The sequence below is a fragment of the Nilaparvata lugens genome, chromosome 7, assembly GCF_014356525.2.
Source record: "Nilaparvata lugens isolate BPH chromosome 7, ASM1435652v1, whole genome shotgun sequence".
Lineage (NCBI taxonomy): Eukaryota > Metazoa > Arthropoda > Insecta > Hemiptera > Delphacidae > Nilaparvata > Nilaparvata lugens.
In genome coordinates this window covers 18,227,892-18,288,929 of record NC_052510.1, presented here as the reverse complement: position 1 = coordinate 18,288,929, position 61,038 = coordinate 18,227,892, and the positions used below count along the sequence as shown (strand labels likewise).

The 61,038-nt window shown below is 33.7% G+C and overlaps 8 protein-coding genes across 9 annotated transcripts; 7 read left to right on the top strand and 1 right to left on the bottom strand.

Moving 5' to 3' along the window:
* Positions 1 to 1,521: 1,521 nt before the first annotated feature.
* Positions 1,522 to 9,952, top strand: LOC111045917 (perilipin-4). Its single transcript, XM_022331395.2, has 3 exons — positions 1,522 to 2,065; positions 4,356 to 7,847; positions 9,001 to 9,952. Exons 1-2 carry the CDS (start codon positions 2,000 to 2,002, stop codon positions 6,978 to 6,980), a joined length of 2,691 nt encoding a protein of 896 aa, XP_022187087.2. The 5' UTR covers positions 1,522 to 1,999; the 3' UTR covers positions 6,981 to 7,847; positions 9,001 to 9,952.
* Positions 9,953 to 16,392: 6,440 nt separating this feature from the next.
* LOC111045895 (keratin-associated protein 21-1) lies at positions 16,393 to 18,411 on the top strand. The gene is made up of 2 exons (XM_022331373.2): positions 16,393 to 16,632; positions 18,064 to 18,411. Exons 1-2 carry the CDS (start codon positions 16,582 to 16,584, stop codon positions 18,235 to 18,237), a joined length of 225 nt encoding a protein of 74 aa, XP_022187065.1. The 5' UTR covers positions 16,393 to 16,581; the 3' UTR covers positions 18,238 to 18,411.
* Positions 18,412 to 19,096: 685 nt separating this feature from the next.
* Positions 19,097 to 28,193, top strand: LOC111045901. 2 transcript variants are annotated; one of them, XM_022331378.2, is made up of 2 exons: positions 19,097 to 19,376; positions 21,737 to 28,193. In XM_022331378.2, exons 1-2 carry the CDS (start codon positions 19,311 to 19,313, stop codon positions 27,929 to 27,931), a joined length of 6,261 nt encoding a protein of 2,086 aa, XP_022187070.2. In that variant the 5' UTR covers positions 19,097 to 19,310; the 3' UTR covers positions 27,932 to 28,193. The 2 variants fall into 2 exon arrangements, with proteins under 2 accessions (XP_022187070.2, XP_039288172.1); XM_039432238.1 differs by having other exon boundaries at positions 19,099 to 19,376; positions 21,720 to 28,193.
* A 2,022-nt stretch (positions 28,194 to 30,215) lies between these two features.
* Positions 30,216 to 33,221, top strand: LOC111045919. The gene is made up of 2 exons (XM_022331396.2): positions 30,216 to 30,497; positions 31,607 to 33,221. The coding sequence occupies exons 1-2, from the start codon at positions 30,453 to 30,455 to the stop codon at positions 33,068 to 33,070; spliced, it is 1,509 nt and encodes a 502-aa protein (XP_022187088.2). The 5' UTR covers positions 30,216 to 30,452; the 3' UTR covers positions 33,071 to 33,221.
* A 2,939-nt stretch (positions 33,222 to 36,160) lies between these two features.
* On the top strand, positions 36,161 to 38,594 carry LOC111045896 (keratin-associated protein 5-5). Its single transcript, XM_022331374.2, has 2 exons — positions 36,161 to 36,391; positions 37,710 to 38,594. The coding sequence occupies exons 1-2, from the start codon at positions 36,314 to 36,316 to the stop codon at positions 38,553 to 38,555; spliced, it is 924 nt and encodes a 307-aa protein (XP_022187066.2). The 5' UTR covers positions 36,161 to 36,313; the 3' UTR covers positions 38,556 to 38,594.
* Positions 38,595 to 39,501: 907 nt separating this feature from the next.
* LOC111045920 (keratin-associated protein 5-4) lies at positions 39,502 to 44,545 on the bottom strand. The gene is made up of 4 exons (XM_022331397.2): positions 44,190 to 44,545; positions 43,196 to 43,261; positions 40,848 to 40,985; positions 39,502 to 39,886 (listed from the first exon to the last, which is right to left on the bottom strand). Exons 1-4 carry the CDS (start codon positions 44,244 to 44,246, stop codon positions 39,644 to 39,646), a joined length of 504 nt encoding a protein of 167 aa, XP_022187089.2. The 5' UTR covers positions 44,247 to 44,545; the 3' UTR covers positions 39,502 to 39,643.
* A 290-nt stretch (positions 44,546 to 44,835) lies between these two features.
* On the top strand, positions 44,836 to 55,963 carry LOC120352296. Its single transcript, XM_039432237.1, has 4 exons — positions 44,836 to 44,924; positions 53,357 to 53,826; positions 54,328 to 54,387; positions 55,091 to 55,963. Exons 2-4 carry the CDS (start codon positions 53,554 to 53,556, stop codon positions 55,226 to 55,228), a joined length of 471 nt encoding a protein of 156 aa, XP_039288171.1. The 5' UTR covers positions 44,836 to 44,924; positions 53,357 to 53,553; the 3' UTR covers positions 55,229 to 55,963.
* A 600-nt stretch (positions 55,964 to 56,563) lies between these two features.
* Positions 56,564 to 58,613, top strand: LOC120352295. Its single transcript, XM_039432236.1, has 3 exons — positions 56,564 to 57,009; positions 57,511 to 57,570; positions 58,267 to 58,613. The coding sequence occupies exons 1-3, from the start codon at positions 56,737 to 56,739 to the stop codon at positions 58,402 to 58,404; spliced, it is 471 nt and encodes a 156-aa protein (XP_039288170.1). The 5' UTR covers positions 56,564 to 56,736; the 3' UTR covers positions 58,405 to 58,613.
* The last annotated feature ends 2,425 nt before the right edge of the window (positions 58,614 to 61,038 follow it).

Genomic DNA, 61,038 nt, shown 5'->3' with positions numbered 1-61,038 from the left:
ATACACACAGAGAAACTGAAGTGGAATTTAATTGCAATATTGGAATTGATTTTGTTAAGAAAAATGCTAATAAAATTATGGAAATGATGAGCCAGGAACTGAAGAAAACTGAACGCAAAAATTATAGGTGCTATATTTGTAAACATAGTATCACAATTTTTGTAAATTTGGCATCACAATCCATGAGAGAAGATAAGATCATAATGGACCACGGAATTACAAAATCGCATTATCCTATACAGAATATGCATTGTAGAAGGAATACTTAGAATCTTGTAAAACTCGAAAATTGGGTAAGTAACTTTTATTTCCTTGATAAAGTAGTCTATTGTTTCTATTCTCCATAACAAGATAATCTGAAGAGTTTTCGAAAATACTGGTACACCCTACAGTACAGCTACTGGTTATGTAGTTACTGTAGTACACTATGCGACTAACAAGAATACTAATCATATCATAATCTTGGAAATATACACAGGATCACGCCCCGTGGATGAAATCATGGGATTAATCACAGGATCATGGATGGGTATCACACAGGATTACGTAAGGGGTTGCAATACAGACTATAGGCGTGTATAAATGGATAGGTGTGCACCTTATATTATGTGATTTGGTCTAATAATTAATTATACAGTATTAAAAAAATCTAAGATGTATATCGAGCTTCTCGTGGAAGTCAATGTTTATAAGCTTTTCGTAAAAGTGAAATTTGAATTTGAACCGTGCTGTGATGTAATTCACTTTTTTTTAAGAGGAGTTTAAATTTACATCAGTACCTGTACACACCTAGTACACACCCTAGAATTACTTCAAATTGTCACAGAATTAGCACACCGTGTATCATGCATTTCGATGTTATCATCGAAGTGAGTTTTGATTCAAAGAACTCAGTTTCATGAAACAACATGCAGTTCTATTAATGCTATTAGAATTGTAATCTACTCAATGCAGTGTATTAAGTAGTTTGTTATAGCAGATGATGGTAATTATGTGCTGCACATGGAGATCATTTATATCTTGACTAATCTAATAACTAATCTAATTATATCTTGACTAATCTAATAACTAGGTTACTAGATAAACTAGAGTTAGGCCCGCCGCAAAGTAGGCCCATGTTAATCCACGAAAAGCAACCCACGCCGTGGGATGTTTTGCAAACCATTGCTATAGAATTATTCATAATCAATCAGCTGACAAGTGGATTGATTATTCATTGCATCACACAGATGTCTGGAGAACACCAGGAATGGTTTACAAAACATCCCACGGCGTGGGTTGCTTTTCGTGGATTAGCGTGGGTCTACTTTGCGGCGGGCCTTAATCTAACAACCATGGAATTAAATGTATTTATGATCATATTATTATTTAACAATAATCACATTACTATTATTCTAATAATGAAATGATTCTAATGTACAGTTGTACAGTGAGCACAATATTACTTCCAATAAATAATAATCACATGATTTTTTAACCACACTATTAACTGAATAGCATTTCACTAATGCTAGTAATATAATTATTATCTCTTGAATGACAAATAAAAAAGCCTATCTAGAGCCAAATCTATCTAGATATTACTCTACTTACCTGGATTGAAAGAAAAAATTCCCTTTAAAATAGCAACAGCTAATGTGATTATTGGATTTAAAGTGGAATCCTACCAAATAGAGCTAGAGCTATTCTTTCAAAGAGAAGAGATCAAACTGTTCAAATTATCATATTCATAAACAGTCATCCGAATTTCAATAAAATAAAACAAGCTCATAGGGTCGTACATGTAAAAGTGCAATGATTTGGCAATTCTTAGATAACAGGCGATTATTGAGATAAGATGGATAGTCAGTTGTGATTCAAGCATATTTTATAAGAGATAAAACTCAGTCTTCAACAAACACGTTCCTCCGGAGTAATGGCTGGAAATGAATGAAGGTCTTGTGGTTGAGTAACCTACAAAAAATATTTATTTTTACAACGTATCAAATTAGAATGTACAATGATGAGACGAGTTACCAAAATATTGCTTACGTTTGTGATAGTGCTGAAAATTTCTGCTGCGCAGGTAAATATCAATTCACGTTATTTTAATTTATCCAAAATTGGGTAGGCCTCAATCCCTGTGAGGAACAATATCATTGCGTAAACTGTCAGTATTGTTGTACTCCATAATACGTGTTATTGAGGTCCGAAATGAATACTAGTGATACTAGCCAAGAAATATTGTTAGTCTATGAAGTTTATGACTGATAGAATTCAATTGGGTTCAAATTGTATAATTTCATTTACAGAGTAGAATGAAGTCTGAAAATGATTGAGAGTTACATTGAGAAAGTTGCTAGGATTATATTATTGGGTAGATAATTATTTTTCTCATGACAATCGAGATTCATCATTGAGAAAATCAGTGGTGCGGGAAGACCGGGAAGCAGGAACCGGGAACTGAATCTGAATCCAACATGGTATAACAAGTTATTTGCTCATGCGCACATAGCTTATCTCGCCTTCATTGCATTGTTTCTTTAAACGGGGTGTTGTCAAAATGAATGTTGCAGTTTGAATCTTTATAAACATTTTTTTCACATCATACCTACAGGTATAAAATATATGTCAAATGGAAAAGCAGAATCCTTTTCAAACTGTGTATACTCAGTAAGTCAATCCTGCTTTTCAATTGAGCGTGATGATCAGCTGGTAGCGGAGACATGATCTTTGATGAAGTCAAAAATATGAAAATTGTATGTCATTACGTCAGGAGATCACATGGAGACCATCAATAGCAAACACTGTCATGAAAGCCAGCGGCTTATTAGACACGGCAATTGATTGGCGGCCAGTGATTTTCATTTCGTCACTTTTCATCGGTCTGGTTGGAAATTTATGAAAAGTGACGCAATGAAAAACTCTAGCCAACAATAACTTGCCGTATCCACTTTCCCTGTCTATAAGCCGCTTTACAGCCATTGCTCCGAAAATATTGCATGCACATGTGAACCGTGGCCTACAACATGAACTATTTAATTTATGTTTGACTGTATCATTTTCAACAGTAAGTTCAATGTAACGAATAATGAACTGAAACTTCGATATTCATTTGTGAACACCTTGTATTTTGAAGAACGTTATCATCAAATGAAATTTCCTTAATTCAAATGAATTTATGCTGACTATTCAATACAGAGGCAACTCATACTCTCAATTTGTTGGTATTCTATTGAAATAACTTGTTAGATATTTCCAATGGAATACCTGGAAGTATAACTCTACTTATATTCCCAATCATTCATAGTTGAGAATGATATTGTATGTATCAATAAATAAAATAATTACTTGGGAAAATTTAATCCTATCTGAAAAAATTGAATGGAATGTTCTGCTTGAAATGAAATCATTCTCTTCAATTCTATCAAACTTTTTTGCTTGAAATGGAATTATTCTACCCAGTTTTTCCAAATGCAACTCACGAGCTCAGAACTGTTTTGAAATTATGTTGGAGTAGAGATGATTCCCGAATCGTCTCATTTTGAAAAAGATTATTCAAGTTCAATCACATATTCACTATAATATTATTGCTTGTAGCCCTGTAAGAGATAGATAGATAGAGAGATAGAGAGAGAGAGAGAGAGAGAGAGAGAGAGAGAGAAAGTAGGCCTAAACCAAATAGAATATTTCATCGCTAGAAGATTATATTTAAAGTTTTATGATTTGGTTCGTCGTAGATAAAATTATAATACTATCGCATCCTCTTCCTACCCATCCGGAAATGCGGAAGTCCACAGTCATAGGTGTTTAACTTTATCAGCTTGTTACGAATATTGATATCTTACGAAGAATACAATTTACAGTGGTTGTCAATCCCTCATTTCAATGAGAATTCTTCTCCTGATTTGATAATGATATACCGGTATCAAATATTTATTACTCTCCTATTTCTTGTCAGAGATAATTCAATCTTTATTGATGTATGGTTTTATTGAATACAAGTGCCAGTAAGGACTAGGTAAAATGCTAGCATTGTCGTTTCTTGCTTAAAAAATGCTTCATCAGCCAATTACTTATTTCGACCAATTTGTAATAAATTGAATCTGTAAAATGAATAAAGATTTGAAATGTTATTTAACAAAAAATATTGGCATCTTGTCAATGATAATTTACATTCTACTGACTCTATTTTATTAATTTTGTAATAATGAAATGTTTGTTGATCCACTTTTCTGCAGAGTATGATGCCGATCAAATTTCTAGACTTGTGCGTTATCAATGCAAGGGATGATAAGTGATGAATGGACTTGAAATTTTACAACAAGAAAGTGATTTATCCACTGAAGCTTGTATGGTTATCCTTCTGATTTCAGGAAACTTATGAACAAGGAAACTTCTACAGCAACAATTATCAACAATCAGAAGACTATGAGCCACAAGAGACCTACGATGACTTGGATGAACAAGAGGACTACGAAGACTACGACGAGGAAGCTGCTTATGCAAGGCCTGATCGAGATGTAACACAAAATAATGACTTCCTTCGCTTCAACAAGAACCATATATTCAACATTGGAGACAATGGACAATCACAAGTGACAGGTTCTGGTGCCTTCTCAATACCCGCTGTGAACTACAATAAGAATTTCAATTGGAATGTGAATGGAGGTAGTAATAGCTTCAATGGTGGCAGCTCAACAGCTCAATCATCTACAATTTCCATTGCGGATGGGAGTCAAGCGTCTACAACTCCTTCTGTGGATGGCAGTAGTAATAATGCTGCTTCAAGTACAGTAGGAGGTGGAATCTCATTTGGTAGCTCGAAAAATTTCCCAAACTCTTTCAATAACTCTGGTTTCAATTTTGGCATCAATTTCAATAGCGGCTCCAAGCAACAAGGCAACATCGGAAATAATGTCAATTTAACAAGTATCCTCACCCCCTTAACCAATCTGAAAAGTAATATCATTACTAATGCTGGTGACAAATTCAATAATCTATTCCTTACAGCTGATGGCAAAATTGTAAAGGTAGTTGAAGTAGCTAATAATTTGAGACAGAATGTTGAAAACTTGGTTCCAACAAAGGCTCAGGTTCTACAAAGAATTCAGGACAGTATTTCACAGAATAGTCAGAATATAACCAGTGGAGCATCTTTAGGGAAAGCAAACAACTTCCAAGGTCTTTTTGGAGGGAAAGTAAACTCTGCTAATATCAATTTTGGAATCTCTAAAAATATCGATGTGACAGATATTGTTAATGGGCAATTGAATTTTGTTAACAATGTAGTCAATGGTGCTACTGGAAAAGTTGCAAATGTCACTGGAGGATTGATACAGAAAGCAGGTACATTTGCAAATGCAAAATCAGATGCTATACGTGGAACAGTCAATGGTTTCACTGATAAAGTGGGAAGCATTGGGGGAGGAATACTGAACGCTACTGGTGCGATTGTGAATGCTAAAACGAATGCAATTCGCGGTACTGTGAACGGAGTTGTGGGAAAAGTGGGGAATATCAAGACAGGCTTGTTAGATACAGCTGGAGCCATTGCTAATGCGAAGGCAAATGCTGTACGTGGAACAGTGAACAGTGTTGCTGGAAACATCAGAGATGGTTTGATACAGAAAGCTGGTGCAGTTGCAACAGCTAAGACAAATGCAATTCGTGGCACTGTGGATGCTGTCACTGGAACAGTTGGTAACATCACTGAAGGTCTATTAACCACAGCTGGAGCAATTGCAAATGCCAAGAATAATGCTATACGTGGAGCATTGAATGGTGTCACTGATAAAATTGACAACCTCAACAGATTATTACTGAATAAGGCTGGGATTATAATAGATGCTAAAACAGGTGCCATACTTGGAATTGTGAATAGAACAAGTGAAAACATATTGAATCTCAAAGGAGGCCTACTGCAAACTGCTGGTTCAATTTCAAATGCCAAATCAAGTGCTATATCAGGTTCTGTAAACAATGCGATTGGTAATATTGGGAATTTCAAGAGTGGGATCCTCCAAACAGCTGGTGCAATTGCAAATGCTAAATCAGGAGCTATCTCAGGATCTTCCAACAATGCATTTGATAATTTTGGAAACATCAACAGTGGATTCTTGCAAAATTCTGGATCAGGGACTCAATCGAGTGCAGTGAACAATGCAGTTATAAATAATATTTCAAACATCAAGAATGGATTTCTCCAAAAAGCTGAATCATTGACAGGTACAAATTCAGGAAGTGCATCTGGCTCCCTAGGTGCAAGTGGTAGTTTCAATGTTGGAGGAGTGGAAGGCTCTGGTTCATTAGGACTTACAAAAAGAGGTGCATTGATCAAAGCATTTAGTCCTTTAGGAATTGGTAAGAAAATTGTGAAAGGTGGCGCTATCAAGGCTGGTGCAGTGGCTGGAGCCTTGGGTGGAATCAAAAGTGGAGCCCTCAATATTACTGATAGAATAGTAAACCCAGGAAAGTACTATGGCATTGGTGCCATCAAACGTAAAGTAGTCAATAATATTTTGGATGATGTCCAAGAAGAACTCCAAACTAAGATTGGAAATGTTGTAGGAACAATCAGTGAGGTAGGACAAGGTGTGAAGAATCACATTACTGATCTATCCATAATTGATAATCATGGTGATAAAAATGTTTTGAGGATTGTGAATGGTTTGTATGACACACAGTTCTATTTGAACGATCTCCCAGTGGAACAGGCATATGTTATATTCTGTGATGAGAGTCAGCCAGTGAATTTCTTCGGAGAAACGCTCGATACGCAACAGAGAATCATCGAGGAGTGCATACCCTCAGGACAAGTGTACATTGCTTACAAGCCTGACTGTGTCAATGTAGAAGAGGATGAAAGATGTAGCGAAGGCTTTATCACCGCTCAAAATGATGTGAAAAATCAATTGAATGTCATCGTTGATAGATTGTTTGATAAATATGGTGACCAAATCGTTAGAAAAGCTGTATCTTTGACGAATGGACGTTTGTAATAGACAATTTGAATTCTTGACATGACAGTGTTCTTCAACTAATAGAATAGTGCTCGTCAGAAAAAATAAGCATAATATGAGAGGATTTGAAAAAATACTCCCAACTTCCCAACTGATCAAAAAATCTATCTTTTTATACATTGTATTTATGTAAAGTAGATATTATAATATTTTGTAAATAAATTGAAACATTCCATTCTATAATAATTATTGATCTAAAAGATATTCAGATTATCCAACTTTGTTAAAAAAATCAAGTGATCAGTCTAGTCAATTCTAATGATTCGAAATCAGAGGATTTCACCATTTCCAATATCAACGTTTCAACTACATGAAAACTGATAGAACTATTATTGTATTAATTCCATGAGACCCACATTCTTATCATCATCACATTTTATGCAAAATACGGTACATAATGTAGATTCAAAAATACTCCAATAGGTTCAATTTTGTAAAAGAAAGGACTTGTTGAAACAAATTTTCAATCAAATTGGAAGGAGATGACGATACTCTAACGTCTTGTAAATAAAATTGGAGAATACAGAGATCTAGAAGAGCTTCTTTATAAGGAATAAAGCTTCTGATCTAACTGAGAATAATGCTATTGTAGTGAGAACTAATAATAAATAACTATTTTTTACTGATAAGTGTGCATATTCTTTTCTCAATCCTATATCACTGTTCAAAACGTGACGTTCTATTGAAGTGAATTATCTTCAATTATTTGAGAACTTGAAGACAAAGAAAGAATAACCTGAAACTTTAGTTTCTAATTCTATTAATTTTTCTCTAAAAGATAGCTGGGAGTGTTGTACTGGTTAAACAGGAGTACCTACAAAAATACGCCTTCACGTTGTATTGTTGGTGAGTATAGATCTTTAACTCTTTAGAGAACTCATATGCATTTAATATGAAATGTGATGAAGATTCCGATCTGTTCTCTTAGAATTAAGATAACTCATAAGTTCTCAATCGACGAGGATTAATGTATTAAAGATGTTTGGAAACAAATCAGTGAATATTACAGAGTAAGATTAATTTCTAAACATATACCAATACATACATAGGAAATTTAGAAAAAATAGTCATTTCCATTATGATGCAGCTACAGAATGATGAAATTATTGATGCAATGGGTCTTGAAAGACCTGGTAATACATTGTCATTTGTGATAAAGAATCAATAAAGAGAGCGTCTCATTTTGGATTAACTTGAGATTTGAAGGAGAACATTTTTCATTCATGGATGAGTGAGAGCTATCTGAAATGAAATGAAAGATCATTTGCCACATTACAGAAACTCATGAAGAATTAGAAAACACTGTTTCAATTTTACCTGGCTTCAAAAAGACCTGAATTTCCAAAAACGAATAGTAATATCCTAAAATTCTCAAAATATCAGCATATATAAGTCATATTATTTTATGGAAGATAAAACATTTTCAATTGTTTGAAAATGAATATTGTTCTCTAATAGAAGTTTTATCATGTGATAAACTTGGTAAACACTGTTAATCCATACAATGCTGGAAAAGCTAGGAGACCAGACTTTACAGATAGTTATTTAGTGCGTAAGTAGTAAACAGATATGCAGTCTGTCATTGACAGTATCATCTTTCCAACAATTATTGTTTTATCTGAATAACTCAATCTATTTTGTTAAAATATCTGAGTTTCTCATGTTATATTTTTAAAAAATCCAGAAAACAGATATTGAAAGACATTTAGTTGGAGAGCCGATTGAAAGTTGTAGCCTATAGGTCTACTGTATTTATTCAAATCAACGTTGAAGCATCCCATTGTATGAGAAAAGTTATATACTCACATAGCTGTAATAAGCATCGAGCCATAATGCTAATACAAAACGTCTACTTTATTAATAGGATGAGGTGGGGTTCACCAGAAAAATAGACTTACTGGAAGAATCTTCTTTGATTCATAATTGTTCTTGATATATTTTCAAATTGATATTTCTCACATGTGAGAGAGAAAGCAGTGATATTTTTGGAAATTTTCAGACTTTCTGATGTGCGAGGGAGAAAGGTATGAAATGGATTACTACTTGTTCTTCACAAAGCTACTGGGCTACACCTTGCTCTACTACATCACTGTGGTTACCTTCGCAACAGCTACAAGCTTTTCACGAAATATGATGACATCTCTAGACGCTTTGTGTTCAATTTACAATGGGAGAAAGAGCTGTTTGAGACACTCCATGAGAAAACACTTGACTGAAATGCCTTGCATGAATGAGGGGCTGAGATTTAGATACAGAATAGTTAATTTATAAAATTGGTTGGAATATAATTTCGTGGAAACTAATGTTGTTCAGGAAATTCCAGGTATAATTTAGGTAGCCTACAGGCTAATCGGAATGACATGAAACTCTTTGATGATGACATTTAAGTTACTGTTATAGTAGTATAAGGAGACTTCAATGTGATTGATAAGTTATAAGGAAGCTTCAAGGTTTATCAACAAAAATGTGTTTAGCTTATGATTTGAAAAGATAAATCAGTATGTTACACTGTATTAGTGATTAGTGTTGTAAGTTCTGCAGGCCTGAAGGCTCTTAAAACATTTTATAAGATGAATACAACAGAATGAATAAAATGGATCAGTATGTTACACTATGTTAGTGTTGTAATAGTTCTATTGGCCTGGATTGTTCATTTATGTATCAAATTCCAAGTTCTGTATATTGATACTTACCTGATACTCAAGGAGTGAAATAAAAGGTAGCGAATCGACATCAAGTAGGCAAAACATCACTAATAAAGTTATCAATATTATAGTTCTAATAATTCTATCACTGCATCTTGAATTTGGTTATTCTGTTATAACTTACGACCTAAGCTTTCCTGAGGATTATGCATTCAGATTTTCAGAATGACATCATTTAGTATTCTTTACACTACTTTTTGTAATTTGTTATTCATGATTTATTTAATAAACACTATTTTTAATATATTTATTGTTCATCATCTGATATTACTAATACCTCATATTATCCAATCCTCATATATGGTACCATATAAATAGAATAAGCCTTTTAACAACATAATGACAGTCACTGTAAACGTTATACTGGATCAAATTTGATACGGTTTGGAAAAGAACAAAGATGAGTGGTCTTGACAAATGATGAAGGCTCGGCTCTTCATCTTTTCACCGTGGTACAGGTCTCATTTTTTATGTCAAGATTAATAGTGGCGCAATTACGCTACTTTTCATATCAAAGTTGTTTGGACTGCATCAAATTTCAACAAAGCGAGCGGCGCTCTGCACTATGGGCCAGACTAGAGTAGTTTCATTCCATTACTCATCTATTTCACTTACTATGACGAAAAGCTAGTTAATGAATTACTGTATATGAATTGGTATCATAACCTCATTCAGACTGGCTCATCAACTATCTAAATTTGGGAAAGAAATAGTTTTGGATTAATTCTGTTGTTTCTCTCCCAATCATTGTTTTGATGTTGTGCATGTTTGAATGGAATAAATAAATACACTTTTTTTATTGAACTATTTCTGACGACACTACAGTTCAATTTTTTGAATAACAGTTATTCGATTCTAATAGCATACTCACGTGTGGAGCGCTTTCGGATTTTTACCTACATTTTCAACACTCAGTGCTCCACGCCTCCACACGTGGGTACTAGTTTTCAATACCGGTATTTAAAACAATATTTAAATAAAAGACTATAGTGTCGTCACGAATAGGTCAGAATAGCTATTCATTTATTTAGAGTGTAAAACGCGACTTTATTGCTTGTGCAAAACAGTTATCGTAGTAACGAAACAATACAAACATATTGTAGCCTTGTTGAGGCTATGAATCTCAGCAATCATCATGGAACTTGGTTGATATAAATCATGGATAGAACCAGCAATTTATTGATAAGCTGATCAGAGACGGAAAATTAAAATTTCTCAATCTTTTCGAGCGTTAAAGTAGAAAAAGTACTGAGCAGCGAGCGTAAAATAGATTATCAGTTACCTACCCAGAGTAAGTGAATTCGTATGGCTTTTGTTAGTGGGGAGTTTCTTGCGGGAAGAGGTCCCACCTCGCCTGAATATATAATTTAATTCGTCCAAGGGCCTTATAACTGTCATACTTCAGCCGGGACTGACAATTAACATGCCCATCCGATTACAAGGAAGTGACCTGGTCAAGAACTTTTAGTGATGAGCGAGTTTGAACCCGGGATCTCCAGGCAGCTATGCAAGCACTTTATACACTAGACCAAGGATCACTCCATACCTTCCCAAAAATCAGTTATTTCACGATGAGTTTTCGGCTACGTAAAAAAGTGTTTTACAAGCAGTTGTAGGAAATAGTTATTTATTTATTTTGTTCAAAATAATATGAAAAAATGAAATTATCTTACAACGAATCTGCAGTATATCTTGATCGGAGCTGTTACTTGAAACAACGAAAACTGATCTGATTGCTTTCCCTAATCATGTAAAAATAAAATATTACACAGTATCATTGATTTCCAAAATTGCCCTAGCATTTGACTGAACAATGAAGTTCAGAGAATTCGATAATTTTATATTCTCATGCAGGAATTATTATCATTATACAGAAATTTATTAATAATAGTTCAGTAGAGTGTAATAGTGTAAGATTTGATTTGATTAGTGTAGAGGCTGTAGACCTTGACACCATTAACAATTTAGTAGGAGATGAAATTTCAATTTTGGTAAGTCTATGACCAAATTGAAAAATGAAACATCGATGACAAATGAAATTTGATGTTAATTAGTAGAAAAACTGCATATAGGTAAAAAAAAAAAATAGAAATAATGACATAATAATTATCATGTACTCAAATGAAAATAATGTCTCCTGGCTTTCATATTATGATACTTGAAGATAAATTATGGACCAACTTTCGGCACATCATGAAAGCCGTTGAGAGACAAACAAAAAGTAAATAATAATAGAATATTATAGATGGTTGAATGAATAAATAATAGCATGAAATACAAAAGCAATAAATTGACGAATGATTACAGCACTTTTGTGATGCAGGTTTCATGTTTCAATCAAAATTCATGCAGTTATCAATTTCCAACAGCTTATGCTTCAAAAATCAATAAATTTCATTCAACTTCCGTCCTATTAATTAATATTGCTTCTGGTTCCCAAACTGTCGGTTACAATGGCCAATTTCCATTTCTCCAAATGGGTTGCTTTGGCTATCATTGTGTGTACACTCCAAGTAAGTAGAATATTATCATTATTGAAATATAGAATAATAATCATGAATGAATAGAATATTATTTGAATGAAATGTTCTATTTTTAACTATCAGATAACCCGTGCTCCGCAAGGGTCTAATTAAGAACTTGACCTACTGAAATCTTGAGGAATTTAAAATAGACCTATAATCATCCTCAGTAAATCAATAATTAATATGCAAAATTTCAAGTTAATCAGTTCATTAGTTCAGATGTGATGCGTCATTCGTGAGTTGCCTATCTCGTACGTGTATAAGCACTACAAGCACTACCTCCGTAAACAAAGCCATAGTGCATTCTGGTGACGTCAGCACAGGTAGGGCTTCTACACCAATAAAAATTGGTTGATTTCAGCTGATCTATATCAGTTAGTGTTTTTACTGGTGTAGGAGCCCTACCTGTGCTGACGTAACCATCAACCACCTGTCATGCACTATGGCTTTGTTTGCGGAGGAAAAGATATAAGCCAACAATTCTTTCCTTCATAGATTAAATTGAAAATAAATATTGAGCCGCATGTTTTATTTGTAACTGGAATCAATTCAAGATCTCAAATTTGGGGGTCTGTTATATTCAACATTTAAGATTCAAACATTTCAAGGAGTTCTAGAAGTCTACTTTTGAGTGGAGTCAACCGATGAGTTCAGAGTACGGTATGCCTATTACAATTTAGATATTGGGAAGAATTAATAAGAACTAAGATCAAGTGGCTAGCAACTAGTCATTAGTTCTATAAAGATAAGATTAAACAGATGATTTGAATCCTTGCATTTCCTTGAAAATGACTTTCCATTTCCTTGAAGAATGGCAAGCAATTGCTAGCCTTTCACTTCAATCGGCCAATTGAGTGACAATTTACACATAGTTAACATTATAACATTAGACACCCTATCACAGAAAAACAATAATATTTTCCCTGGCTTATCACAATTTTTCAACATTATCACAGTTTTCAGTTGTAAGAGGATTAATAGAATATTTCGAGATACATGAGAAGCTACTCTACATTTTCTCCTCTGATCAATTGCAAGTGATGAATAATCTCATATGAATCGGATGAGACAGTCAAGTGATATCTATTCATGAATAAATCGGTTGATGAGAATGTAGGATATTCTCCTCATCAGTATAATATCGCATCTCTATCAACGCTCACATAGTTATTATCTGAGATTTCAAAAAGTAGTCATATATTATTTATTTTTTCCAGTTGATCATCAAAGAGACGGATGCCACATTTTTTTGTAAAGATGATGATGACGATTGCTGTCAAACTTCATGTGGATCTCCATGCAACTGTGAATGTGACTGTAGTTGTGGCAAAAAACTGAAACACAAGTCAGACTGTGACTGTGGGTGTGGCTGTTCTTGCCCATCATTGAAGAAAAAATGCAAGAAGAAACGCAAGTCGAAATGTTCCAAATTTTCGGAATGTGAAAAGAGTTCCTGCTGCTCTCCATCAGCACCACCATGTTTTACAGCTTGTCCATTATTCATACCTTACATACCTCCTCCTCTTCCGTGTTATAGTCCATCACAATATTATTGTCCTTCTTCATCATGTTCCTACTCATATCAACAACCATGCTGTTCCCCGCTATGTGAATCTGCAACATGTGCCTCCTCGTGTGGACCCACATGTTGTGCTCCTTGTGGAACAGCAACATATTCACCAGCATGTGGACCCCCAGCTTGTGGACCACCACCTTGCTTCTCCTCATGTGGACAAAATGTATGTTCTCCATCCTGTGGGCACACATACTGCTCACAGTCATGTGCACCAACATTTTCTGCTCCAACATGTGGACCAACTCCTTGTGATCAAGCATTTTGTGCTCCACCTTGCAGATCAGCATGTGTGCAACCATTTGCCGATCCCTGTGGGTCGACATGTTGCAATCATCAGTGCTCTCAACCGTGTGGAGGCTCATATTATCAACCATCAAGCTCCTGTTACTCCTCTTGCAGTTCCTCTTATGCTCCAACTTGTGCCTCTGTGCCCAGTCAAGCATGTGGGTGTGCGCAATATTCATCATGTAACAATAATTGTGGCTGCAGCTCATCTGGTGGATATCGGTCGTGCAAGAAAAAATGGTTGTAGCTGCTAAAATTATTTTGAAAACTGAGAGTGATGCTCACTAAGCATCTGAGAGTACACTGAGAAATCTATCACTAAAAGTTACTATGCTAGTTATTTCCTCATAATAAACAATGTCGAACTCATTATATGATATAAGTTTACAGAAATGAGTAGATCAGCCTATAAGATTTGGGTTTTAGAGTTCAGGAGATAAGTGAGAATGAATCGATGGGAATAAAGAATATTCATAAATTTCCGTTAATTTACCGCATCTTGTTCTCATTTTTGTATTCCTATGTCCTAATCACTCTTCGAATTGAATGTAGACTTATCTAAATTAATTTCCGGGGAAATTACTGCATCTTGTTCTCATTTTTGCATTTCAAAGTTCAAATTACTCTCTTTGAATTGAATGTAGACTTATCTGAATGGAGGTGAATTGAAAAGCAATGGAATATTGAGAAATATCCTACATTGAATTATTGAAGTTTGTGAAATTTTATCTGATACATAATATTGAAAAGAATAGGGAAGATAGTTATTGTTATCCAATCTTTGTTCCCTTCACATAGCCTACATATCTATGTGAAGAGAACAAAGATTGGATAACAATAATTAAAGAATGCGATTGTTTACTAATATCGAAGATATTTCAGGTATATAATAATCAGATACCTTTTGTGATTGATCTAGAGTATAAAATCAACCTTCAAAAAAACAAATTTCAAATCATCATTCCTGGACCGTAAATCAAGTGACGAAGCAGTGTGTGATCATATAGCCTTATCTTTTGGACATCAACATTTTATCAAAATTTTTGGAGAGAAATAGTACAGGATTAGCCTAGTTTTTCCTCCAATGTCATAATTGTATTATGATTATAGTATTTTATACAATAAATAAAATTAGTGATTACTACATTGTAATATGGTGATGAATCACTGATTAATGGTCACAAGCCACTAATTCGGAGTGATCTGCTGACGTACAAATAGGCTTCATAAGTTTAGTAGCTGGGTTCCCATTATAGTAATAATATTTTTTATTTGTTAAATACAGTACAGTCATTATGAATCACAACTATACAATTGTACATAGTCATGTACAAAAAAAAATCTCTAATATTATTTTAACATAATAAAAAAAAAAGATATAGCCTACATGATATCACACAAAATTGTCACATAAAAATTCATTTACACTATAAAAACTTCTTTCAACAAGGAACTTATAAAGATCTTTTTTGAAAGTCATGCTCTTAAAATCTATATTACTAGGCAACTTGTTAAGAAATTTCGTCCCTATGTAGCTAGTTTTTTTTCTCAAAAAGAGTTAGCCTGTGAGGCTGAACGACGAAGTTGTTCCTGTTTCTGGTAAAGTGTGAATGTACCTGTGCGTTGGTCGTTAAACTGCCCATATTCTTAACCATATATAATGGAGTTTTAAAAATAAAAATACAAGGTACAGTGAGTATGCACAGCCTTATAAAATAATCTCGACAAGGATGATTGAACCCCAATCCCACTAAACACCTAATAGCACATTTTTGCAGAATGAATATCTTATTTATGTTCTGCAGAGACGTGTCACCCCAGAGCTCAATTCCATATTTTTATGTAATATGTGAATAAATGAGTGCGAAATATAACGTTTTTCCTGTTTCAGGGGGCACACACTTGACTTATGGAGAGCTAGCCATCTTTAAATTTCTAAAAAGCTATTTGAAAAGTATGAAAAACGGTCCATTTTAATATGTTAGATAATCAGCTAGAGAAATAACCAACTAATAGTTATCAAGTGAAAAAAAATGTTGACTCTCAATTCCATATAAAAATGCCATTTATCACGAAAACTATCTTCTGGAACTAGTATTTCACCAGATCTTACTTATCTGTTTGAGCACCATCATGCGCAGTCATGAGTAAACTGAATTAAAAAATATTTTTTTATAAAGATTGCACAGATGATATCCTGATCCATCGTTCAGCTTATCATCACCCTATTGTCATCTGCAATGTATACTTTGATTGTATGAGGGAGATTCATGCCTATCTCTTGAAATATCGAATGAAAATCATGCTCAAACTTCAAACAGTGCATTGTTGCACTGCAGTTATCAGCTGCTTCTTTTCTCAGCTAAGTGAGCAGATTAGGATTGTGCGATTATGACAGCTATATAAGACTGGTATCATGAACAAAGAACCATTCTTTTGAATCTCATTTTTTTAGATATTTTTGAAGATATCACCAACAGTTTGGGAAGATGGCAGCTCTGAAAGTATTGCTCTTCATCGCCTTTGTAGCTTTCATCCAGGTATGTTAATCATGATAAATAATAAATTGTGCTATTCACCATATTTCTCACTAAAATGGGTATAATTACCAATTATTATAAGAAAATGTTATGAATGACTTCTAATCACAGAATCACTTCTAATTACAATGGATAATTGTTCCAAATCACATACTTGATCAAAAATCATAAATATTTGGTAAATAAGTGATTCATTCAAGATTCATTGATCATTTTAAAAGTACAAATTAGTGATAATAATGATTATGTTACACGTAACATAAGTTGGAAGTACGTTGTACATCAATTATTGTTCAGTAAATCTTTTTGATTCGCAATTTACTGGTAGGGAGTTCTGCTGCATTATATTGTGTATACAGTATCATTCTATGTTGATAATATTCACAGTTGAAGAGTATAGGGCCCCATACACTAAGGAACTTGGATCGGTCAACTTGGTTCGGGGAACCAAGATCGTGTAGAATTTGCCCACACACTGTAGTGGGGAGAGCGAACAACCGTTCGTTACTTCAGTGACTTTCGAGGTCTACAGATGAGCGTTTCAAAGTTTGCAGCTGCTGTGGGAAGAAAATATATTGAATATATATGTATAGATAGAATATATCGCCTTGGCGGACGAACCGAACAAAGTTTTCAATCCAGATTGAAGACCAAATTCGTCACGAATTTGGTTCGCGGTTCGCCAATTTTCCACATACACTGGGGAACATGGTTCGCAAGAACCAAGTTCGCCGATCCAAGTTCCCTATTGTATGATTGTTGAAGATTGATTTTTTTCTGTATGCTACGGAGAGAGAATTGACACAGATTGTTGTAAGAGATTCAACTTGGATCAATGTCTTATTTCACATCTTTATTATGATGTTTTTCCTGAGAAATCAGCTTTGTCTTATAATAAGCTATGCTATGTCAATAAGCCTGCTTTGAATTTGTCCAGAATGTCACTATCCTTTAATTCAGTATGATAAATATTGTAAATTATGTGAAAAATTAATAAGCAGATTAAAAGTCCAATTACAAACCTGAGATGAAAGACATCTCACAGCCTCCTTTATTCACTATCAGTTCATGTAACTTGAAAACTGGAAAAACTTTCAAAACTTCATTAAATGACTACTGAGTCTCATCTGAATGACATCGGACATGTAAATCCAAGTTTACTGAGAAACCAGAATAAACACATTGTATAATCGAAGGGAATGGCTCTATCAGGCTTTCGTATTCCATTTATTCACGATACTTTGTCTATGTGTTGTAACATATGCTAGTAAAATGCAGATGAGATAAATTAAATAATACTGTTTGATAGAAACACAGTGTAGTGGAAATTCACTAGATAGTGTATGGTATGTCAAACACTTGAGATTTTCTATTTTGATTCATGGTACAAACTATGAAATTAAAATAATAATTCTTCTCTCCTTCTCACAGACAACCATGGTGGAGAGCTGCAGGAATTACTACGATGGATGCGGAGGTTGTGGAGGCTGTTATGGTGGATGTTATGGCGGATATGGAGGTTATGGTTGCGGTTATGGTTATGGATGTGGATGCGGATGCGGAGGAGGTTACGGATGCGGATGTTATAGGCGATGTTGCTGTTGATGGAAACAATCCATTATTTTATTAAAATTAACCGGAAAGATCAATGCAGGCCTATAGGAATGACCACTGATCAAATCGTTAGTAGGGCTTACAGTCAAGCACAGTACTGTTCATGATTTGAGATTATTCCAGTTGTTATGTTTTATACTTAATAAACGTGTCTAATGACAAAAATGTTGTTAATTTTTCTGCAATGGAATCCATTTAGTGAATACAATTTTTCTGCAGATGATGAAAATATTCTCACATTAGAGTTATCAATCCTTGAGAAAATAAATCAATAATCTTTCATATTTATGCTTCATAGATCTTATGACTGAGTTGAAGCACAGAAACATTGGCTTCAAACTACAATATAGATTTCATGGAAAAGAGGTTACTGTTATGAGGCTCTTCTCTAAACTACTCTCTAATACTGTTATGAGAGAGTACCCTCATAACAGTCAGGCTATGAGAACGATAAACAGGATTAAGAGAGTCATAATTTCGCTCTCAGATTAGAGAATACTGTATCTCAAAACGTGTTATTGATTATGAGACGCTCTCACATGACAAAAAGATTCTCTCTTTTATGACTCAAGTGCTGAGAGACCTTATTAATGTAAGTGCGTTTGATTATGTGAGAGTCTCTGTCATGCTTATGAGAGTAATACGTTCAAGACTAGTAGAAATTGAAGGAATCGTCAGCAGCGTCCTTCGAATAGTTGATAACACTATTCTCTATGACCCAACTCCAAATTTGAATGTCTGAACCCACAATCACATAGATTTAGCCATACATTCTGTATTTCTTACTGAAACATCAACACAAGAAATAATTTGGTTCATTCAATGATAAGCGGTTCTCGAACACGTTTGACAAACTGCACGTGACCATATCAAGACAGATTCAATTGATAATCAGATGAATCAAAAATAGAGAGATTAAAAATTTCAGTAATGCAGTAACAATTAACAAGAAGTATGCGTTTGAATTATTAGTTTAGTGAAATATTACCATGTGACGAAACTTTATTCAAGTAAAATAATGGTCCTTCTATAAAATGAGAGAAGAGTACCGTTTGTCAGTGTGAATGATGTTTTCAAGAAAGTGGTTACTTGTGATTGTCTACGTTTTCACACTCCTTGTTGATATTGAGGTGAGTTGTGATTGTTTTAAAAAGTTACTTCCTCATCAAGTCAATGACCCGATTCATTTGAATAGTGATTGCATAATAATTGATCCCAAATTCAGCATTCGAGTTTGATGATTTGCAATTTGAAATACACATTGTATGCTGTACTTTTTGTATGGCAATTTGAAAACACAACTAGGGAAAAACATCTCAATAATTATCCAATTAGGTGATTTTGATGGATGAAAATCGATGAGGACAATTCAACATAATGAGGAAACATTGTTTAACGTGTGATATTACAATAATAGGCCACAGTAATATGACAACAATTGAATCAATTGTGGATTGGATAGTATATTAGAGCTAGCACGTGAAACAATCTGAATAGAAACAGGAGTTTCAGTTTTTCCCCAATTAATTCATGACCATCATTCTAATTTTCATGCTCTCCCATGCAGCATTCATCCACTCTATTGCGTCTTTCACCACCAATATTAACAATAGTAGTTTGATATATTCAAAAACCATTATCGTGTTAATAAATACTGTATTTGGAATATTAGTATACAAATATCTAAAAAATAAATATACTATTGTCTCACTGAATCTTCTCTCAATGATAATTAATGCATGCTGAATATATACGGTCGTTCAATACAACTACGGTACCATATTATTTCTTAGAGGAACATTATATTTTGTAGAGCTTAGATTTCCACTAGTTGACACCAAATTATTCAAGTGCACCTCGGTAAACTTCCCGGACCCCAGATGCTCTTTGAGGTGGAGGTCGTAATGCATTACATTTCTTATATTATTCCTAGTGGGAGTAGCATACCAAATTCAATATGAATATGATATTTCTAGATATATAGAATACTAGATATATAGCTGCCATCACCCTACCCACAGACAATGGCAATGGCCTAGTCAGATAAGGCGTGATATCAGACGTTGATAGACTGATGCCGGCAGAGCTTTGGGTTTGAATCCTGCCAAGTGCAAGGATTTGAAAACAACTCCTCATATCTCTTCTCACTACCCCGCACAAGTGAATACTAGTATACATACTATACATACACAAGTAATACAAATAAATACTTGGTTCTTAGTAGACTTATACAGCAATGAAGCCTGAAATACTTGAAAATTACGTATAAAAGTGCTTAACGTAAGAATGCCTACTGGTATAATAAAAGAGTTCGCAACATTTAATTTTCCTGGCTATAGAACGATTGAAATTCAGAGAAACACCAATTTAGTCATTTTAAGACTGAACAACGGATATAATATTATGAAAAATTTGAATTGTTCTTGATGAATAATTTTTTCACATAGTTCTAGGGTGAATTTCGGAGGGTTTTAGAAGTATCTTACATCTTCCATAATAAGCCGCCCTTTCTCGGAAAATATTATCTATCTTTTAAACCAGCGGTAGCCTATATGTACTAAGATAGATACTCTTCCAACAACGTATAGTCATCATAAGTGAAATATGGTTTTCAAAAATCTGATAGCTCCCAGGCATGAGATATTGGCAAATAACCATTAAAATCCATCCAGTCATTCGATAGTTATCTCCTCAGAATATAACGATATGATTGGTTCTAATCTGCACTCGTATAATGAATGAGATTAGGAAGAAAAAAAGTTCAGAACTTATCATCAAGGTCCATGGTCCATGTCTGTGGACATAGTTTTTTTTTCAATCAAATGTAGTCAATATGCAATACTGTACTCCATACACCATACATATATTATGTCAAGCTACTTCCTTCATTTTGCATTCTTTCTTTTGTAAATTAGTTTCATTAATTTATTTGACAAATGAAGATTGCAATGAGAGCTCGTGAATCTCCAAACTATTCTCACACTGAAACCATCATGGAAGTTACTGTAATTTTGTTTTTACATTCATTCATCTCAAATCTCAATAATAGAGTATTCAAAACAAAGAGTTTGGGAAAGCAATATTGGTGTTGTGGTTGCACTGATGAACTATCAATAAGATGAGTTATACTCAATGTGCCCGCTGTATCTGGTTGTGAGAGTGACCACTTTAAGAGCCGAACTCCTGTGAATACTATAATGAGTTTAAAAATCGCTTCGCAGTGATTTGAAACCAATACAAATCTACAGGTTCACTCATTTCTTATCCGTCTTATTACCCACGCACAAGCCTGGAGCTCATGAAGTCATCATCCTCAGTGAAAAAATATTACGATTTTATAGTGATGAATGAGACATGTAGCTGGAGATACAAGTAAAAATCATGTACTCATTCATACAGTTTAGATGACTCGATATTGTATTATAAACTATTATTCTTTGTAGTAAAATGATAGTGATTGTTACTTGGAACAGTGGATTTTTATTTTCAGGTTGCGTCTTCAAAAGTCACACCACATCATGGACATGCGAATGGACAACAGGCTGGAGTATGCTGTTCTACTTGTCCTGCAGTCCAGTATGCAACAGGCAGCCCTGGTTTCCAGTGTCCCATGAATTGGCAAGGAACCTGTGATCCATGTTCAACAACCCATCCTATCTCACACAATTCTGCATTCGATTGCAGAGGAGTTAACCACTTCGGGAATGCAGGAGGATATCATCCACCATCTTCTGCAAATGGATACACACCAACTGATCCAAGCTCTTCGAATGGATATTCATATGTTCCTCCATTTTCAACTTATGGAACATTCCTGAATGATCCCAACAGGGGTACTTACAATGATCCCAACAGAGCTTCCTATAATGACCCTAACAGGGCTTCTTATGATGATCCCAACAGGGGTTCTTATAATGACCCTAACAGTGCTTTATACAATAACAGAGCATTCTATAATGACCCTAACAGAGCTTCCTACAATGATCCTAATAGGGCTTCTTATAATGATCATAGCAGAGCTTCTTACAATGATCCACTCAGAAACTTCCAGAATGGACATGCCCACAATCTATATTCTTCTGGTACAGACTCATCCAGACATATGCCAATAGTTGGTTATCCAGGCTATTTAGTATACAATAATGTACAACAAAGTTCTTTAGGTTCTGCTCAGGGAGACTTACTGGATCCTAATGCAGAAGATCCACAAGGGGAAACCTTTAGAGGCTCAGATTGGGATTCATCAGATGAATCGCGAGGAGATGAAGCTTGGGATCTGGAAGACCCAGCAGGATGGGACCCAGAAGATCCACAAGATGCAGGACTAGACCCAGGCTTGAATGATCCACAGGAAAACGCAGATGATCCTGATGATCCTGGTTTTTCAGTTACAGACATGATTTCAAGCTTGGCACAAAGTGTGATGTCATTGGGATCAGGAGAAGACTCGGCTCTAGGAACATTACAAAGCTTTCTGGCAAATAACAATCCAATACCAGCTTTGGCTGATTTTGCAGCAAACCCGACAGCTGCCAATCTTGATCCAGGAATTGCTAATCTTGCAGGGAATATCTTACCTCAGTTGACAGATGCAATCCCTAACCCCAATATTGGAGAACTTGCAAATAACATCTTACCAGACTTGCAAGCAACCAATATTGGTCAAAGATTCACCGATTTTGCAAATTCATTGAGTAATTTAGGATCTCAATTGCCAAATATCAACCCCATTACAGGCTCCACATTGAGTCTAGGTGATTTTGCACCACAGTTGTCAAATGCATTGTCAGGTGGTAGTCTACCCAATCTTGCACTACAAACACCTCAAGTATTGCCCAGTGTTGATCCAGTTAATTCTGCACCACAAGTAATTGATGCTGGTTATCCTCCTGAATTTGCAGCATGGTATCAGGGCAATGAACTACCAAGTGTCAACCCAAGTCTCATTTTGGGAAGTATTCCAAACCAGCAGACTGGAGCATCACAAGAATTGTCCACAGAATCGTTGCCAAATACAAACTCTGTATCTGATAATGGAGAATATTATGCAAATGGTGATACCATTTTACAAAATTTATTAGGACCGGATTCCATACCAATGCAGCAGAGTGACATAGCAGTACAACAAGAGCCTCCAAACTCATTGACAAATGATGATTCTACACAAATAACAGCAGGTTTTGTTGCACCTCAAAGGAATACATTTTCATATTATGATGATGGAGATGATAATATTCAATTCGCTGATGAATTCACAGTCATAAATAATCAGAATTTCAACAAGCAGGCATTTATAGATCCATTGATAACTAATATCTCATTGAACAATGAGAGCATTAATACAAATCAGGAAGATCCGATAGGACAAGTTGTGAGTCCATCAAGCAATACCGATTCAATATTCAGAAACAAGCAAATAATTAACCAGAGAGTTCCTTTACAAATTTTATTCAAGTCAAATGTGAGTCGAGGAGAGATACAAGTATCAGATAATCATTTTAGAAAGTCCAATAGCATCAGATCTCAGAATTCTAAAAGTGGAGATAAATCAGTATGTGATACAATCAGAGACTCAGCAACAGTATTCAATAAAACACAGAGAGCTCCAAATATTAACTTGAATCCTTTCCTAGTGCTAACTCCTAAGAACTTGACAAGATCTTCTCTATCTCAAACACTTCCAGACACATATATCACAGCAGAAGAATTGGAAGCCTTATATGAAGAAGCAGTGAATTCTGAAAAATCTAGGAAAGTTTTATTTCTTCCTGATTTTGAACTGAGTGAGGAACAAGTGCAGAACATAGTTAATAGGATATCACTAGATATTTCAAAGGAAGAAGGAACCGATTGTCAAGAGCTGGTGTTAATTCCTCTGAACCTCTCTAATAATACTGCAATGATTCCATCCAATGACATTTCTGCTACTGCTATTGAGAGTGATGAATGTGAAAGTGTTTGGACCTTACCATTGTATGACAACAATTCAGCGGTAAATCAAGAGCTATTCGAGAACACCTTCTCCCCACCATCAAGTGACCATGGAACAACTACAGGAGTATCTGAGACGAAACCCTTCACTCCTCAGACATGTCAAACTCTCATCACTGAGTTAGTCCAATGTGATCCCATCTTGTCAACTGATACTTTCACCTACCCTGATATCACAACACCTGATGCGAACTTTCAACCAGATATGTTTGTTTCCAATTTTTCATCGTCGGGAGCAGAAACAGTGATTGAATCCAGCAGCATTTGTGATAACAATCAATATGTCAAGATTGAAAAGCAGAACAATATCACATATTTTCACACACTTCCACCAGATGGTTTGTCTCTTCCTAATTTGACATCAACAGGAACCCAATCAGTAACTGAAATCAGCAATGTTTGTGATTACAATGAAGAACCCAAGGCAGAACAAAGCTGTTTCCCACAATCAGAGAATAGAACCAAGCATCCAACAGAGATCTTCATTCCTTGTTTTATATCTGTTGGCCATGATGAAAATGCACTGGACAAGAAGATATGTGAAATGGGACAAAATGGATTTATAACAACATTCATTCCACATCATTATATGTTCAAAGTCAAGGACCCATCCATCCAAACTGATTCTACAGACACAGATTCTAGAAATTCCATTGGATATTTGCCGTGTCCCGCTTGTCCTGAGGAAAGATTAGAGCATTCAAATTTCAGTTCTGGAATATCAAGTAGCAAGGGTTCATCCACATTTGAGACAATGGATAATGTAGCACTAGTTGATCCTTCCAACAATTTACAAGTCCTCTGTGATAAACTGGATATTGAGGATAACAAACGTTTGGTCACAAGTCAAGGAGAAAACAATCATGCTGTGAAAACAAACTATTCACATCATAATAGTTCAGTAAGCTTTTCTATGGATTGTGAAGCTGCAAAAATTGCAGTTGGAGAGCAAAGTTCATCTTCCAAAGTGATAACATATCCAATCACAATAGATTCACAAGACAAACCAATTCTGACACCTTGCACATCTGGAGAAACAACATTGGACCAAAATGATGGAAATGCAACTGTTAAGTATGAAGTGACAAATGGCCAACCAGTTATTGTTGATGAAAGTGCTGAAAATTCAAAGTGGGAAGGGACAACTGTATTGAAGGGAGATTGCAATAACTTCGAACCTATCACAAGTGGAGCACAACAAACTTGGTTTCCAGGAACAAGTATAAATAAACTGGACTTGATCAAGAATGCAAAGGATAATCATCATTTAACTGTTGAAAAAGATCATATTATGCACCCAAAAACAGGAATAACTATACTTGATCCAATAAAAAAGAACGCCAATATAAATAATTCTGATTATGGTTCACAGGATAAGAATACATTCATAGCAGGAAGTAACAATACTTGCACAGATGATATTGAGGGTTATCTTCCTCCAACGACTCAAGAAAATGAGATTGAACCGTCTTGGGATAGTGGGAATATTGATTCAAACTCCTATTGTGGTGGTGATTGTACAAAATTGCTTGTAAACAATATTGAAGAGCCAGTGGAAAATCAAGTGAATTCAAAAGAGAATCAAGATCAGGCACAATTTTTACCTGAAACGAAACCAGAGGTGCCAAAATGCCCAACTTCTAAAATCTTCATTGTAAAAATAGATAATCTAAAGCCTAATGAGTCATGTCCTTGTAATTCTGTTAACAGTCTGCTTGACACAGTTTGCAGTGATAAGTATACAAAAAATGGCAACTCAAAAGATCATAACTGTCTCTGTAAGTTATTGTCGATGCGTCAGCAGAAAGGAAGTTTGTCTGATAAAATTACACCAAAAAGTCCTGATACAGTAGATTGGAGCCTGAATGGAGTTAGTGGAAATGGTGCACCATCTTCAATTCCTTCTGAAAATACAGGATATTACATCATTCCAACAAATAATGGATTTCAAAAACCAGATGAGATCTTCCCTCAGGAACAAATACGAACAAATATAGTTTGGGACAGAGTAGAGAACATGAAAAACTCAACAATCGGAAAACAGACATGTGAAAAAAGTATAGACAAATCTACAGCAGCTGAGGGTGATATCAGTTCAACATCACCAATCAACAGAAATTGTAAGTGTAATTTTGGAAAAGTGAATGAGCGGCAGAGGAATGTCAGTCAGCAAAATGGAGAATATGTTCAGAAATATTCAAGTGGTGGAGCTACATCTAATTCAGTATGGCAGAAAGTGGAAACACCCAAGCTTTGTCCCCCATCTGAGAAACAGAAAATTGCCGAACTACCAAATGTGGAGCCACAAATCCAAACATTAATAGCAGCACACAGAATACCATATAAAATACCTGCAGCTAAAGTGTGCCCTTCAACTGAAAGACAAATTCATAAGGAGCCACTCCAAATCTCTTCAACATCTGAAAATATTATACCTGGTACAGTTGAATCACCTACAATGAAGCAAAAAGAAGAAGCACCTGAGGCTTGCCTTTCATCCAATGGTGACCAAGTACCAATTTTGGAGAAAGCAATCCAAACATTCCCAACAGCATATGAAATTTTCCCTCCTATTGATAAATCAGTTTGTAAACCTCCATTCAACGAACCTCCAACACCTCGACCACTACCAAGAGTTTGCCCTCCATGCTATGGACATATCAAGGAGAATGCAGCACCAACTTTCAATTCACCAACAGAATACATTCCAGCGCCTCCAAAATATTCTGCACCGATTATTTGTCCTCCAACGGTTGAATTTAACAAGACAAATGAAATACCAGTAACTAATATTTTCAAGCCAACAGTTCAAAATATTCCAACATCCTCTATTATATCAGTTCATGATACTTGTCCTCCTTCTCAAGATCACAGTCAAACAACTGTTACTCCAAAAATAATTCAACATGTTCAAAAAATACCTAAACCTCCAATCTGCCCGACTGATGAAAAAATAGAAGAAAAAGAAATACCAATTTTCAAGTCTACAGCTCAGAATATTCCAGTACCTGAAGTTTGTCCTCTTAACGAGTTACCGGATACAATTCTCAAGCCAACAATTCAAAATCCTCCAACTCCTGAAGAATTATCTGTAACAAATGTTTGCCCTTCAAATAATGAACAGCAGATTGATACTGGAACAATAGTTCCCCAGGAAATAGAACAAAGTAATGACTGGCAGACAAATATTGTAAGAACTCATAAACCTTTTGAAAAATCGCCATGTGAGAAGAATTTGAACCAGAATATGAGTATTGCTGATGAACTCAAGGCTTCTTTGAATGAGAGTTGTCTCTGTAGGTTGAAAGCTGTGTTAGATAAACACAGAATATCAAATGGGAAACCTTGTCAAAATGTAAATGGAATCATAAACAAGTCATATGAAATAACGAATTTTTCATCTCCTCAGAATGATCCAGTACTAACCAATTGTATCTCAACTGATGAGCCATCAAAGACAAATGAACTCATCTCACAATCAGTGTCAACGACCAGGGATTGGAATAACACTTTTAATTACAACACCCAAGTGAACAATGAGAATTATAGAGGTGATATTAAACTAACTACAGAAATGGATTGTAAAACATGTCGAGAGAAAAGAAAAGAGCTACTGGCTAAGATATTGAAAGAAGTGTTCATAAATAATTTGGATTTGCTCTGTGAAGAGAAGAAGCCGTGCTCTCAAGGATAAACTTAATTGAGAATTCGTTGAGGTGGATATTGATTATCATATAAATTGTCATACTGCTCAAAGAGAATTGATCATTTTGAATCGGACTACAGACTGAGCTATTCTTTCTCAGTTCTATGATTTTCAAAGAATTTTTTTAAAATTGAGATATAGATTTCCATACTGTAGTACTTTTGTAATTAAAATAGATTATTTTGTAATTTTCCTTAGGCTATCTTACTATTTTGTATCAAAAATAAAATTCTGTTTTACAAATCAAGTATGAAGAAGAAAGAAAAGCTTTCATTTTTTATTGAAATCCTCTCCTTTGAATTTCAAAATTTGACAGAGTGAGAAGCTGGAGAGAATATCGATACTCCACACCTCTTTTTTGGTGTCATCCAATTGTTATTTTTTTCTATTTGTGAGAATATGGTACTATTTTTGAAGTTGGACTGCAGGTAAAATTATCCAAACAATCATGATTGCTGATTGTGAGTGAGCATAATTTATGTTGAACACTCTACTCAAGATATTACAGAAAGTAATATCAAAATGTAGAACAAGTACCTACAAATGTAGAACATATTATATACAACGGTAATGTATGTATTCAACTAATTGGTATTTGTAAAAATGAGTCAAGCCGATTATGTGATTTTCATCCCATATTGTTATAATTTTTCTTGATATCAGTGGAATAAAACTTTGCAACTTTGTCCAATGATATTGGAGAATTCATGACGTATGGATTTGTATAGTAAGAAAAGATGCTGATTCATGTTTAAAAATTTCAGTGTTTTCTCTTTTCCACTTCTCTCACTAATGATCTTAGATCGAGTAGTCATGCTGTCAAAAAGTATGGAATGAGAAACAACAATAATTTTAGTTCACCCGTTAACACAACAAGTAGGATACACATTTATGTCTAATATTGTATAGTTTGAGCTTTATGAATAACTGGTTTGAACTCATCGATAAGCCATGAACCTTAATGAATTTAATCTATTTGGAAAAATGATTCAATCACAGAAAGTAACTTCTACTTTACACGATAAATCAGATCAAAATCAGAAAGTAGAGCATTTTAGTTTTATCTATAATAAAATAAAGAAAATAATTTGCTTATACATAGGCCTACACGGAAAAGAAATACACAATTGACGCATAATCACTTATATGTACTAATGAAATGATCAACTTGCAATTTCACATTAAGGTTCTGAATTCACAGAGGGTAGACTCACGGTATTTAGATGAAAATACCATGGATAGACCAAATAGATTTTCTATATACCGTGGATAGACCTATAGATTATATACCTATTTTTATTCTTATTAATCAATTTTAATCTGATAACTAAATCAAATTTATTCAGATTGTGTTTCAAAGTTTACACAACATTAAAAGCCCAACCAAACAGAGCGTTCTTTCAAACAAAGTTTTGGCGTAATTGGTAGCATGTGCGATTAACGAATGACCATAAAATTCATTTTTTTTTTGCTGGAAATTCACAACTCTTATATATGAAGATTATCCACGTAATTTTGGCCAAATAATAAATAATTATTAATAATTATTAATTATTATTAGACATAAGGAGATTGCATTCTGCAACACCAAATTTTTCCCGGTGCAAAGCACGGGCTACCTGCTAGTATGATCTATGATATGAAACAATTGATACTGAACATTTTAAATCAATTCAATCCAAGTGAGAAAATAGTTTTGCATTTCTATCGATATTTTTGAATATTAACAAAATATTTTTATATTCTTAAGTATAATTTTAGGCTATTTTTGATTTAGGCATTACACCTCCGTATTGTTGAATACGAACTACATTAGGCCTATTAAAATGCTTCCGTTAAAATATAATAAGGCGATAGATGAAGATAACAACTAAGTAAAATAAATTATTGTTTGAAGACACTTTCAAAGCTTGAATTGACTCTACCAGTCGTAGATAACAACGAAAAATTGGTTTAATTGAATTTATAAAATTTATTTAGGCTGAATGTTTGTATCAAGATATAAGAATTTCTTCAACAAAACCACAGGAACGACTAAGGATAATTAATATAGTGTGACCAAAATAAATTCGATGTCAGTTTAGGTGTCACACACATAACAGCTACTGGTACCAATACACAGAATTTCCCTTTGACAGTTTTTTTAACTCAGCAGACCAAACTCAGACAAAACAAGGGATTTTCATGAATCTCATGAGAAAAACTGTATTGTAAACCCAGATTGGAAGCTCTGACCTTCAAAAACGGTTTCTTATCGTCCGTGCATTGTTATTCATTGGACGAAATCTGTTAAAAGCACATCCAAGTTCCAGATAGAGTCAAGTGTGACATCAACCTCATGGAACACAGTTCTCAGTTTCAAAGTGACTTCGCCTCCGAACGTGATTCGAGCTCAAACCATTAGACAATATAAAGTAGGCCTTTATGAGAATTTGCTCGTAGTACAATAGTTTTTGTGAAACAGAATTTATACTGTCTTGGATTTGTCAATGAGAAATACTTGGATCTGATGATATCAACGGAGCGGTTTATTATCCTTTGCTTTCTAACACAGGTTGGTATAATTGTTTTCTATCAAGAGCAGTCTTAATAACTCACCGGTAGTCAAATTTCATATAATGAAGCAAAAAGCATACTGTCTGTTAAGGACCTGAATAATAATAAAAGTTCAATGCATTGTGATTTTTAAGTGGATGTGAGTGTACCATTAATAGATATTTTGATTTTATTCACGAAAGTCGTAGATGTCTTTTTTAAGTGGATGTGAGTGTACCAATAATAGATATTTTGATTTTATTCACGAAAGTCGTAGATGTCTTTTTTAAGTGGATGTGAGTGTACCAATAATAGATATTTCGATTTTATTCACGAAAGTCGTAGATGTCAGCCTATGATCGATATATTTTTGTACCATCATAGGCTACATTAATGCATTCTACCATGCTACAAAGTTATGAATATTAAGTTTGTTTTATAATTTTCTGACGATAACCAAGTGAATTTTAATGAATGTTTGATAACTTCCAACTGTATTGTGAGGGATGTTTATTTGTGATACTAGATTGTCAGATAAGCTGTGATTTTTTTAATTTATAATAGCAAATTTTTAGTGGAGAATAAATTATAAATAATTTTCTTTGGTCAGAAAAAACAAAAGTGTATGTCATATAATGTGTGGTAATTATAAAATTCCAATAGTATCAATATATCTCAATAAAAAACTTAGCGGGTCTATCATAACAAAAAAAATTCTAAATCATAAATAATGAACGTTGTTTTAATAATATTTCCATCAGCAATGAATTGTAGAAAAATGGATCTTCACATCTATTGCACCACGAGAAGATTCTGAATGATTCAGCAGCATTAAAACCACATTATCTCAAATAGCTTTCAATTCATGGTGATAATGATTCAAGTAGATGAATATCTGATTGATTATTGAAAGCAGAATTGAAATCTCATCCGAAGTACTGTTGTGAATGAAATGAATCTATTGCTACATTGAAAAATTATTAATCCTTTTGCTACATAATAAAATTCTGAATATGATTTCTAGAGTGAAGATTTATTATAGTGACAGTGCTTTTGTTATAATTTCCAATACATTATTAAAAAAGTAATAGATATTTGTAGAAGCTGATATTTATTTTTCATTCGCAGGCAGCAATAGGATTGAGTAATGCTCAAAGCACAGACCAAGATGACACAACCACAAAATCACCAGTCATTGAAATAGATTCAGAGGAAAACAAGATCGAGGATGGACCATTTTTCTTCAAAATCAATGCTAAACGGAACAAACCCTTCACATTGCCCATCATAGAGGTGCCAAATGTTGATGGCTTCGACCAAAAAACTGCATGGGAGGTATATAATAATGAGAAAACTTCCAAGGTTGAAGAAAATGATGTTAAAAATGAGAAAGGAGAGGAGTCTTTGGAATCTCCTGACAGCACTTCGAATGAGAATTCATCAAAAGTATTGCCAGATGACGAATTCACAGCACCAGAGAGTACAATAATTAACAAACCAGAGGAAATATTTGTGAAACCTCTTCATCAAAGCACATACGTGTACTTTTACAAGCCTTTAGATTCTACAAGAACATCTGAAACTTCTTCAACTACTGAAAAATACCCCACACACGATGACATTGGTTTGGATCACAGTGCATTTTCAAGTCTAGGATTTGGATATCCATTTTTGGATAATATTCTATCTGTTCCCAGCACTAATATTCGGATACAAGCCACACCAAAAGTATATCATTCGACCCAACAAGTGAAGGAGGAGGATCAGATTCATGATCAGGGATTCTCAAGCTTCAGTTTTGGATATCCTTTTTTCAATGATTTCTATTCTTTACCTCAGCTTGAGAAACCCATAAAGAGGGCTGTAACTAAAGTGAAGATATTCACCAACGGTTTTGAAGATGATCAACCAGCAGAGCAACAGGAAATGTTGTACCCAAGCAGAAGCTCTGAGGAAGAGAAGGTAGACGACAGTACAATAGTAGATAGGGTTGTGAATGAAAATTTGAAGGAGAGGAAAGATGAAGAACATGGCAAAACTGAAGATGAGATCAAGTTGAATAATGATTATAAAAGCAAGGAAACGTCAACCAACGTTGAAGAAATCCTGAGATCAATCTTACCAATCTATGACTGGGCATCAAGCAGCTTCTTGAATATGAATATGAACCAAGATATCCTCAATATTGGGAGTATGCTTAGAAATAACTATTATAGTGCATTAGAAAAACATACAGACAAAAGAGAAAACAAACATTCTACATTTCAACATCCTCCACCAGAGATCTTACCAGAAGTTGAAAAAGATATTGAAAATGATACACCTGAGCCCCGATCATTCATTGAAGAAGTTATGGATGAGATTAATGGCGTCTCCCAAGAAAATAGAGAACTTAACATTGAAAGACCACCGACTGATAAGGATTTGCCAGACCTTGAAAGTGAAGGAAACGAGCCAAAAAGTCCAAAACCAAGATCTCCAGCTAAGTGCATTTGTGGTTTCAGTCAAGGAAGTACGAATTCCTGTTCTTGTTTCCCAGAAACATTTGTCTATTACCAATATTGCAGTGTACCTCTCCCTCCCACAGACTGAACTTCATTAGAAAACCCCTATTATTAGAAAATTTGTGAATTGTAGAATAAAACATTTTTTATTGACATGAAAATGACTCTATTCAATCATTAACATGTGTTATTTATATTTAATTTGTATATTGTCAAATAAAATATTTTTTATTTTAAAATGTTGACTAATATCTATAGTATTAGTTCTAAGTGTCAAAATTATTCGTAGATCAGGTAATAAGATTGCAATGGATGATATTTTTCAACGAATCCATCACTCAATAATTTTGATTGAATTACTACCAAATGTAGGCATATAGATATAATGCTATGAATTTCAGTGGAAAGTATAGTAGACTTATAAAGATTTCATTCTATTCATTCTATACAGCTCGGCTTTAGGCTATATAAATAGTTGTTTATTCTTGTAGATGGATTTTCAGAATAGGTACGGTAAGAGTCAATACATTCAATTTGAATTTATACTTTGTTAAATATGTCAGCTTTTTCAAATCAATAAACTAATATGGATTATTTTTTTGGGTGAAAATTTCAAACAGAAATTCTATTCTTGGATTGTTTTCATGTGCTAAATTACAATTTGAAGCAATTTTTGACATTTGTAATGGTGAAGATGATTTGAAAATGTTTTTTCCTGCAAAAATGAAAAATTTCAATTGTACCAACAATCAGGTTTTCAACTTAAAAATAAAATGTGTAAAATGTTCGCCTCCATGGTGCACATTGAGTAACGCTAAAATGGAGTAGCAAATAATGGTGGTCAGACAAACTTATGTTCTCCTCATCGAAAACTACACAACATCTAAAAGAATTTGGGAATATAGTGTATATCTAGGCATTTGAGACTCATGAGCTATATAGGCTTTGTTGTATAATATCTGCCATACGCTACATAAAATATGGAATAGCTCTCATGAAAGATATTTTAATTAATAAGATTGCGCAGCCTATAAGTGAGAGAAGCAAAAATAGCTTATAGATAAATCTACTTATTGAATAGGCCTACATCATTCATTGATTTTGTCCGATAATTTAAAATAAACTTATGGTAGAAATGTATAATGGGAGGGTCCAGGGACAAATACTTGGAAAAGTTTTAACAAACAATTTAGTATTTGTATTCATAGCAACAAATGGCAATCTATTTGTCAAAAATTTGCCAGTGTGAACCAGGTTTATGATGATCGTAAATAATGATGGTTTGTTCAATCTAGAAAATAACAATAACCATGATGCATATAAATAATCGACAACAATAATAATTATAATATAAATAGATTTCTCCAGTTAAATCAATTGGACCCTATGTGGAATTTTAATGGAGCTTATGTGAAGTTACTCAATTATTGCTCGCTAATACATGGAGCAATACAAATTAATTCATGGAAAATGCAAGCTTCATTATTATTTATGGAAATTATTGTATTTCATAAGCAAATTATTCTAATAAATTTCTATAAAGACATTCTTCTATTCCTACTTCTTGTGCTGAGTGCAGTAGATTAATTTCATAACTTCTAGACTATATGAAACAAGAAATATAATTTAATCTTCTATTATTATTATATCTCATGATTTTCTATTAGGATACCAATAGGCACTTCCAAACACATATTGTTCCAAAGTTAGCTTCCATATTATTTTCAAATATCCTATCAAGATCATGAGATGTAGTAAAATGTATTCATATAAATTGAAAATAAGGAACAATGATAAGGAACAATTATGTGACTAGTGACTTATAATTCTTATTTTCATTTTTTATCGTTTAGTATTTTGATAAAGCTACTTGAATGTTTAAATAATAGAAGATTCACTAGCACACTTGGAAATTATTATTTTACTTCAGACACGACTAATTTCGGGTAGGTATCTATCCCATTCTCAAGACGTGACATTTTTTCTAATTAGCTAGCACATCACATAATAATGTGGGATATATCACGCTACTTTTCCACATTTTACTGATAAGATTAATATTATTCATTTCTTCATTGAAAATTTTTTTATATTGAAAATTAATATCGATACTCGCTGCCAGCACTCAAACTTCGGTTTTGCAGGCATCGCCAAACATGTTATTTTGTTTTGACAAAGTTGTTTTTCGTGTATATTTAAATATTAATCAATATGTTTTTTCAACTTTGTAGTGAGGATTATTATTTTTGTTGTGGCGAAATAAAATTTGATTTGATTATTATACAACCCAAAGAAAATTATCGTAGGCCCAAAAAGTAGTAGATGATTATGGAGATAATCTTTTCGAGGAAAAAATATAAAGGCCCAAATTGGATTGATAAATTTGAAATACAATTGAGGGAAAATATCAATCTTCCAGTTTAGAAGCAATGGGTAGAATCAAAGACCTTAAAGATGCATGGAATCGCTAGTGTTGTACTGGGAATTGAAATCGGCCATTGTGGGGGCATCCTGGAAGATTATACATACCAAATGCCTTTGTAATCTATAATATTACAAATATATAATATATAAAATATCGCGCTAAAATACCTCAATGGCGGCCTTCAATTTCAAGAAAAAGCTAGCATTGGGAAGGCATAGGCACTATGGGTCTATCTAGACCTCTTTAAGGACTTTGGGTAGAATAGACCTACGAAATTTTCATGACATGACGTGGTAGCAATTAGAGCATAATTATTAGGCAGACACTCTGAACATTATCAACTGACAGCTGTCAAGTTATTTGAAGAATTTACAATCTTCTCCAAATTTTGAGATGAATTTTGTACCTTCAAGTGTTAAATGAACTACTCTACTATCCACAGTTAGTTCTATAACTTATCAATTTATTACTTCATTTTGTAAGAGTAACCCTATCTGGAATACTACACTCGCCAGAAAATTATACACCATTAATTGAAACAAGCATTGAAATCTCCTATTACTTCCAATATTCATATTTCTTGAACATTAAGATTATATCAAAAAAGTAACAAGATGCTCGGGTGATAATAGATAACAAGAATTCAATAATTGTATCCTTTCAAGTAGATCATTATAATATATCATTTTTAAGATATTCGATAGCTTGACCAGAATCCAATTATTTTTGGAGTGACAGACTACCCCGAACAATCAATCAGACTTGCAGATAGACAAAGCATATTATGCTTATATTTCGGAATTTTTCAACAGTTTTCAAAATGCTTGTATAATATTGTCATCTCAGTCAGCCTCTCAGCCAGCCATTAGCTACTGCTTCATGTTCCACAATTATTAGTTTCATACAATGAGGATTCTTCACCAAGTGCAGAACCGAGCGTTGGGTTTCTTGAGAGTTGCATCAGTTTTACTTCTTGGAGCAAAGGTATTATTATTAAAAGCACCATGTAGGCTACTGTATATTTGGAAAAATGATATATTGTGTATTATACATAAATAGCCATTGAGCAATATTCAATAATGTTCAATAGTAAAAAGTTCATTATTTATTTACACACAATTTTAAGAGTCTGTGTCGCGCGAAGCAGCAATATTAGATCAGAATTTGATTTTTTTTTAATCTGAAACAGGCCTGGTTCTACCATTCAACGATATTTTTCTATAATCAACATTTTTTTCGGACAAATACTTGGAAAAGTTCTTACAAATTCAGTATTGATGAATTTCCGATCATTAGAATCCAATCTTTCCAAACATTAGAATTACTTAGCTGGTATTGATTGCTGTTCTTGATTACTTTTTTAATTTATTTTTTGCCTATCTCTACATCTATTGTATTGTTCAAAGCAATACTATATAATTTTCGAACTTTTGCTTCAATCTTCAACTTTTATTTGGTGAATATCAAGTATTCACAATCTCTAATTAAATTGTCCAACTGTTAAAAATATAAGCTTACACAAAAAGATTGAATATTAGGCTCAGGAGAGTACTTACTTAACTTATTGAATAGAATGAATTTGAAATTTATTGAAGGGGCGAAGTTTAGATTCACTTCACTATCCAACAATGATAAAATACGAATAATCATTCATAATTTTCATTTCTGGAATAGAGCAATCTTATTGTGCTCTTCTTCTCCCGAGGGAGATTGTTCATAACATACTTAAGTTCCAATGTTTATTTACGCTATGCTCACATTGATTCTATGTACAAGTTGTATCTCTGAGAACAGAGCTAGTTTCATTCCAATGTTCCTTGTTCATTTCTTTCTTATTCTGATAAAGCCCCAGCCCTATTTGATAATCTCCAGTGAGAGTTACAAGAAATTTAACTAAGGAATGATTTCAACTACTTGATGCTGTAAGCATTGATATGACATGAATTTATATAATAATTTCATAATAATTTGGGGTACGTATCATGAGCATTGAAAGTCCTGTCAAAGGAAGAAGAGGCTCTTATTTTCTAGTCTTGAATAGTACCAAAGGTGAGCAATGTGAAACAGCATATTCATGAATAATAAATATTTTTTTTTTAATTGGTACGTCTAGCCTTTTATAAGAGGGTGTATAAACAGACGCCTGATGAAACGAAATCTTCTACTTCAAAAAATAATATGTCTAGTATGTTTTATTGAAACATGTTCAAATGGGTTTTATTAAAGTGATTTATATTATTTTTTATTTATTCTATCACTATTAATAATGTGACTGATGTATAAGTTTGATGTATTGTTTAAGGCTCAACCTTGCTGCGGACTATGCCTACCCGACTGCTGCTCCCTGCCCTCCTTCCCACCCAGTTCCGGCTACTCGTGTTGCCCGCCGCCCAGCTACTGTGTACAGAATGTTGTCGTTGGTTCACAAGATAACGACAAGGACAAAAACAAAAACAACGACGATGAGCAACAGTGTTGCAACATTGATCCGTGTTGCCCACAAGATTACTGCTGCTGTAGAGAACCCAGATGCAGCTGTCAGGAAGATCCAACCATTCTGAGACGAATTTTGGCAACACTGCAACAGCAACAGTGCCGCAGAAGGATCGTTGATCCATGTTGCTCCAGCGGGATGAGATCGTCGTATTCAGATCCCAGTTACGCGTTCTCTTCCAGCGGTATGAGATCATTTTCAGATCCCAGTTTGTCGTTTGCTTCCAGCGGTTTTGGATCATTCTCAGATTCCAGCATGGGATCATCGTCGAGTGCTCTAAGAGCACTTCTAGATCCTAGTCTATTTTCATCTGGCAGCAGTTCGATCTCAGTTTTGGATCCCTCTTCTCTTCTCTCTTCGAGCGGCATGAGATCGTCCTACCTGTTGGATCCTTTGATCTTGGCTCAGCTCACCGATCCACAAACCTGTTGCTCCAACGGCTACTATGATCCATCGTCGTCTTCGAGCTACAGCTATGATCCATGTTGCAACACGTGCAATCCATGTTGCAAGCCTTGTTGCAATCCATGTTGCAAACCTTGCAATCCATGTTGCAATCCGTGTTGCAGACAGCCTAGGCAGCCATGCTGTCAGCGCAGCCAGAGAAGAGTTATTCTCATCGACAATGTAACTCCTGATTCTTGCTTTGTATGAGATTCATGAATACAAATCAATGATTCATTGGAACCGAAATACATGTATTCATTTGTAAATCCCTTTACCAGTATATTAAGTCGCCTACAGTGGTTAATTTAAAAATCCATAGGCTTTTTGATGGATATATTTTTATTGAAAACCAACTATAGTATTCATTTGTATGGAAATTCTAACGAAATTAAACATTGTAGTTTTACACTACAAACGGAGATCTTGTGAATATTATCTGTCAAGAAAATATATTTTCCAATGATTTAATATTACATTTTTATCATTGGGATTGAATATTCTGTTACCTAATAAATTATATATCTACATTGTTAAATAACTGTCTGGAAACGTCGCGTAGCTATAAAAGGTGCTATATCTGCTTTGACGAATGATAGACAGGTATAGCAACACTAATGTTAATCAAATATGTACTGCCATTAAAAAGGGGACCTCCCTATAATTGATTAGATACCGTAGCATATATTCAATAACAAACATAATAATTTTTTAGTATAATTCATTGATGAATTTCAGCAATATTTTATCACATTCTCGATCATTATATCATTTGTAATTTTTTTGAATTGTTTTCATATATCATAGTGTTGAGTCTTACGATAAACAATTTAGAAGTTTTCTCTGGTTGAGTGTAAGAGATGGCCGACTGCGGACTAACATCGCTCTCTAGAAAAAATAAAAGCAGTCATTCTATTCTATCATGCTATAAACATAGCAACATAACAATTAGGATGCTATTGAGAAAAATTATACTTTCTTCAAAAATATTATTCCTATGATTGATAACAGATCAGTTACAAAATGTAGAGTTTAATTTGAGTCTGATATTGAATCTGAATCATGCTTATAGTAATACTTTTGTCAATACGTTGGAGGAGATTGATAGCACTGGATAATTAGGTTACTACAATGAAGTAACTGAGTAAAAAAAGAATTAAGAATCATGATTTTATTAGAAAAAATTAAGTACAAAATTTCAATATGAAACATTAGCTACGACTGCTAGCTGAAGGACAGTTTTCCACTGACACTAATTTTACCTATTAATTGGTGATTGTATTTTGTCTAATTTACTATTAGTAGACCCCTCTCCAGCAATTACCACCACAACCATAGCGTTGATAAGGGCAATATCCAAATGCAGGGCTACCACACTGGCAATCGATGAACTTTGCCTTGCATTTACCTGGACAACATGCGTTGCCAAAACAGCAGTCTTGAGGTGCGCATCCAAACGAACAGTCCCCGCAACATCCAACACAACAAGCATCTCCGCATTTTGACAACTTCGACTTACATCCCACAAGTGGCTTTCTCCCCTGATAATGACAGAGAAAAATTTAAAAGAATCATTGTAGCAATATAAGATGTTTGATTTGATATAGAATATTTTTTTGGTATTTTATAAATTAATCTCTAATTATGATTCTCCGCGATTTGAGTTCTAACAAAGATTCAATAGGAAAACAGAGATAGTGGACAATGAATAATAAAATTGTAAAAAACTGACAGAAGAGAGCATTTGTGAGACAACCAAACCTCATTGCATCAATAATTGTTCGGGTTAGTCTGCTCAAACACATGTTCACAATATGTATTAATTTTTTTAATAAAAAATAATGTGAAGACTTGGACTTCTCAGTATGAGAAATAGATTGATAATGGAAATTCATTTCATGAATTCACATTAGACCTAAATTTTCACTAAAAAAGTATTCTTTCAAAATACATGTAGGTTTCTTTGTAAGTTACATTATTTGATAGGATATAGGCTGTTATTATACATTATTTGTTAAAAGACAATATGATGATGTTTTACGGTGAAACGTTCTTGGGAGATGGAAATAGTATTTTTACTCTTCATTTATACGTAATGTTCTAGTGTAATATGATACATAAGTTTGAATCATTACATCTGTACAGTTAAAAAAATTGACCTTGAAATAATAATGAGATTATAAGTATTATAGATGGCGGACCAGATTTTTAGTCATAGTAAAGTAGTATTTTCAATTCGAGTAGGATCCCCAATCACACCCACCTTCAAATTACCTTTGTGTACGAGATATTAAGCCGTTCTCGGACTTTTCACACACCCTGTATGATTGAATTTATTATATGCTTTATTCCGGGTTTGAACGAACTGCTAATCTATCTCCGTTTAAACAGAGATGGTGCGTAATATGGGCCTTAGAAAGAAATAAGATATAGGAAACAGAAATAGAAATTGTAGTAGAGAAATATATAAGAGATGAATGAGGAAAACATTGATGAACTTACACATTTATCGTTGCAAGTGATTGGTGGACAGCACATATCACATTCATCCAATTCACATTTCTTTGGGAATCGCTTCTTCAATTTGTCTTTACACATTTTACGAAAATGGTGTGGTTTCGGAAGAGGGGCAGGCTTTACCTGCAATATTTGAAAAATAGAGAGGATCAATCACATCATATTTCAATAATCTCATATACATTATTTTGAAAACATTCTGCGGAGCGAGATCAATTCTAATGGGATCATCTCTGTGCTAAGGTCAGTCAACTCGATAATATATTTTGCATTTGTCCTGTTGAGTTAATATCCAAGTTAGGATTGAGGATGTATTCTATAGATTTAAAAGTCGATGGTTTGTTAAGAATTGTTCTGAGAATAAGCTAATTTTTCCAAAACAAATATGCTTAGAATACCATTTTTTATCGTTTGGCAAACAATACAGTCATTGTGAATGAAACATTCTTGAATTATGACTTTTTTTGAACAAAAGTAAATAATCCTGTAGTTCAAATAAGAGTTATTGACCTATTTATTAATAGTCAGACAGTTTACAATATTATTGTATGCCATGAAAATATTTTATGTATGCTGATGATACTGTTAATATTTATTTATTAAGCGAATGGCAGATACACAACACATATTTATAAAACTCAAATGCCTAAATATACACTGTATATTTCCAATTTCTTTCAGATATTGTGTAGTTTTTGGTAATTTAATTCAATTAATTAGCCATTCAGCTAATTCACAACAGATAAATGAATATGGAAATGTACAGAAAAATTATTTCATGAAAATACCAATAAGCTGTTTGTTGCCTTCTTACTGTCATTACGAGTACTTACTTTTCAACAACACATTGGTCTACAAGGAGAGCAAGTAACTAGATTCAGAAATTTACATAGCTCCCTGTAGACCACATCAACTCCGTTTCTGAAGCAAAAAGCAATTTTGTCAAGTACTTCGGGACCACAACAACAATCATGAGCGCACGGTCTGCATGGACAAGGCTGACAAGGTCTAATCGCATTCACCTAGAGAAGCATTATCGTGCGTCAGTCTAGATTTGATTGTGGTCAATTGAAAAAATACAATATCAAATGGGATGAAAGGAGATCTAGGGTCTGGTAGTACTATTCAAATCTTTTGAGGGAGTACCTGGATATATTATTATTACATAACAACAAAACATTTTGTATAAATATCTGTTTGTTGTTGTGGTGAACAATAATCTTCAACGATTCAAAAAATATCATTTTGAAAAAGTTACATAGCCGTTGTAGTTACAGCATAATTGAGCGATTCATAAGCCTGAAGGTTTTTTTTGTTTTGCCTACGTAGTCGGAAACATGATATCGTGCTGTATGAGGTCTCTAAAAGTCTAAACATGTATTATTTCCTTGAATGTGCTGGATAATAAATCAGCACAATAGGGTTGAAAATTAATGAAGGCTCATTGTAATATTTATTCCTTGTTTTGAAACGTTTAAAGTAATCGATTGGAGATGGATTGCCAAGGATTCAAAAATCGATGGATATTTCTTTTTTTATTTATAATAATATTGAGATTGTTGTTATTGGTTATGAATTATAAAGGAAGAAAGAGGATCAAATATTCAAGACAAAGTAGAAAATATGAGGCGATTGGTGATTAATAGATCAATTCTATACATTAATATGGGCCATATACTTTATTTTTTTATTAAAGGCTTCTACAAGAAGGAATTCACCAGATGATTGGTGAAATGAAACAGTAAAGGTTCTACTTATTTATTCTTTATTGATTCATACAATAAGTACATCATCAAAATGATAGGAAGAGAAAAAATAAGGTAACCTTGTACTATCCCTCTCTCAAATTTATATAAGGTTGCACATAGTCCCAAATATGTTACGTCTTGTAGTTCTTCATTTCACAAACTTTTCAGTACTAATACCTACTTCTGTCAGTAGAAGGTGCCCTCTAATATTGAATTCACTGTCGGCCTCTAGATTATTTTGTTCAAAATTGTTAAGATCTTCAAGTATTCACGTTATATGGGTTTGCATTCTAAGCTAAACAGGAGCTAATGGAGCTATTGGAAAAAAGTGAATATGAATAGAATATGAAAGATTGAGTGGATGTTACAACTTACTAAATGATATTAATTTGTGTAACAGATAAGTCGAAATTCATAAATTATAATTGAATGGAGTCAATATGCCTATACGGATTTCTCTGATAGTAATACAATTCGGAAGATAGGAATGAGGAATTCTACAGAATTTCATGACAGTAATACAATCGGTATGGGAAAACTAATGTGAATACTAGAAAATTAATTTGCAGTTGACAAGATACTCACACAACAGGGTGGGCCACATCCATAGCACTCTCCCAGACCTCGATGGCATACATGACAGTCTGTTTCCTGTAATATAAAATAAAACAGTTGGGTACTTTAAAAAAAGGGAAATATACTTCTTCCAAGATATTTTCAAATTGGATAACGTGTTTTGAACTAAGACTTCTTAATTGAGAGATGATTTCTGATTCCTATTATTTGTAATTCAACAATATTCATTGAATAAGCCAATCTGAATAGTAAAGAATGTACTAAACGTAAATATGCACCAATCAACTAATCAAAAATGTATAATAAGTATAATATTATGATTATTTTATAAAAATCAAAATAAGAGTGTTTCAAGCGCCGATCAGTCCAGATTTCTAGATGTATTTTCGCACCATGCTTGATTCCAAATATGCAGAGCTTGCTCTCAGGAAAAATTTTATTTTATTTGAAAATATGTATTGGAAAACCATAAGGTAATCATAGGTTGTCAGTTATTATTGCAGGATAATATGCGAATACCATTTGAATCATCAATAGGCCTACTTCATATAAAGTATTATTATTTCATCATAAATTCTCAGATTTTCATAATATATTTGTAGTATGGAATATGATGATATGGAGAAATATTTTTACAAAATACGTTAATTTTCTTATAGCTAGTTTGAATGGTGAACGGTTTGGTTGAAATACCTTGTGTGTGTTTGAGAAAGTATAACTCACAGATCATACAATTAAATAGAACTAGTTTTAATATTAATATCCAGAATTATTAAGTATTTTATATTCATCTCCTTCTTCTTCTTTTCCCCTACTAATATTACCATTACCGACTCATATTAAACTAATATTATTGACCCACTCATTAAACCAGCGACCCGTCGACAGTAGACTTCATAATATTAAATATTGCGACTTATTAATTAATTCAAAAAAGTTTCAAGTCAATGAAATAATAATTGGGAAAGTCTAATTTCAAGGAGGAAAATTATTAAAAACTCACCAGTACGAGTAAAGCTACCCCAAATGACAGCAGCACACATAGTTTTGCATATTCCATAATTAGGCTGCTGAGTGTGGAGTCGGCAATAAATGAAAAACTAGGAAATTGAAGAAAAATCAAAGCAGTCACGAATAAATAACAAATACTGCAATATTGGCAATGCTTCTCCGCTCAGAGAAAAATTATTTCACTGTCTCTATTTTGTGATATCAATTAGTAAACAACTACAATTCGAATCGATTGTGTTTTGTAAATATTGCGGAGTTTCTCATGTTCTAAGACACAGTCAATGGAGCACTACTAAAAAACAATAGATTCAGTATACTTGATGTGATCAAAAAATTGAAGATGTGATTGAAAATTGAAAATCGGAGAGATAAGCCGTATTTGATGAGTAAGATAAGATGGGTTTGCTGATAAGCTACAACTGGATCATATAACTACACGTACGGCAGTTTCAAGACTATTGAATTACATCATTATTTGGGATGAATGTAAATTTTCATTCTTTTGAAATAAATTTAGAAACTATGTTATCCATATTTTTTTTAGTCGCAATTTTTATACCAGATTATGGAATAATATTTGGGCTTTAATTACATAACAATGCACTCTTCAGCTCTACTTTCCAGTAAATTTCTGCTACTCTGGCAGAAAGAAGATTGTATTGATTGTATGGAAATATCCACACCTTGACAGAGGGAGAAGGCGTGAACACTTACTTGAGAAACAAAGGTATTCATTTTCTTCTCAGCGAAGCAGAACTATTGGGAAGCAGGGTTTTAGTAGAGTGAGTTACAGGTAGATTGAAGTTCTCATTTTACGTGAAAATTTACATAGTCGTTTTTGAGAGAATATCACAATTCTTTTTTAACACAGTAAACAACTACGTAGAACACGGTACAACTCACACAAGTACATTGGATTTACTAAAAATTTCATATGAGCTATTATTATTATTTTATTGCGGATGCTGTCCACATGAGCTTTTTGCTTGTGCGTGGGTCATGCAAAGTGCGATGGTGAATTGATGAGATGATCAAACGTCCACGCCATCGGTGGGATTCAAGCCCACGAACCAGGCGGTGCGTAATTTGAATCAATTGGTAACTCATTCACTAATTTGATGAATAGACGTTTTGCAAAGAATATCAATTTAGGAGCACTGTTTGTCAACAATTCAATTCGATTCTCCCTTGAGAATTATGTGCATCACAATTCACGTAGGTAGTGTAACTCATCTATACTTTATATTTTTATTTAAATAAATGAAAACAAATTTTCTTGAATTTTATACAGGAAGATACCTTAAACGGGATAGTTGATATTATGAATTTTCATAGCATTGAAAATCAATAAGCATTAAAAAAAATCATCATCTCAAATATGCAACATAAATCATCGCCACCTGAATACTTTCGATTATTTATTAATAGATTGACTTGATTGAGAATGATAAGGAAACTTCAGTACAAGTTCTTTTATTGAAAACAATACATTTGAATACGGTACATAAAATGATCTTAATTCGAATCTCAAACAGTTTTCATAAAATTTACACTTTACACAGAATATACTCTATATTTAGATCAATTAAACAATATTTAATATTGTCCACTCTACAGATCATTCACATAAGTTTTTATTGATGAATGAATTAAGTATTAAACAATAATTCTTATCATTATGAATAGTGATATAAACAAATCAACAATAAAATCTTACAAAAATACAAATATGACTTTGGTTAATAGATTAACTCAAACTAGAAAAAAAACTCGAAAATATGAATCGTGACTGTAAGTTTGATGTTATTATTATATGTTGAAACCACGTCATTTATTTTGAAACACCCGGTATATAATTGATACATTAATCATCAATCTTGTATGATGATAATATTATAATCTACTGATTGAACATTCACATTTATACAAGGTACCTAGAATACAGTATAGAATATGTACCTAGAATATGTATTCTAGGTACATTGAATTTATATATTGGTACGAGTATATTCGTACGAAGGTAATTTCTTCAACCTCCGATCTCATATGATATGACATACAGAAGCGGTAGGGGGGGCAACCTTCACAAAGCTGAATATAGCTTATCATCCCCACCAAACGCCCTGTAATCGGTGCGACCAGATCGTCAATCGATCATCACCAGATAGTGTTGAGTTATAGACCCACAAACATGACCGACTTACTTGGGTCAGCCGCCGAGTGCTAGTTACGTAGCGTTTTAGTTATTGCAAGCAAAATGCAATAGTTCAGCATAAATCTAACGAGGAATTATTCAAGTTAAGCGTAACATGTGATGATGCTGTGGGCGAATGGTTTAGGTAAATTAATATTATATCTATGACCAAAAGGAGGTTGAAATAAAAATGACCCTCGTAGATATATTGTACAATTACATAAATGTATAATCTGAAAGTGATTAGAAAATTAAGATAGAAAAGTGATTAACATAGAAAAGTGATTAGAAAAACGGAGGTTGAAATAAAAATGACCCTCGTAAATATATTGTACAATTACATAAATGTATAATCTGTAAGTGATTAGAAAATTCTAATTTATTCACTTCAACAGTTTATAGGCTTTATACAAATTTAATAAAATCAATGAAGGACCACGCATCGTCTAAAATCCCCCTAAATAAATTAAATCCCCCTAACTATTTAAAATATATGTAAGAAAAATTACATTCATTGTTACCTCCATTTATTAACCTGGTATTCCAGGTAATAATGGTAGTTATAGGAGAAATCAGGTGAATCCTTCACTTTATCGTCTGAATTTTCAATTAATTATTTAAGATTGGCGCATTGTTGTTGGATTGAGAAAGGAACACCGGAGACTCGAAGCAATTCGAAAAGTCACAGATTGTTATCATACATTTCTTTTCTTATCTTATCGAATGTGATATTACCACCAATGGAGGGTTATTTAGAAGGCGTTATTTTAGAAGTAAGTCTGGGTTTCTTATCAAGTTTTAAAATTTTCAATAATCAATACAGTATTTTCCAGTTATCAGTGATGATTTAGTGGAATATTTTTATTTAATTTGGTTTTCAACTAGAGTAAATTCTAAATTCCCAGTTTATATATATATTTAGGACTCAAAATTGGACAAAACATATGAATTGATAAACATAACCTATTTTTGGACAATTTCTATCCAAATTTGGGAAAGGAACAGGCTTAAAGCCTGTTGTTCCTTTCCCAATCATTCATAGTTGAGAATGATATGGTATCCATCAATGTACAGGGTTGGGCAGGGATGTATGGACGATTTCAAATAACCGTTACATACTCATTTTTAAACGAAACTCAAAATTTATTTTTTTAGTGTTTACCTTGGATGTTGCCACGATAAAAATTAAAGAGGAAAAAATTTAAACATTGTAATAAACAAACAACGAACTCTTTAAGCCCTGAGTGAAACAATAACACAAGAAATTAAAGTGATACCACGTGCAATGCTTCAGAGGAGTATGGATAACTTCTCACAACGCCAACAGGAGTGTATGGACAAGAATGGACAGCATTTAACACAATGTTATTTCTCGTAATAATAAACAATGATTTAATTTTCTCCTTTTAATTTTTACAATAGCAACATCCAAGGTACGCACTAAAAAAATAAATTTTGAGTTTCGTTTGAAAATGAGTGTGTAACTGTTATTTCAAATCATCCATACCTCCCTGCCCAACCCTGTATAAATGAATAAATATTAATAAGGCTTATTACACACACATTTATTTTAGGACGTTTTGCCGTCCTTATAATTCTATTGGATTAAACAGATGATGTCAAACAGATGATGTTCGTCAAATTCCGTTTAATCTGATAGATTTCATAAGGACAACAAAAAATCGTACGTCCAAAAATTGATGTGTGTGTAACTGCCTTAACCTTGGAAATCTATATCACTGAATAAAGACTCACCGAGGATAAGATAATTTTAAAGATTCAAAGATGTATAATATCGGAACAATTCAGATACTTTATCCTGTAATCAGATAGTTTGGACCTGGGAGTCCATGCCAGGCGACAAGAATTTATTAACCCTAACCTCAAGACTATAGCTGAGTAGCTTAGAAATGGAACAATGAACAATACAGACGACAGTGTAGCTTTCAAAACAGGATAAAATAATTCAAATGTGAAATGACGTCACATTGCACTAAAGTGTACAAACAGTTTTCAACCTGGGGTAACTACTAAGTAGTAATGATAATAATGTACTTAGCTTAACACTAACCGAAAGATCAGTCTCACAGACACCTTGTTAGTTTTGTGGCATCCCTGTGCGCCAGACGGCTCTGTCATTCATAATAGCTTCCTCCCACACTTTTCTTGCATTGACAAAACAGTTTTCAATCAGTCAAAGGTGTGTCCTCATGAATGACATTGTTGAAACTCACATCAAATTCTTCAGTAATTTTGAATTTAGCGCCTTCCCGCTCCGTCTGTTGCCAACCCAACAGCCATTTTCATAAACTATTCTCGATTTTGTAATTATTGTATTCTGTAGTTGTATTCATGTCTGATTTGGATTATTGAGTATTTTTAGTGCCTATCCATTTGGCATTGATTTGTTGATTGTAATTTAAATTCTGAATTTGAACTCAGATTTGTGTGGCAGTGTTTTTCTTGCCGCTTTTTCGCTTCTCGTTTGTTCTACGCTCTACAGCATCTTTTCCTGGTTGTTCCTGATACATCTTTTTCAGTGACTGCAAAACTGATACTAATTCATCTAATCTTTTTGAACAATTACCTATGTGTTCAAGTCGAAATTTATGAGCGGCGTCTCATTTCTCAGTGATTTCCAACAATTACTTGCCAATTACTTTCATCGTTTGGTAAAGTATTCTCATTCAGAACTCTAACCTATTACAGATTTCAAACACGTTGAAATTTGAACTAGCAATATTTATTATCAATTATTTTGAGAACTTTACGTATCTTTACTCAACAAGACATACAAATTATTGATTTGGTTCACTTCATCAGGACTTACAATACTAGGACTCAATTTTTGCAAGCCTAGCCTAGCCTAGCCTGCATTGACATACATTGTGCATCACGATTTTTCATGTATTCAGTGCCTACAAATTTTGAGACATTCCAACTTTGAACAATTATTCATCTTTAAAAACTACATTATTCTCTCCATGGTACATAGGAACATAGGTACATATCATAGGAACCCTGGTTCCTGAATTTCAAGTCTCATTGAATCTCCTTATTCAACTCTGGTTCCTGATATTCCAATTTCTCTGGACATTGAGATTGGACGGCAGCACACTTGAAAGGCGGTATCTGTTCCTTTTATCAATTTATTTATCTAATTATATTTACTACAATTCTATTACCAATTTGAATAATAGTTATTCTCATAGCTGGCCTGGAGATTTGCCTGCCATTTTGTAATTACCTGCTCAGACCTACTACAAATTTATTACATTGCATTATTTGAACTATTCTAATAGCTAGCCTAGAGATTTTTTGCCAGTCATTTTAAATAATTTTTATTATTTAGACTACTTATTTTCACTGGCATTTGTATATTAATACATAAGTTGTATTTGACTCATTTTGTATCATCCTTTGGTGATACTTAAGCTTAATAAGTTTTTTCATTTCAATAATTTACTTCATTAAGTCAAAGCAGTTTTAGACATTTTGATTGGTCAATTTAAGGTTATTTTTTCTAGTTTCAATTGTTTCCAAATCAATTGAATTCTCAGATTCAATCATTCCTAATTCAGTTATTTATTTTCAATATCAATCAATAGCCTACAATTTAAATATTCCAAAATTTACTTATATTACTGATTTTTCAATTTGCTAATAAATATTAGGCCTACTACTTTTATACTATTTTTCAATACTGTATTTCTGTTCACAGATACTTTGGATTAATTTTCAATTTTGGGCATCGAATGCCATCTTAATAATATTTTTGGATTATATAGCATACCTATTTTTGACCATCCTCTATGGTATATATTCAATATTTGTAATTGTTTTACTATTGAAGCCCGGGAGCTTCCCTCATTAAAGTTTCTTACTATTATCAATAAATATTATATACCTATTGTTGAATCTGTTTTATTATTGAATGATGCCTGCTCTTTACTTCAATTCTTGAACCTTGCTCTCTCATCTGATGATAAGGGAACAAGGCTCTGGTCCTCCTGGTTATTATTTCACTACTATCAATTCTCATTCATTCTCCAGTGAAGTGGCGCATGTTGATGCTAACTCCCCAGTGGCATCAGTTGTAATTTAATCATAAGCAGTCCACTGCCAGCTGTGCGGAGTGCATGCAATGCTTCAGACATATTTTTCTAAAACCTATGCGGTCTGCTAGATCGGATCTTTTGTGTAATGTTGGTGATTTTACTCCTATCCATTTAGAACTTGTTATTTTTGAACTTTGTAATGTTTAATATTCAATATTTATTATTCTAGTATATTTATTATATTGTTTCTAACAAATTGGATGGGCCAATTACATCAATAGATGAAGCTACTAAAAAAAAGAAAATGACTTTTCCTCCACCAATAAGTGTTCCATATCCAAACAACAGGAATGAAAATTCTACACTGATTAACCTTTGGGAATGATGGAGCTGCCGGAGCAATAGGTTGATGAGCCTCATAATGTTCTCCATTGAGCAAAAAGACTGAAGAAAAAAAAACATACAGCAAATTTAATCAAGTACATTAAATCAGTCTCATCTTTCTAGTAAGTAATGTTAGGGAATTCATCTTTTGGTGAGAGTGTTAAAGGTATGTTTTAATTGCAATAACATTGGTCATTTTGCTTCAGGATGCAAGAAGAAAGAAACTTGTTCAATCTGTGAACAGAACAATCACTTTGAAAATGACTGTTAACCTTTAAGAAGAGGGAAACGAATTAAAATCAGGTAACCCATCCTTCCTGATCTATAAATCAAAACTTATTCAAGTTATTCTGATGTAACAATGCCATGATTGAGTTAGTGATTGATTCCAAAGCAGCCTCACATATAGCACCATGAGATCATGAGTGTACGAACGAAACATTGTTGATTCAAAGTCATTGGCATTTTTGAAAACTAGATGTGATACGTTACAATAAGGAGAGATCATCCACAAGGTCAGATAATCCAAACATTTCTTTGGAAAGCACTCCAATTGCTTCTACTTTTGGCCTCCAGCATCCCCAACATACAATGACTCAAGTGGTAGCGATGTTGATCCAGATTATATATGCAGTTCACTTGATGAACCCTTGAATTGCTGCAGAAGTTCATACTGCATCTGATTCTGAGGAATCAGATGATGACAATCATCTCAAGAGTGACGACAATAGTGCTATAGCATGAGAAAAGCCAAATCGAAAACAAAAAACATTCTCGCCATTCAAATACAATGAAAAATTTGGACCCAATCTTAATGTTCCGCACAAACCATTAAATTATTTAAGATTATTTTTTCAACTATTTTCACATCATATATTGTAGATAAGAGTCTTTTGTATTAAAGTCAGAAAAGAGCTCCATTTTAGTTTGATGCTCAATGCTTCAATGCTTTCCTTTGACATATTGATTATTATGGGAATCAATAAACTTCCAGGAATGCAAATTTATTGGATTTCAAATACCTTTTTACTAAATGAGAGAATATCCCAAACAATGCCCGTGAAACAGTTGAGAATCATAAGATTCATCCATTTGAATGATAATGAAAATACGCCACCTTGAGATGATGTGAATTTTGATAGGCTATATAAGATCCAACCTCTCATTGAGTATATAAAAGATATGCAAGGTGCTTCTCACCATCTAGGTATCTATCGATATATACCAAAACCTAGTAAGAGTATGATTTCCTTCAAAGGTAGATCAACAATGAAGCAATACATGCTAATGAAGCCCATAAATGGGGGACTTGAAGTTTGGGCCATGACGTATGCTATCACAGGGTATCTGATCGGCTTTGTGATATACACCGGAAAAGATCCCAGTGGAGATGTCAAACATGGTTTGAGTGAGCAGTTTTGAAATTAACTAAAGCCTTAGAAGGGCTCAGGTACTGTGTATTTTTCGACAATTTCTTTTAGTTCAATTCCACTTATATTTGAGCTTTTGAAAAGTGAAATACAGTATTTGGTTGTGGCCATACGGCCAAATAGAAAAGGATACCCAACAGCTCATCTCTTTGATTCGAAAAAAATGAAGAAATCTGATAAACATTTTGTTCAGAGTGGGGACGTTTCAATTTGCAAATGGCTAGATAGGGGTAAAGAACCAGTAAGTATGATTAGTAGGATGCACCAGTGTAGTCTTGATGTACATATATTACAGACCAATCCAAAAGGGAAAAGAGAGAATGTGAGAACATTCTCATCCATTTGTGATTATAACAAATACATGGGAGGGGTGGATCGATTTGATCAGCTGATGTCAGCATACAGCATAGGCTGGAAGTCACGTCGCTGGTGGGTAAAAATATCCTATTACTCGATTGTGCAATAGTTAATAGTTACATGTAGACTACTACAAAGAAAATGCCAAGCAGATAAAAGAAAAACATATTATGTCCCACTTGGAATACAGGCTGGAATTTGCAGAGGAACTGATAGATGGATTCCAGTAGACAAAGAGCAGATATCAAAAAAGAAAAAAGTCAAAATTTATTGGAGAGCATAGGACAGTAGTGGGTGCATATAGAAGATGTGCCCATTGTAGGACGAAGGAATCAAAAGCAAAAGATGTCAAATTTGATCTGTGAAGGCTGTCATGTCACTCTGTGTAAGAGATATTTTACTGTGTATAATGAAGTTTGGTTGGGAAAATAGTCAAGAATATTGAATTTCAGTTTCAAGTGCAATAGTTGTTAGTATAAATTTATATATGAAAATATATTTTACTGTGTATAATTGAAAGTTTGGTTGGAAAAATTGTCAAGAATATTGAATTACAGTTTCAAGTGCATATGTGCAAAAGTTGTTAGTATAAATTTATATATGAAAATATATTTTATGATAGAACTAAGAGAGATGTGTAATAATCTATCATAACTCATGCCTTTTAAAAATAATCTTAAAAATTTCTCTGGTCGAGGGTACAACAAGACTAATTTTGCTATTGTTTTTGTTTCAGATTTAATGATAGAACATACAGCGTCCTGCCAGCAGTATGTAACATACTCAAAGTCCTACCAAGTTGAACACACATATTTGAGTACTTTCCGTCATGCTGGCAGTACTGAAAACATTCCCATTGTGAAGACCGTTTCATTCTCTTCACAGCGCACAAAAAAATCAGGTTGGTAGGACTGTTTGTTCAGTAATGGCGAGATGTTTCATGAAGGCTGTCGCGTCTTTGTTTTGGCTCCATATTTTGATGCGCCCAACACCGAAAATGAGTGGAGTAAGTCGATTTTTGGTGAAAATTGGAAGACAGAAAAGTGTTTTGGAACTATAGTTTCAATAAATAAGTGTTTCGGTAGTGTGAAATGGGATATTGATGGGAATACTACAAAAGTTTGGTTAGCAGACATCAACCCACATGTCAAAAGTTATACAGTGCAGCCAGATCTTTATACACAGGCCAAGAACAGACTTCAAAAGGTGAGTTATTTCAATTGTTTTGTAAACTATTCATTACTTTCCTATTTTAGATTTCCATTTCAGTGTCATGCCTTATTATTTCAACGTGTCACTTCAATAATTTATAAAACTATCATAATGTATTCTGTGAAATGCAATGACCCATTTTTTCATGACTTATCAAAACTTACAGTATCTAGAATCTACTTTATTGCATTCGATTTTTTTTTAATTATTGGAATTTCATTCATCTATAATATTTATAAACAATAAATCAATTCTCATCCTGTCCTATGACGGGTTTGATGCAGTTCTTCCAGCTTATCTTTTCATGAACAACTACAGTAATCTTTTTATCACCCATAATAATGCATAGATAAAGTTCTATTTTCTATTCAAGTTGATGTTACTTCTGGGTCGAAAAATTATTTTAAAAGCATTGCAAACTTAGTTTTTACATGGCATTGCAAAGTTTTATACTGGTCTTTTATACAGCAAGCCTGTTCCATTTTTATGTTGCAGGAACTGCAGTTTCCACAGCTAATCAAGAAAAAATACCTACTTCAACTTCAATTCCAAGTGGTGAGTTATCTCTATTGTTTATTATGATGGTGAAAATCAATTTTTTTTACTGATTGCATGAGAATACATTTCATGAATTATTTTGAAGTAGTAGAAATAAAAGTTTCTAATTCTCAGTGACGACCGTTTCGCCAAGGTGTCTGACATCTTCAGACTGATATCTGAAGATGATTGATTCAATTGTTTCTTTCAAAAGATATAACATTTTATGATAAAACGTTTCTATTTTAGAATTTCATTCCAGTGCCATGTCTCATTAATTTTCAACTTTTCATTCCAAAATAAATAATTAATTATTTGAAATGCAATAATCCATTTTTTCATTACTTCTTCATCAACAAAACTGCATTTTATAATATGTAGTCTCTGCATTACTATAGTCTTATTTCTATGTTTGCTTTTTTTCAATTATTGGAATTTCATCCATTCACAGGCATGTTCATCATTATTCATGAACAAATCATTGTTTATCCTATCTTATGACTGGTTTATTTCAATACAGTTCTCCAGCTTCTTTTTCCATGATCTAAAATAAACTAATCTTTATCCCCTATAATACATAATTTTTTTTATCAAGTTTATATTACTTTTAGGTCAAGAAATTATTTAGCATTGCAAGCTCATTTAGAGGTAAAGCATATCGAAATTTTAATTAAATTCTAGTTCATTATTATAGTGAACCTGTTTCATTTTTATGTTGCAGGTTCTGCAGTTTCCACACGTATTGCTAATCAAAAGAAAAGGAGAAAATTTGATAAATTGCCTACAATTAGGAAGCCTACCAACAAAACACCAGTTGCTTTCACATCTGAAGTTTCGTCATAATCAGACTCCAAAATAGAGCAGGACACTTCTATAAATGATCTTTTTGCTAGCAACAACAATAATAAAAAATTAAATATTCAACCTAATCAAAGCAGTTGTAATGAGATTTTCAGGGCTCATGAAACGTCTTGGAAATTTGGACCAAATGTTTCAATTGATACATTCAAAGAATCTAAATATAATCCTCGATTGAACGTTCAAGACCCAAAATTACTCTCTGAACTAGATTTTTGGATGCTTTTCTTTCCTTCCAATGACATCAATCATATACTACAATGTACAAATTCGAATTTATGTGAAAAAAGGAAATTAGTTTCTAAGCACGAATTTTACAAAAGTTGTGGGAATATTGTATGCTATGAGCTTGAATATTTTGCATGCTCGATGAGACTATTGATCCCAAATTGATGGATTGTATCGTGCGCCAGCTTTTGGAGAAAGGTTTGGCATGGGGTTGCACCGGTTTGAAGAGATTCTAATGAGTATGGTATTTAGTGATCCCAATCATCCAGAAAATACAGATAAATGGTTCAATGTTAGGTCACTTATAGATGTGATACATAATCAATGGAAGGATGTATTTTCCCCAGGGTTCAACCTAACTGTTGATGAGTCTATGTTTTCCTGGTATGGGAAAGGGAATTTTGATCCAGATGGTATGCCAGCTGTCATGAAAATTAAGAGAAAACCCAAAGGTGTAGGATGTGAGGTGAAAACAATTTGTGACAGTGTGTCTAAAATTATGGTAGGTATGGAGATAAATGAGGGTAAGGATAGTATGAAAGAAAAACCATGGCAGCAGGAATTAGGTGCTGGTACAGCAACAGCATTACGCCTTTCAGAACCTTGGCATGGCAGTGGACGAATAATCGTAGGTGACTCTTTGTTTGGGTGTGTGAAAACAGCTGTTGAACTAAGAAAAAGAGGTTTGTACTTTTTAGGTATTGTCAAAACGGCTCACAGAAATTATCCATTACGTGAAGCAATTCAACGTTGTCCTCAAATTAAAGGGAGCTTCATTTGTGCTATTGCAGAACGGGAAGAAGTACCTCTTATTTGTGTTGCATTGAGATATTTGAAAGTACATACATTTATAGGAACCTGCAGCACTACAATCCCAGGATATCCTTGCAAGAAAAAAAGAACAAATGATGATGGAACAGTATACCACTAATTGCCAACCAATTTAATCAATATTTTGCCACAGTTGGGACAAACCTAGCCAATTCTATAACCCAGGATGCACCAGTAGTGAGAGATGATGAACATGCTGTGGACTCTGAATTTCAGCTGCAACCGGTCAATTTTGCTATTGTTTTTGTTTCAGATTCAATGATAGAACATACAGCGTCCTGCCAGCAGTATGTAACATACTCAAAGTCCTACCAAGTTGAACACACATATTTGAGTACTTTCCGTCCTGCTGGCAGTACTGAAAACATCCCCATTGTGAAGACCGTTTCATTCTCTTCACAGCGCACAAAAAAATCAGGTTGGTACGACTGTTTGTTCAGTAATGGCGAGATGTTTCATGAAGGCTGTTGCGTCTTTGTTTTGGCTCCATATTTTGATGCGCCCAACACCGAAAATGAGTGGAGAAAGTCGATTTTTGGTGAAAATTGGAAGACAGAAAAGTGTTTTGGAGCTATAGTTTCAATAAATAAGTGTTTCGGTAGTGTGAAATGGGATATTGATGGGAATACTACAAAAGTTTGGTTAGCAGACATCAACCCACATGTCAAAAGTTATACAGTGCAGCCAGCTCTTCATACACAGGCCAAGAACAGACTTCAAAAGGTGAGTTATTTCAATTGTTTTGTAAACTATTCATTACTTTCCTATTTTAGATTTCCATTTCAGTGTCATGCCTTATTATTTCAACGTGTCACTTCAATAATTTATAAAACTATCATAATGTATTCTGTGAAATGCAATGACCCATTTTTTCATGACTTATCAAAACTTACAGTATCTAGAATCTACTTTATTGCATTTGATTTTTTTTTAATTATTGGAATTTCATTCATCTATAATATTTATAAACAATAAATCAATTCTCATCCTGTCCTATGACCGGTTTGATGCAGTTCTTCCAGCTTATCTTTTCATGAACAACTACAGTAATCTTTTTATCACCCATAATAATGCATAGATAAAGTTCTATTTTCTATTCAAGTTGATGTTACTTCTGGGTCGAAAAATTATTTTAAAAGCATTGCAAGCTTAGTTTTTACATGGCATTGCGAAGTTTTATACTGGTCTTTTATACAGCAAGCCTGTTCCATTTTTATGTTGCAGGAATTGCAGTTTCCACAGCTAATCAAGAAAAAATACCTACTTCAACTTCAATTCCAAGTGGTGAGTTATCTCTATTGTTTATTATGATGGTGAAAATCAATTTTTTTTACTGATTGCATGAGAATACATTTCATGAATTATTTTGAAGTAGTAGAAATAAAAGTTTCTAATTCTCAGTGACGACCGTTTCGCCAAGGTGTCTGACATCTTCAGACTGATATCTGAAGATGATTGATTCAATTGTTTCTTTCAAAAGATATAACATTTCATGATAAAACGTTTCTATTTTAGAATTTCATTCCAGTGCCATGTCTCATTTTTCAACTTTTCATTCCAAAATAAATAATTAATTATTTGAAATGCAATAATCCATTTTTTCATTACTTCTTCATCAACAAAACTGCATTTTATAATATGTAGTCTCTGCATTACTATAGTCTTATATGTTTGCTTTTTTTCAATTATTGGAATTTCATCCATTCACAGGCATGTTCATCATTATTCATGAACAAATCATTGTTTATCCTATCTTATGACTGGTTTATTTTAATACAGTTCTCCAGCTTCTTTTTCCATGATCTAAAATAAACTAATCTTTATCCCCTATAATACATAATTTTTTTTATCAAGTTTATATTACTTTTAGGTCAAGAAATTATTTAGCATTGCAAGCTCATTTAGAGGTAAAGCATATCGAAATTTTAATTAAATTCTAGTTCATTATTATAGTGAACCTGTTTCATTTTTATGTTGCAGGTTCTGCAGTTTCCACACGTATTGCTAATCAAAAGAAAAGGAGAAAATTTGATAAATTGCCTAAAATTAGGAAGCCTACCAACAAAACACCAGTTGCTTTCACATCTGAAGTTTCTTCATAATCAGACTCCAAAATAGAGCAGGACACTTCTATAAATGATCTTTTTGCTAACAACAACAATAATACAAAATTAAATATTCAACCTAATCAAAGCAGTTGTAATGAGATTTTCAGGGCTCATGAAACGTCTTGGAAATTTGGACCAAATGTTTCAATTGATACATTCAAAGAATCTAAATATAATCCTCGATTGAACGTTCAGGACCCAAAATTACTCTCTGAACTAGATTTTTGGATGCTTTTCTTTCCTTCCAATGACATCAATCATATACTACAATGTACAAATTCGAATTTATGTGAAAAAAGGAAATTAGTTTCCAAGCACGAATTTTACAAAAGTTGTAGGAATATTGTATGCTATGAGCTTGAATATTTTGAATATTCGATGAGACTATTGGTCCCAAATTGATGGATTGTATCGTGCGCCAGCTTTTGGAGAAAGGTTTGGCATGGGGTTGCACCAGTTTGAAGAGATTCTAATGAGTATGGTATTTAGTGATCCCAATCATCCAGAAAATACAGATAAATGGTTCAATGTTAGGTCACTTATAGATGTGATACAATGGAAGGATGTATTTTCCCCAGGGTTCAACCTAACTGTTGATGAGTCTATGTTTTCCTGGTATGGGAAAGGGAATTTTGATCCAGATGGTATGCCAGCTGTCATGAAAATTAAGAGAAAACCCAAAGGTGTAGGATGTGAGGTGAAAACAATTTGTGACAGTGTGTCTAAAATAATGGTAGGTATGGAGATAAATGAGGGTAAGGATAGTATGAAAGAAAAACCATGGCAGCAGGAATTAGGTGCTGGTACAGCAACAGCATTATGCCTTTCAGAACCTTGGCATGGCAGTGGACGAATAATCGTAGGTGACTCTTTGTTTGGGTGTGTGAAAACAGCTGTTGAACTAAGAAAAAGAGGTTTGTACTTTTTAGGTATTGTCAAAACGGCTCACAGAAATTATCCATTACGTGAAGCAATTCAACGTTGTCCTCAAATTAAAGGGAGCTTCATTTGTGCTATTGCAGAACGGGAAGAAGTACCTCTTATTTGTGTTGCATTGAGATATTTGAAAGTACATACATTTATAGGAACCTGCAGCACTACAATCCCAGGATATCCTTGCAAGAAAAAAAGAACAAATGATGATGGAACAGTATACCACTAATTGCCAACCAATTTAATCAATATTTTGCCACAGTTGGGACAAACCTAGCCAATTCTATAACCCAGGATGCACCAGTAGTGAGAGATGATGAACATGCTGTGGACTCTGAATTTCAGCTGCAACCGGTCTCGAAGCAGGAATTGGAGGAGGTAGTGGAGAGTTTGAAAGAGCGATCAGCACCAGGTTGTGATGGAGTCCCTACTAGAGTGATTAAAAACAATATTGACATATTAATACATCCTATCCTACATAATATAGTCAATTTAAGAATTCTGGTTGGACACTTTCCTTGTGCTCTCAAAACAGCCAGAGTAATACCTATTTATAAATCAGGCCCCAAAGGCATATTCTCAAATTACAGACCTATTTCTTTGTTGGCAATATTATCTAAAATAATTGAAAAGTGTATAAAAATACAACTAAGTATTTAAACGAGTACAATCTCATCTCCAACTCACAGTATGGTTTTCAAAAGTCCAAAAATACATCTGATACTCTTTTCAATATGTCTAGGGCTATCTCAAGTAGTATTAAATCAAGAAGAAAAGTGCTGATAACCTTTTTGGACTTGGCAAAAGCCTTTGATACAGTTGACAGGAGAATTCTAATAGAAAAATTTGAATCATTGGGGATAAAAAATATCTCTCTCTGATGGTTTAAGAGTTACTTTCACAATCGACAGTAATCAGTATGCATAAATGGTGAAAATAGTGATACAGAGAATGTTGAGTATGGGGTAGTCCAGGGAAGCACCCTTGGGCCACTGCTATTCCTAATCTATATCAACAATCTGTCAAAATTAGTAGTTGAAGGTGAGTTGTATCTGTTTGCTGATGCCACAGCACTAGTGTCTACTGGGAGCACTTGGGAGGAGGCCTACTTGAGTGCTTCAATTGATTTGTCAAAAATAAAGAACTGGTTTGATCACAATTATAGCATTACAGTAAATGTGGAAAAAACGAAGTTTATGCCAATAGTTACAAGAAATCAAGCTGATCCAGGCTCACTAATACTAACGATGCATTCTTGTAATAATCCCAGGTCTGCTGGATGTAATTGTAGTATGATTGAGCGTGTTGATCATTACAAATACCTGGGCGTTGTCTTGGATTCCAAGATGAGTTGGGTACAACATGTCCAGTGTGCTAAGAATAGGCTCAGAAAGCTGCTTCATGCATTTTCAGAGTTTGGTAGTGTTTAGGAAGAGGGTGACTGTACCAGATTGGTTGGGAAGCTTCAGAAGAACTACTCCAATCTTGTTATGCTTGGTGACCAACACGACTTCAAGGTTTCCAGACAATTGATTGGTATTTATTTTATCATCGATATAACCAGTTTGACTGTTTTGCCTTTCTGGTTCATGCTTTTTTTCATTCTCTCTTCTGAGAATTTCTGGAATCCCTGCCACTGCGGTCTTCAATAAAATATTGTTTTTTCTTCTTTATTTATTCTTTTAATCAATCAATGTATCAAGTATACTTA

What these genes read in the sequence shown, in the direction of transcription:
- LOC111045917 (XM_022331395.2), top strand. Translation starts at nt 2,000, where the DNA reads ATGATGAGACGAGTTACCAAAATATTGCTTACGTTTGTGATAGTGCTG. An exon ending in TGAAAATTTCTGCTGCGCAG is followed by an intron (nt 2,066 to 4,355) that starts GTAAATATCAAT and finishes TTCTGATTTCAG; the next exon opens with GAAACTTATGAACAAGGAAA.
- LOC111045895 (XM_022331373.2), top strand. Translation starts at nt 16,582, where the DNA reads ATGGCAGCTCTGAAAGTATTGCTCTTCATCGCCTTTGTAGCTTTCATC. An exon ending in CCTTTGTAGCTTTCATCCAG is followed by an intron (nt 16,633 to 18,063) that starts GTATGTTAATCA and finishes TCCTTCTCACAG; the next exon opens with ACAACCATGGTGGAGAGCTG.
- LOC111045901 (XM_022331378.2), top strand. Translation starts at nt 19,311, where the DNA reads ATGATGTTTTCAAGAAAGTGGTTACTTGTGATTGTCTACGTTTTCACA. An exon ending in CACTCCTTGTTGATATTGAG is followed by an intron (nt 19,377 to 21,736) that starts GTGAGTTGTGAT and finishes TTTTATTTTCAG; the next exon opens with GTTGCGTCTTCAAAAGTCAC.
- LOC111045919 (XM_022331396.2), top strand. Translation starts at nt 30,453, where the DNA reads ATGATATCAACGGAGCGGTTTATTATCCTTTGCTTTCTAACACAG. An exon ending in TCCTTTGCTTTCTAACACAG is followed by an intron (nt 30,498 to 31,606) that starts GTTGGTATAATT and finishes TTTCATTCGCAG; the next exon opens with GCAGCAATAGGATTGAGTAA.
- LOC111045896 (XM_022331374.2), top strand. Translation starts at nt 36,314, where the DNA reads ATGAGGATTCTTCACCAAGTGCAGAACCGAGCGTTGGGTTTCTTGAGA. An exon ending in TTTTACTTCTTGGAGCAAAG is followed by an intron (nt 36,392 to 37,709) that starts GTATTATTATTA and finishes GTATTGTTTAAG; the next exon opens with GCTCAACCTTGCTGCGGACT.
- LOC111045920 (XM_022331397.2), bottom strand. Translation starts at nt 44,246, where the DNA reads ATGGAATATGCAAAACTATGTGTGCTGCTGTCATTTGGGGTAGCTTTA. An exon ending in GGGTAGCTTTACTCGTACTG is followed by an intron (nt 43,262 to 44,189) that starts GTGAGTTTTTAA and finishes TTTATATTACAG; the next exon opens with GAAACAGACTGTCATGTATG. An exon ending in TCACTTGCAACGATAAATGT is followed by an intron (nt 39,887 to 40,847) that starts GTAAGTTCATCA and finishes TGTCATTATCAG; the next exon opens with GGGAGAAAGCCACTTGTGGG.
- LOC120352296 (XM_039432237.1), top strand. Translation starts at nt 53,554, where the DNA reads ATGTTTCATGAAGGCTGTCGCGTCTTTGTTTTGGCTCCATATTTTGAT. An exon ending in CCAAGAACAGACTTCAAAAG is followed by an intron (nt 53,827 to 54,327) that starts GTGAGTTATTTC and finishes TTTATGTTGCAG; the next exon opens with GAACTGCAGTTTCCACAGCT. An exon ending in TTCAACTTCAATTCCAAGTG is followed by an intron (nt 54,388 to 55,090) that starts GTGAGTTATCTC and finishes TTTATGTTGCAG; the next exon opens with GTTCTGCAGTTTCCACACGT.
- LOC120352295 (XM_039432236.1), top strand. Translation starts at nt 56,737, where the DNA reads ATGTTTCATGAAGGCTGTTGCGTCTTTGTTTTGGCTCCATATTTTGAT. An exon ending in CCAAGAACAGACTTCAAAAG is followed by an intron (nt 57,010 to 57,510) that starts GTGAGTTATTTC and finishes TTTATGTTGCAG; the next exon opens with GAATTGCAGTTTCCACAGCT. An exon ending in TTCAACTTCAATTCCAAGTG is followed by an intron (nt 57,571 to 58,266) that starts GTGAGTTATCTC and finishes TTTATGTTGCAG; the next exon opens with GTTCTGCAGTTTCCACACGT.